Source organism: Trifolium pratense, linkage group LG2 (genome assembly GCF_020283565.1).
Source record: "Trifolium pratense cultivar HEN17-A07 linkage group LG2, ARS_RC_1.1, whole genome shotgun sequence".
Taxonomy (NCBI): Eukaryota; Viridiplantae; Streptophyta; class Magnoliopsida; order Fabales; family Fabaceae; genus Trifolium; species Trifolium pratense.
Genome location: NC_060060.1, coordinates 73,087,394 through 73,159,482, shown reverse-complemented (window position 1 = coordinate 73,159,482; position 72,089 = coordinate 73,087,394). Strand labels below are relative to the sequence as shown.

Below are 72,089 nucleotides of genomic sequence, written 5' to 3'. Positions count from 1 at the left end.
CAGCCCATCCTATGTGTCTCTAATATATTGGTTTAAAAATGTGTGTTAATAAAGCATTTAATTATATAATATCACTATTTATAATTACAAACCTGCCCCGTTTTATTACAAATCTGCCCCATTTTAATTAATGCATAGCTGCAAACCCGTATCCCCAATTCCCCGTAAACTATCCTTGCAACTTTCAAAGCACAAATTGGAAATTAAAAGGTTGCCTTATTGTGTTCTTGCTATGGCATGGCAGCTATGCTTTTAACTTTTTTTTATCGGGAAAAAAAGGTAAAGTTTATTACTCCTACGCTATACTTACTTTTTTTTTGGTACAAACTTATACTACTACTTTATTCATTATAAGAGATTAAAAAAATGTTACCGTAAAGTATATCAGACCAGAAATAGTAAATTATTGTTTATGTTTTTGTTTAATTTTTTTTCTATATTTTCTATAATTTTTTATTGTTTTTTTTATTCCTATTTTTATGCAGAAGTTTACGGATGACAAAGTGGACGGTCCGCCCTATTTGGGCCAGTCCAAAAAAGGGGTAGACCAGGCCAACTTGGACATCCGAGCTCAAAAATCAAGACCGTCTTGTTTATTAACGAGTTGGCGGGCCGACCCATAAAATTATTATTATTATTTTTTATTTTCTACTTATATAATTACTATATAATTTACTATTTTTATATTTTTTATGACAAGAAATATTAACGCATAATATAAAATAACTAAAAAAATTAACAAACTTGAACTGGATGTTCGGAAATGTGTGTGCTAAGTTGGTTAATTCTGAACGGTGACGTCTCAGCTCGCGGTAGAGTGTTGATGATGGTGGGGAAGCTTGACGATTCCGGCCTTTGTGTTGGGGAAAAGGTATCTGCAGTCATGTTAGCACTCCAACGCTCAAGTCATTATTTGAAAGAGGTTTTCATTTAGAGTATAAATGGAGGCGCATAATGTCATACCTGGAATTGATGTATGAAGTGCTTACATAGGAGGATTTTTAGGGTTTACGGACGGTATTGTGGAGTCCCCCACATGGAATGAATCAGCCACAGATAACACATGTATTGTCATTTCGTATGAGCACTTGAGGACGGTTTATGCTCTTCACCTTTTGTCCGTGCTCGTTGGTATGTTCGCTATGGTGGTTTCGCCACATGCTTATTCTTGTCTCTAAGGTGGAGGCAAGAAGGGCTAAGGAGTTCTTAAGGCATAAGGTTATTCTTTATGCTTGTTTTTTTATACATACTTTCTCTTTCCAATAAATTTAATATATTATGTACAAAAAGAAAAAGAAAATTTAATATGTTATGTACCATTTTTTTTAAAAAAAAAATTTAGTTTTCCAAATATATAACATTAATTAGTTTTATTGAAAAATATAAGAGTAATTGGCAAATCGTACTCTTAAAATATCAAATGGACAGTTAAATAGAAACGTTAAATCCGACTTAAATGGACAATAAAAAAACGGAGGGAGTAAGAATTAATAATTCAGCATGAAACCAAAATGCTTCATGTAAACTATTAAATTATTAATAGTTAATTTTATTTTTAATTCGGTACATCCTCGCAATATCGATTTCATTCTTTAAAATAAAAAAAACCTCAATAAAATAAAGCATCAATAACAACATTAAACAAGTTTTAAAATAAATTCAATCAGTTAAATAAGTGTCAAAATGATAATAAATTGGATTTGGAATGAAAATAATGTAAGTAATGTTTAATTCGATTCTTTCTTTTGTTGGGTTAAAAAACGTAATAAATAAATAAATAAATAAACTCATTCGTAAAGTTTAATCTGTTTTCCCTATTTTTCATCTTGAATTAATCCTAGTAAAAAAAAAACTAAAATGCATGTGGGGTCAACTCGGCCCGCCCGGTTTTTTTGGCCGGGTGTGGGGCAACTTAAGGCACCGAGCCAAAAATCTAGGCTCGGCCCGCCAAAAATTGTGGTTTAAACGGGCGGCCCGACGAGTCTGACTCGTTTTGCCACCCGTACATAGGCTCTTATATAATCTTTTTATTGTATTCATCATATCCTTTCTATATTTTTTGTATAATTTTATTTTTTTTGTAAAATTACAATGAAGGATACAAAATTTAGAATATTATCAACAAAATTAAAAAAAGTCACTTTTTTCAAAAAATAAACTAAAATATTGATATTATAAAAGCTAAAAAATACTACTCCCTTCGTTTCTTTTTAAGTGTCATTTAGTGTTCTTATTTAACCGTCATTTTGGTATTTCAAGGGTATGGGGTTTGTTAATTGTATCATTTGTTAATTACTCTTATTTTTTAAATAAAACTAATTAATGTTATATATTCGGAAAACTATTTTTTTTTTGTACATAACATATTAAATTTATTGGAGACAGAAAGTGTGGACGCAAAAAATAGGAATTTATTGGTGGGTTAAAATGAGGTTATAATATGAAGAAAATGCGCAAAAGTACACTTCAATAGGTTAATTTGGTGTTACTATTTTAAAAAGGAGTGGAGGGAGTATATTGTTACTAAAAAAAATTTAAGCAAATAATTTTATGTTATAACATAAATTGTAAGTAACAAATAAAAAAAAATAAAATTTGTGACATTTTTTAGTAATGCAATTAAACTCAAATTCAATAGGTTCTCATCAGCACTCTTTCTCCACACACACCCCAAATTCATAAAATAATCACAAATGATATTTATATAAGAACTTCAATATTATTTTTTTTAAGAAAAATATTAGATTTGGACATGGACCAAGTTATAATTTATAAGTGATAAAATATGTAATTAATTATATTAAAAAAAATAATAAGGTCACGGGTCAACCCACAAACACGCGGATTTAACTCGCATTACTCACAATCTTAACGATCCAACTCACACGAGCAAAAAAATAAAATGGATTAAAAAATTGGTCTTAAGTCCGCACGGACTACGGGTTAAATAGATCTAATTTTATTAGAATAAAAAAGAAAGATTAAAAAAAATGATTTATTTTAAATACATGTCGAAATATAAAATAATTAAATTTTAATTAGTTTGTTTTCGAAAAACAAAAATGGTGGCATAATTTTGAAGTGAAAGTAAGGACAGTGATGACAAACCAAAGTAGTGGGAATTTCTTTGAGAAATTGGTCGAGGGAACACTTATAAATTATAATTGAATAGGAAATGATAAAAAGTTTCGATTAATGCATTTGGGTTGAATATACAATTACATATAATAACATGTACCAATCTATCAATAATAATGGCACAAAGAAATAGACATATTGATATCTCTACAATTGACAACTAGGATGGGTTGGGATACCCAACTTTGTTAAATGGGTAAATAAGAATTTGCCAAAAAAAAAAAAGGAAAATAGCCTTGATTATTTATATTAATAATAGATAGATTTATGGTGTATATATTAATAAGGATTTGTTTTTCTTATAAAAAATATTAAAAAGGATTTTTTTTTATGAAATATTATTTAAAAAAAATTACAAAGAAAAGAAATCATCAGTTTTTTTTTTTTTTTTTTGACATCAGAAATCATAAGTGCTTAGTGCACTTATTTGTGTGACGTTGTAATTTTTGAAAAGTCTTTACTAGTTTTTGTAACGAATAGAAACGTTATCATCAACATTATGTCGTTGTAGTAAGTATTCCCGCCTATCACGCGGGTGACCCTGGTTTGATCTCCGGCAGCGGCACTTTTTTAGTTGTTATTTCAAAATTCCTCGGTTTTATCGTTCATCCATCGTCATAAGCCTATCACGCGGGTGACCTTGGTTTGATCTCCGGCCCGCTATTTTTTTTTTCATTTTATGTTTTTTAATAGATTTATTTTGGTTTTAAATTTTGTACTAGTATAATAAATCTTTATTGTTATGAAAATCACAACGATATTACTGAAGTAGAAAGAAGTTCTTATTATTATTTTTAGCGGCACAGAAATTCTGACTATTTATTTATACATATTTTTTTTGGGTAATTGTGATATTTTGATCTCAAAACTAAACACGGATTACATGCATCCTTTTAAAGAAAAAAAAAATCTCGGATAAGCTAGTGGTTTTCCCATAGACAAATGAGATTGTCTCAAACTACCAAATTAGAAGGTGGGAGTAGCTAAGTGGAAGGTTGTAGGATCGAAAACAGAAGTTTGACTTCTAAGTGCAATCCTAAAGGTCTTAGACCGATCAAACTTGAACAAATCTCACAAATGTCGCGTCTAACTCGATTTGTTCCTTCGTATTGTGATGAGAGAAAACAGAGAATATGGTTCTCAAGTCATCGTTATTCTGAAGTTTCATGTTGGTGTTTGTAACACGTCCATCTGAGCCGACCTACATACGACGATACTCAATACTGGACACCCTTCTTGCCTCACGACAATTGAGACGGTCGTTGAGTTGGTTCGGTTGGTGCTTCAGATCAGCCAACTTAACATTGACGTGGATCCTAAAAAGATTCGACTTTCCGTTGTTGTAGTTTATTGCAGCTAGGTGAGTGCTATTTTGGAATGAAAAATTGTCCATTTTTCTATGTTGTAAATGAAAAATGGACCACACGTGTTTATTTATATAAGTTATGGTGCATTTTAGACCACACAATCTGTCTAGTGCATTGGAGACCACACATTTGTGTATTGTGATAGTTTGCTACTTAGAATGTGAATTAGGTGAAAGGAGTTCACTATCTATGTAGCAAACGGTAGTTTTTTCAAACCGAGTGTTATTTCATCTGGCAGTGTGTAGATGCAAACGTTGGAGTTGGGTTTAAAAAACTGTCCCTTGCTATATAACTTGCACGCCGAGTTCGCTACTTAAATAGCGAGAGAAGTATTTTAGTCATTTTACAAATCACGTGAGAAATAGAAGAATGCGCGAAAAAAAACTCTAAAAAAAGGATGTCTTTGCCAAACTCAAAAAGTAACCGTGTATCAGTCTAAAAGTAAAAAGGAAGATAAAAAAAAAATATTGTTATCCCAACTCCATTTTCATAACAGCAGGATGTTATGAACAAATCCTTTTCTAAACTGTCAAAATAGTTTAGACTGTATTGACCAGTCCGCCTAGTCCAAATAAATGTAAAGTTTCAAATAAATGTAAAGTTTGAGTCTTAAAATACGAAGTTTTCTTTCCCGACCACCGCATTTTTTTTCTATTCCCTGAATTTTCGTTTTTGCCTTTGGGGATACTGCGGTTTATACGAACCGAATTTTTTTGTCATGCTAAAAAATTTCGGTTAATATAAACCGAAATATTGTGTTCCAAATTTTGTTCCAGATTTCCTACATAAATTCTGCATGAGACCCTCAACTTCCACAATTTATTTGAAATACTAAACGATGTCCGATTTGAGTAAACGACCACTCGTTGGAAAGCTTAGGGTTTCAAGAATACAAATATAATTTTTGTTTTGAGGGTTAACTATCCAATTGGATCAGTTTGACCAAATAATGGGTACTGGTACAGAAATAGAGCAGAATTTTTTCTCAAACTTGTAGGTAAATATTTTCATACTATACTTAATGAAATTTAACAATTCCGGTGTCAATCTTGTAGTAAATATTGTCTTCTTTACACTAGATCAAAAATCATTAGCATACGACTTATATTCAAAGAGCTATGATAAATTTACCACGGGTATCTCTACAACATTTTGCAGAAACTTTTCTCAAACCTGTAGGTAGATTTTCTCATGCTATACTTAATGAAATTTAACAATTCCGGTGTCAATCTTGTAGTAAATTTTGTCTTCTTTACACTAGATTAAAAATCATTAGCATACGACTTATATTCAGAGAGATATGCTAAATTTACCACAAGTAGCTCTACACGAATTTTCACATAAATCTTTCTTCTTTTTGGGAGGTAAATTTATGTTATTTCGGTTTATATAAACCGAATTTTTTTTCCATGTTTTAAAAACTTCGGTTCGTAAAAACCGATGTTTGTTGGCAAAAAGTTTTCAAACCGCAAGGGGCAAAATGAGATTTTTGGGATATAAAATAAAGGCAGAGGTTCGGGAGAGAAATCATCTTAAAATATTAGCCCGAATTTTTTTAGGGTTTTTTCGCCCGGACCAAAAAAGCCCGAATTTAAAAATGTCATCGTTGGCCCAACCCGATGAAAACCAAAGTCCATCTGAACCGATCTGTTTAGGGTTGGATAGCCCGTTTTTTGACAACTCTACTTTTCTTCATAGCAACGAGAGTATTTTTCACGTTCTGATTTATTATGATTATTTTATTAAATGTAATTTTTTTATCCATTATGAATATATTTTTACAATTCTTTTATACATATTAAATTCTTTTTAAAAAAAAAGTTTTTCAGAGTACAAACTTGTACCACCCAAGTATCAATATATGATCCCGTTTAAAATAACTTATTTTTGAGCTTGTACAAAACAACTTATGCAAATAAATAGTTTATCCTACTAACGAAAATTGTATTTTTATAAGCTATTGTTTTCATAACCTTGACAAACTTATAATCATACATAAAAACTTATTTATTTGCATAAGTTATTTTGTATAAGCTCAAAAATAAGTTATTTCAAACGGACACATATTATGTTGGTCATAAGTACTAACTATTCGTAATTAAATGGATAATATAGTATAGTATCAGTAAATAAATGAGTAGAAAATGCATTGCATGATTGGGAGGAAATTCTGAAGTGAACATGACATAAATGAAAGGAAGAAAATTAAGCATTCACATTTACTAAGTCAATCCATTTTCTTGATCAGAATTTACAGAAAGAAACAAAGGCAAGAAAATAATTGTATTACAAAATGCTATAATAGAGTGGAAGAGACTACTCATATGGCTATATATGGCGTGTAATAAGATTAAATCTGATATTAAACTAAACTCTGGTGAGGATTAAATCACCTTATCTTAGAGCTCTTGTGCTGCACAATTAAACAGATGGAAAATATTTGTTTAGATTGAAAGGCAGTGAATAGAACTCCTCACTTCTTGTGTCACCCTTGAAGGATTTGTACTTGTCCCACCAATGTTTGCCTCTGTCCTTTCTAATGGATGAATCCTTCTTATGTAATGTGTTGTCTAGGAAATATGCCACAACACCCGCAACAAATGCTTTTGATTGAAATGGGACATTAATTATATCATTGAACTGTCATAAACAGAAAAATGAGTGAGTAAACTCATCCAAAAGAACAGATTCTAGTTTATGTATATTATTAAGATGAGTTTAATTTTGATACATTGTCGGTGCAAAAAGTTATATATATCGTCGATAATATAATATTATATGTATCTTATCCATACCCATCTTCCGCCTGTGTGGACTGGACCAAAGCCATTAATTGCTGTATACTCATTGAAGTACTGTGGTATAGACAATCCCAAGAATATAGAGAAGCCTAATATGAACTTTGTTCTAAAACTGTTAAGGTTGCAGAACTGAAGAAAGCTAATACCTCCAGCACCTACAAATGATGAATGAAAATGGAATAATTATATGGTGGTGTTTCTCCTAAGCATCATAATAAATTAAAGTATATATAAGTATGAGTTTATCTTAAATCAACCATACCAACATATGCAAAGAATAAGCAGTACAGTGCAGCAACGATTGCAGGTGGGATAGAGGCGAACACTGCTCCAAATTTTCCTACATCGTGAAAGAAATGTTAGCAATTATTGAATCAAATTACAAATTTATCAAAGCTTAATCAACTTACCGAGAATTGAAAAGAAAATCATGAATCCAGCAGATATCTGCACAACTCTTCTACTGCCAACACGTGTCAAAGCCAAAAGACCTGCATTTTCTCTGTAGGGAAAACAAATAAATCACTGTCATTCATTAAATTAACAAGGAAATAGTGTTTGATTAATCTTAGTAAAGAATACAAACAGAATAATTTCAGCCTTACACAGACACGGACGATCCACTAATTGTTCCAAACAATCCTGATAACAGAATGCCGACTCCCTAACAAGTATAAATAAGATGCATGAGGAATTATACTTGAAAGTGAAAGTTCTACTTGATTACTTGGTGAAAAATCATCATTACAGTCAATCAACTATGAACTTTTACCATTATTACGACTATCATGTATAAACGCAAGATTTAGTCATACTCGTACCTGCCAACCAATACCCCGACTAAGAATAGAAGGCGGTAATGGTGTTGCACTTGCATACCTATATACAGCAATGAAAGCTCCGCTGGACTGTGTACCAAAAAAACAGAATATACAATTTAAGAAAACCATTTTCACAACAAAGAATAACAATTAATCAGAAACTAAATCCTATTCCAATTTTAAAAAGAGAATATCTTCAGAAAGAAATTACCTCTACAAGAGCAACGAAAGATGCCATCATCATAGCAAATGCTTCGCCTGCATCAAATGTAGGTGCTCCCCATTGAAAGGGATATGGAACTCTGATCCTGCAAACACAAAATTCATGAGAAAATCTTCTCAATAAGTTTCCACTCACAAAGCTAAGCCTAGAAAGTAGATCCCCAACAAATATATCTCGAGGATCCAACTGAGTATAACTTTAGAAATATCAATGTGCTCTTAGGTTTATAATAGTTCCAAGTGTTACAGAAGATTAAAGAGAGATAAATGTGACAGATATCCACTTCGGTGAGAGAAATCTTTTCAATAAGGGCAAAAATACACTCTAGTCAAAATAGTACTACATTGTATACTTGAATTGAAATAACAAAAATATATTTGAAAAAGAGAAAATCAATGAATGTATATAATTCAATCTCGTTTGCTAAAGTATAAATTTACAAAGCATTAGATTATTTTTAAAAAGGTTAAGTTTTTTGGTTGAGTTCATTTTGCCAGTGGATAAGATGGTGGCCAATCAATCCATCGGTCACATCACATATTCACATGGATGTGATTTGGTCACCCTCTAGTTCAAAATTGCAAAACTAGTTGTCACTGCCAATTGCCACCTCAGTAAATGCCTGATAGCCGACAGCCATGGCAGGGGACCAATCTGAATCTCTTAAATTACGGGACCAATACAAAAGCTTAGCAAAACTTAAGGGGTATACACAATTGCAAAAGATAGAATGCCGTTAATGGGTAAATTTAACGAAATCACACAACTAACCAAGGAGCAGCATCGATAAGTCCAGCACGATCAGTGCGGCAGGATGCCTGTGTTTTTGGTGCAGCACCGTTATAGGCCCCTCCAACAGTGAGTAGATGAGCATATATCCACACAATTACAATTGTAAATAAAACAGCAAACCGGTCAAAGATATTTTTCCCGGAATGTAACACATGGGGCACATACTGCATGAAACCACTAATTAGTTAGGAAAAACTCATAATCATAGAAACCAAAAACTAAGATCATAAGGTTGACATTTAGAAACATTAAAAGACACTATGTGTATGCAACTTGAAGGAACTCTACCTGTGAAACAAATACTAGCAAAATAAGCTCCGGCAGTCCAATCTCTATACACTTAGCAACCTACACCCAACACAAGCGTCAATGTTGAAAATTTTAGTCAATCAATGTAGAAATTCTAGTCGATCAATGTTGAACATGACCAGTGTAAGTGTAAATATGTAGTAGAAGGCTTACCCCAGGAAAACCTAACTCGTACAACCCAAAACCAACAAGAGAAACCAATGGAACCGCTGAAAGTGGACTTAAGAACCTGCAGAAATAATTAAACTTACATCAGATGGGAAAGTTTGGCTAAAATCCAAATCTAATTTCACAAATCACTTAAACTATAATATCTAGCTCAAAAAACAATTTATCTTGGTAGTACAATGGCAAATAAGCATACAAGTCAAAGATATTCTTAAATATGACTACACTTCAGGCTTCAGTCACATTTTCAATACATTTAAAGACAGAAAGATTTGAAAAGGATTTTTTATTGAATAATATCTATTTGACGAATATCATAAACAGAATAAATATGCACTATATATAGACTAAGACTAATGCTCATAACTACTTTCACTTCACAGAACTATATTACAGGAAACAAGTCTATCCTAAATATAAGAAAGGCAAATGAGCTTCAAATATGCACAAATAATCGCAAGGAATAATGACTCTTAACAGAAAGTATAATGCCACTTGGTAAGAATGTGAGACCAACCTTGCAACGTTACGCCAAAGGCCACTAAAGCCTAGTACTATTTGAAGAGTTGAGGCAACAATAAGAGCACCCTGCACTGCCCTCATTATCTTCTTGAATTTCTGAAAAGGAATTTCCGAAAGAAAAAATATGTTACCAACAAGTTCCAATCAAAATCAAATTACTGCTAAGGTCTTATTGAGACATTTAACACAATAATAAAATGGTATACAGTATGATTGCAAATCATAGTCTCTATTTAGAGTAAGTGTCATTTGATTACAAAGTAAGTAATACAGTAAGCATATCAATGATGCATCATTTAGTATATAGTTAATTCTTCTAACGAGACCTCTATCGGATCTGGTTCACCGCTGAATCGACCAGCAAGAATTATTGAGATTGTGGTTGGCACATAAGTATAAGACCCTCCGATTACTGCAGGTAGTCGAGATCCAAAGAGTGTTTGCACCAATGTGTTAATACCGGCAACAAAAAGTAGTGTTTCAATAACTTTAGCCTTCTCCGCCTGAAACAAATAGAATATTTTTTAATAAAGCTTATTTTGGTTGGATTTTCATAGCAAAATTAATGAACTTCTTCCTTAAGTATGTTTAATTTGTTAGTCCTTACATTTCCACCTCCCATCTGAGGAACAAGAGCAGTTGGAATGAGCACAGTTGTACCGAGCATCACCAGAAAATGTTGAAAACCAAGAAGTATGGCCTCAGCTGCAGCAAAGTGTCCCCAAATTTCTCATTAAAAATCAATTGAAAAATAAATATAGAAAAGCAAAGTGAATTAATCATATGGAAAAGTTAATAAGACTTTCCCCTTCCACAACTTTTTTTTAGAAAAAAATAAAAAAAAACACAAAAAAATGTTATGGAAAATGGGAAAAGGGGTTGCATGCAGATTCTTAAAATTTTCAACACAAACTACAAATAATCAAATAGGAATTTTCATTTGACTTGGCCAAATATTCCAATTACTTTACAACATTGTTGAACCAGAAATTCCCAAAATATATTTTTATTAATTTAAAAAAGTAGCTAAAATATTTAAAATTAGATTCTATCATGGAGCAAATTTGGAAGTTAATAATCAAACTGTTCCGAATCTAGATCTAGAAAAAACTGAAAAGAACCTTAATAATATCAATGCTTAATTAATTACAAGAAAGTAAAGCAAAAAAATTAAAAATTAAAAAATCTGAATGAAATTGAGTCCAATGAAATAAGAAGTAAAAATAGCAGTAATAAAAAAGCATAAAAAATAAAATAAAAACCAAATCCAAACCAAAGAAATATTTTCCAGAAAAGGGAGAGACTAACGCCATGGTGGAGGACTAGTAATGCAGTAAGAAATATTGGGAAGTTGATCCTTTGGTGGATGTGGTTGTGGTTCATCTGATTTAGCTGGAGCTCCTCCACCTCCTCCTCCTCCTCCTCCTCCTGCCATTACTTGTTAATCTAAACAAGGAAACAAAGAAACAATGAATGAATGAATCTATAAACCAAATCTGAGAAAAACTTAGATCCTTAATAAACAAAATTAGTGTAACTAGCTTACAATGACTAGTGTTTGTTAGATTAAAAGCAGAAAATGATAGTTGAGAGAGTTTAAGAGAGTGAAAAATGTGATGAGTATAAATAATAATAATATATTGTTGTGAATTTAATTAATTAAAAAGGGTAATAAAAGTAGCTTTTGAAACAATGTTTTGAATGATGAAAATGAAACTTAATAAAGTCAAAAACAAAATAAGGTGCCCCCACCCTAAAAGGAGGAGTGAAAAAGAAAAGAGAAAGTAAATAAATACTGTACAGGTGAAGTGGGATTGAGTGTGTGAAGTAAAGGAGACTCCAATGCTGGCTGGCTGGGAGAAAGAAATGAATGATAAAGGTGTATATAGAAAGAAAGAAACAAGTAAGAAATGAATGGAGTCTCTCCGGGATCCAGTGCGGTTAAAATGCACGCAGTCAGTACATACAAAACGTTCGATTTTGATCAAACGATTAAGATTTTAAGTTCAGATATTAGTTAGTTTTTTAAATATAAAATTGAGTTTTAAATCTGACCGTCCGATCTGTTATTGAACGATTCGGATGTGCCTGAATGCAGAAATCCCTGACTGCACTCAAACCTGGTCGAGTCTCTCTCTCAATAACAGAAAAGCAATGTTTGTTTCTCTCACTAACTAGGCATATAATTTGCTTTTTCCAACAAATATAGTCACATTTGTTGTTTTGTACCGTGTAGTGCTTTTTTTCATTTCATAAAATTGTTGTATTGTATGAGAAGAAGGGTGATTCTAGCGTGGGAGACCATGATAGGTCTCTCACCGATGCACTACATGTTTTGTGAATTGGATTGAGTGCGTACATGATATTATGGTGTACTGTTAGTATTATATTATTTTTTTGGAAATAAGTTTTCGATTTTTCCGAAAAAAAGTTTTCGATATTTTTTGGCGAAAAAAATTTCGATGTTTTTTGGAAAAAAAAGTTCCCGATTTTTGGGGGAAAAAGTTTCGATTTCAGATAAAAACAATTCTGAAGTTTTTCTGGAAAAAAAAAAGTTTGCATTCTTTTTTCGGTAAAAAAGTTTCGGATATTTTCCGAAAAAAAAAATCGATTTTTTCTGGAAAAAGTTCCGATGTTTTTCAGAAAATAGTCCCCGGTTTTTTGGGAAAAATAGTTTCGAAATGTTCACCTAAAAAATATTGTTGATACAAAAAAGAGTGAAAAAACAGAAAATATAAGAAACTTTTTCCGAATAAAATATTAGAACTTTTCCATAAAAATATCGGAAACTTTTTTTTTCTGAAAAATATCCGAAACTTTTTTCCGAATAAAATATCGAAACTTTTTTCCCGAAAAAAGAACGGAAACTTTTTTGTTCAGACAAAATCTTCGAAATTGTTTTTATCTAAAATCGAAAATTTTTCCCCCAAAAATCGGGAACTTTTTTTCTGAAAAAAAAAAATCTAAAATTTTTTTTCCAAAAAAATATTGAAAGCTTTTTTCCGAAAAAATAATTAACTTTTTTTCAAAAATAAAATATAATATAATACTGACAGTACACCATAATATCATGTACACATTCAATACGGTACAATAAAACATGTGGTGCATTGGTGAGAGACATGTCATGGTCTCCCACCCTAGAATCCGCCAAGAATAGGAATGTTTAGTTTAGGTAGGGACCAACCAATTAATCTCATAGTACCATACCCATGTGTATGTACGCACTAGGGTGGGAGACCATGATAGGTCTCTCACCAATGAGTCATGTGTTTTGTGGAGTGGATTGAATGTGTACGTGATATTATGATGTACTGTAAGTATTATATTATTTTCAATTTTTAAAAAAAAAGTTCCCGATTTTTTCGGAAAAAAGTTTTCGATCTTTTTTGGGGAAATTTTTTTCGATTTTTTTTGGAAAAAGGTTCCCGATTTTCGGGGGGAAATTTTCGATTTTAGATAAAAACAATTCCGGATGTTTTGTCTGAACAAAAAAGTTTATGTTCTTTTTTTGGGAAAAAAGTTCCGATATTTTATTCGAAAAAAAGTTTCCGGAAAAAAAGTTTCCGATATTTTTCTGGAAAAGTTCTAATATTTAATTCGGAAAAAAAGTTTTAAATATTTTCTGTGTTTTCACTCTTTTTTGTATTAGCAATACTTTTTCAGATGAACATTTCGAAACTATTTTTCCCAAAAAATCGGGAACTTTTTTCCGGAAAACATCGGGATTTTTTCCGTTTTTTTCCAGAAAAACTCCAGAATTGTTTTTATCTGAAATCGAAACTTTTGCCCTAAAAAATCGGGAACTTTTTCCCGGAAAAAATCGATAATTTTTTCCCAAAAAAATATCAAAAACTTTTTTTTTCAAAAAAAAAAAAATTAATACTGACAATACATCATATTATCATGTACACATTCAATCCAGTCCACAAAATAGACGACTCATTGGTGAGAGACCTATCATGGTCTCCCACCCTAGAATCCGCCGCTAAAATGTGTGTAAACTATATGATAGCCTATTGTATTTTAATGTAACACATACGAAGCCAAATTAGCCAACCTTGCGTTAATGCGGTGTATATGTATGTATGTATGTATGTATGTATGTATGTATGTATGTATGTATTCCTTATTATTTGTATTGTATGTTTTGCTAGAAGAGTAAAATTTCAATACGTGTTGGTGGATTCAATCAGAGTTGAAATGAAATGAAATTCATTAATTAGTTAATTAGTTAATTTTCAATACAATATAATCAGCTGGGATTTTTTGAATCGCATGATGTCTAAAATGGGTTTCTTGGAAAGTTGGTTAAAATGGATGCGAGCATGTATCTTCAAAAGTTTAATGTCCATATTGGTTAACGGCAGTCCTACTGAGGATTTTAAAGTGGGAAGAGGTTTACGTCAGGGTGATCCATTATCTCCATTCTTATTTCTTAGTGTCGCAGAAGGCTTGACAAGTGATAGTAATTTAGCAAGTGTACTAAATAGCCGTCAAGTAGTATAATAAAATCGTTCTTTCCGCAGAGATTGTTGTAAATCAATTGTAAATTGAAGACATACTCATGTAAATTGACATAAATTGTAAAAGGGGGGGTCTTGTTTGGTTTCAAGTTTAAATTTTTAAACTTTGGAATTGCTTTGGTGTTTAGATTGATGTAAGAAAAACGATTGGTCCTTTTTGGGTCATCTAATTACTATTTCCCTTGGTAATGTCATGTATGATAACGAATTATTCAAATTAGTTTCATGATTTGATTAAAACATAATTGATTATGCCCAATGTCTTGGTAACATAATCCTCTCTCATGATCATCAATCCCTAATTTCTTAGTAAGACCTATGATCATGTGAGGAAGAAAAACTTTAATCTTTTAATCTCAATTAACAATCCGAAATGTCTTAAGTGAAAGTTAATTGATTAATTATTCCTAGATCGATGATTTATTCCTATCGTCATAGTAAAACAAATCATTGAAATCATCATATAAGTCGCGAATTCATACAAAGCATTAAGCACAAAGAACAATCAATAGAAACTAACTTCGTAATTCATTAATCATATCATATGACAATCACATAATTCAAGATCAAAAGTAATTAGAATCACCTAAGGACAAGAAGAATCTTGATGTGTTTCCACACTGGAATCCTTGCTTGGTCGCTCTTTGATCTCCCAAAATCGCTCCAAATGCTGTTCTTGGTGTAAAAATTCGATCCCCATCCAGATCTGATGTTTCCCTTTTATAGAACTTGTTGGCGTTGTATGGTTGGCCTCATTTTGCTAAAACATGTGAGTCCTCTTGATGTGGAACTACGCGCTTCCACCATCCAGTATAAGCAAGATGTTCGGTACAATGCTTCAACATTGGATACCACATCCAGTAGGCCGGGCCTGTGTATGTTGAGATCTCGCGCCTAAGTTCTATTTATGGAATCCACAATAAATGGTCATTTGTGATAAGGAGCGTTGTCACGCATAATTATTAATGGATCTCGTGATCAAGTGTTGCTTGTTAATCAGATCTTCAAGTTAAGGAAACAAAACATTTGAATTAAAGATTATTTCTTGAAAGGAACCATTAATCATGCTGAGCCATTGAAGCCTAAATTGAAGACCTAGCCTGAGCTCGTGAAGGTTATTTAAAGAAGGCTGACTCCATTGTTCAAATGACTGAAACCAGAATTGAGTCTTACAAAGCGTGAGTTTAGGTTTTAGTATTGTGTTTATTGTGTTCTAAGTCTTGTGTTGATTTCCCACTAGACTAGGAACTGTGTGTTTTCGCATTGTAATATCTCTGGAGCTTCTAAGCAAGGAGATAGTGTGTGTGAGCCATTCCTAAGCTTTGAAGTACGGAATTGGTGTGTGTTTTATGAAGTGTGTCTTCACCTATTGAATCTAGAATTGTTCGATCACAGTGGCTGTGGTCAAGAGGAGGTGAGCGGAGGTTCTCATACCTAGGTGTGTCTTAGGTAGGATATAGCACGGGTGGTGATTAGGTGAGAAGTCATAAACGGGAGGTTTATTGAGGGCTTCAAACTAATACTATCATAGTGGATTCTCTCCTGGATTGGTATCCCCCAGAGTAGGCTTATGCTGAACTGGGTTAACAAATTACTGTGTTAATTTACTTTCAGTTTTGTTTAGTTTATTATTCCTTGTGTATGCGCTGTTGGATGTTGGATCATTGATTCACGCATTAAAAGTGTACTATAGTGGTGGAGCGTTGAGTACAACATCTTAATACTAGTGTGCCAGAATTTCAATTGGCATCAGAGCAGGCACCCTGCTCGAAACTCAGGGTGAGCTTCAGGGACGGAAAATTCTGGTGAGATGGACAAGGAAGGAGGAACGGTTTCTAAACCACCATTGCTAACTGGGCCTGAGAACTATGACTACTGGAAAGCTAAGATGATGGTGTTTCTTAAATCCATTGATAGCAGAACATGGAAAGCTGTAGAAAATGGATGGGAACCCCCTATGGTCATTGATAAGGATGGAAAGCTAACAGGTGAAATCAAGCCTAATAAAGACTATTCCAAAGACGAGGATGACCTAGCTCTGGGAAATTCAAAAGCCTTGAATGCCATATTCAATGGGGTGGACATCAACATGTTCAGACTTGTTAAACGATGCACTGTAGCCAAACAGGCGTGGGAAATACTCAGGAAAGCACATGAAGGAACCAACAAGGTAAAGCTGTCCAAACTTCAGATGCTTCGCACAAATTTTGAAAATCTGAGTATGAAGGAAGAAGAGACTATTCATGACTTTCACATGAATATTTTAGAATTTGCAAATTCATTTGATGCCTTGGGAGAACCCATATCAGATGAAAAACTGGTGAGCAAAATTCTCAGATCTCTACCTAAGAGGTTTGACATGAAAGTAACAGCAATAGAAGAATCTCAGGATCTGGCCAACATTCAAGTGGATGAACTAATAGGCTCACTTCAAACCTATGAGATGAGCATAAACCAAAGAAAAGAGAAGAAAAACAAAAGTTTGGCTTTTACTTCTAATACTACAGAAGATGATGAGATAGATATGGAGAGTGATGAAAGTTTATCTGAAGCCATGGTGTTACTTGGTAGACAGTTCAATCGTATCATGAAGAGGATGGATAAAAGAAATAAATTCAATGGTCCAAACACCAAATCTGACTTCAACAATAAGTTCAATGGTCCAAGCACCAAATCTGACTCCAACAAACCTGTATCTACTCAAAGGAGGACCAGAAGTGATGACAAAGGTACTTCATCTAGAGGAGTTCAGTGTCATGAGTGCGAAGGATTTGGCCATATCAAATCTGAATGTCCTACTTTTCTGAAGAAGAAGAAGAGTCTTGCTGTTACTTGGTCAGATGAGGATGATTCAGAAGAAGATGAAGGTGAATCTGCTAAACTTGTCAATGCATTGACAGGTGTCTATGAATCTGATGCTGAATCATGTGATGAAACATCATATGAAGAACTGCTGGCTACCTATAAGGACTTATTCATCAGGAGCAATGAATTCTGCAAAGCCTTGGAAAAACAAAAGGAGACAAATTGTCAACTTCAGGCCGAGAAGAATGAATGTCTGGATATAATTAAGACTCTCAACAAAGAGATTGAAAAGCTGAATGAAGACTTGGAGCATGCTAGAAAACAAGTTAGAGTTTTTGCATCAGGAGAAGAAAAGTTTCAAGCCATGCTGCTAAAACAAAGTGCTGGTAAGAAACCTATTGGCTTTGATTACGAGATAGTGGATCAAGAAATGGGTTACAACAAAGCTACAATCACTACCCCCATTGATAAAACTTTTCCTGTTAGTGGTGGGTTACTACCTCCTCACCCTCCCACACATCAGGGAACTGACACATGGTTAAAACCCAAGCAGCATGTCCAGACTAACTCGATGCCTCAACACCCGCCTCACCATCAATACAACAGGTCAAGATCTAGGACTAAAAGAAGGAATTGGAGGTGTCATTATTGTGGTAGGAAAGGGCACATTAGACCTTATTGCTACAAACTGTACGGCTATCCACAGAATTCAAGGCCACTTGAACCCAAATCTGAGAACGTGAATGTCAAGAAAGAATGGAAGAAGAAGGAAGATGGTGTAAGCTTGATAGCTCATACATCACTGCGGGCATCATCTAGACAAGATTGGTATTTTGACAGTGGATGCTCTAGACACATGACTGGAGTGGAAGGGTATCTAGCCAACCTAAGGTCCTATGCCACAAGCTTTGTAACATTTGGAGATGGAGCTAAGGGAGAAATAAAAGGAATTGGAAACCTAATTGATAATGGGTTACCAAACTTAGACAATGTTCTGTTAGTAAAAGGACTTACAGCAAATTTGATTAGCATTAGTCAACTATGTGACCAAGGCATGAAGGTGAACTTCACACAATCTGAATGTCTTGTTACAGATGAAGAAGGAAAACTGATAATGAAGGGAGTAAGGTCCAAAGATAATTGTTACTTGTGGGTGTCTGAAGAAGGAAATTATATGTCTACCTGCCTCATAAGCAAAAATGAGGAAGTCAAACTCTGGCATCAAAAGTTGGGTCATCTACACCTGAGAGGAATGAAAAAGGCCATAGCTGAAGAAGCAATCAGAGGATTACCCAAGCTAAAGATAGACGAAGGAACAATATGTGGAGAATGTCAGATAGGCAAACAAACCAAGGTGGCGCACCCAAGGCTTCAACATCAATCTACTACCAGAACACTTGAATTGTTACACATGGATTTGATGGGACCTATGCAGACTGAAAGTCTTGGAGGAAAAAGGTATGCTTTTGTTATGGTGGATGATTTCTCTAGATTTACATGGATAAACTTCCTTAGAGAAAAATCAGATAGTTTTGAAACATTTAGAAACTTATGTGTACAACTTCAAAGAGAAAAGGGGTCTGTCATCATAAGGATCAGAAGTGATCATGGAAAGGAATTTGAGAATAGCAAATTCTATGATTTCTGTGCAGCAGAAGGTATCCAACATGAATTCTCTGCTCCCATAACACCACAACAAAATGGTATAGTAGAGAGAAAGAATAGAACCATTCAAGAGTCTGCTAGGGTAATGCTTCATGCCAAGGGTCTTCCATATCAGTTCTGGGCAGAGGCTATGAGTACAGCCTGCTACATACACAACCGTGTAACACTCAAAAAGGGAACATCTGCAACCTTGTATGAATTATGGAAGGGAAGAAAGCCAACTGTGAAACACTTTCACATTTTTGGGAGTAAATGCTACATTCTTGCTGACAGAGAACCAAGACGAAAACTTGATCCTAAAAGTGAAGAAGGTATATTTCTGGGATATTCCTTGAATAGCAGAGCCTACAGGGTCTATAACACAAAAACCAAAGTCATTATGGAAACGATCAATGTTGTGATTGATGATGCACCATCCACTCAACCATCGGAGGTGGAAACTGATGTTGAACCATCTCCTGACAACTCTGATGAGATGACACAAAGTGAAAAGTCTGAATTAAAAGGTGATGAATCTGATCAAGACTCTGCACCTGCTCCAGCAAAAGCACCATCTATTAGGACACAGAAGAATCACCCTAAAGATCTAATCATAGGTGATCCAGACCAGGGCATTGCTACCAGAAGAAAGATTGATGCTATCTCAAACACTTGTTTTGTATCAAAATTTGAGCCTAAAAACATAAAAGAGGCTCTTACTGATGAGTTCTGGATTGAAGCAATGCAAGAGGAATTGAATCAATTCAAGAGAAATGAAGTCTGGGACCTTGTTCCAAGACCACATGGAGTAAATGTCATAGGCACTAAATGGATATACAAGAATAAGTCTGATGAGAAGGGTACAGTAACAAGGAATAAGGCAAGACTGGTAGCTCAAGGATACACTCAGGTGGAGGGAATTGACTTTGATGAGACCTTTGCTCCCGTGGCAAGACTAGAATCCATAAGGCTGCTTCTTGGTGTAGCTTGCATCCTCAAACTCAAACTCTACCAAATGGATGTCAAGAGCGCCTTTCTAAATGGGTATCTTCATGAAGAAGTATTTGTTGAACAGCCCAAAGGTTTCATAGATCCAAATCATCCGGATCATGTCTACAAACTGAAAAAGGCTTTGTATGGCTTGAAACAAGCACCAAGGGCTTGGTATGAAAGGTTAACTGAATTCCTGATTAACCAAGGATATAAGAAAGGTGGAAATGACAAGACCTTATTTGTCAAAGAAATGAATGGAAACTTGCTGATAGCACAGATATATGTTGATGACATAGTCTTTGGAGGGATGGCGGAACCGATGGTCCAACACTTTGTGAGACAGATGCAGTCTGAATTTGAGATGAGCTTGGTAGGAGAATTAACCTATTTTCTTGGATTACAGGTGAAACAGATGGAAGACACAATATTTGTGTCTCAAAGCAAGTATGCTAAAAATATCATAAAGAAATTTGGCATGGAAAATGCTGCACACAAAAGAACACCTGCTGCCACACATCTAAAATTAACCAAGGATGAGAAAGGTGTAGATGTAGACCAAAGCCTGTATAGAAGCATGATAGGGAGCCTACTGTACCTCACAGCAAGCAGGCCTGACATCACCTTTGCTGTTGGTGTATGTGCTAGGTACCAAGCTGAGCCAAAGATGAGCCATCTTACACAAGTAAAAAGAATCTTGAAGTATGTCAATGCAACCTCTGATTATGGAATAATGTATTCCCATACCAACAATGCTAGGTTGATGGGATATTGTGATGCAGATTGGGCTGGATGTGCAGATGACAGAAAAAGCACCTCTGGAGGATGTTTTTATCTAGGAGAAAATCTTATCTCATGGTTTAGCAAGAAACAAAACTGTGTTTCTCTATCCACTGCAGAAGCTGAGTACATTGCAGCTGGGAGTAGTTGCTCTCAATTATTGTGGATGAAGCAGATGCTTAAGGAATACAATGTTGAACAGGATGCTCTAACATTGTACTGTGACAATTTAAGCGCCATAAATATTTCAAAAAATCCTATTCAGCACAGTAGAACAAAGCATATTGACATTCGCCATCACTTCATCAGGGATTTGGTGGAAGAGAATATTGTGAAATTGGAGCATGTTGCAACTGAAGAACAGGTAGCTGATATTTTTACCAAAGCTTTAGATGCAAATCAGTTTGAAAGGCTTAGGGGCAAATTGGGGATTTGCCTATATGAGGAATTATAGCAGTTAAGGCATTATGTGCGCGCAACCGTTTTGTTCTCCAAATTTCATCTATTGGCGCACGTAAATCAAGGAAAGACAAAAAATACTTTCCATAACTGCTCTAGTACACGCTATCAACTCTCATATCATCATTATTTCGTTCCAAAACTTTCAACTTCCTCTGAACTTTCTGCTGCGATCCTCAAACACAAATCATCATCTCAAATCATCAAAAATCTCAAAAACTTCAACAAGTCCTTTGTGAAAATGTCTCAATCTTCCGGTTCCGCTCAGATCAAAAACAAAATTGCTGATACTGTGAAAACGAGATCAAAGTCTAAGAAGGAAGGAACAACTGTTGTGGTAGATGCGATGCCTTTATCAAGTATTCCTGCAACTACTTCTAAGAAGAAGAAATCTGCAAAATCCACTAAGAAAGTAAGTGAATCGTCTCCCTCAATCTCTATTAAGTCTGATTCTGTTAGGTCTAAGAAGAAGAAACCCCAATCTCCCATAAAAAGGGGTTTGAGCATGTCTGATCTATACTTGAATAAGGATCTTTCTGAAACTGCGAATGTGGAATCGCATGATGTTGCCTCCGGCAAAAATGCGAATGTTGAATCGTCTGTTAAGTCTGTGTCTGAAAAGGTGAATCAAGAAAACCCTTCTGTAGAGGAAAACCCTAGTTCTGTTGAAACCCTAAGAAAAACCCAAAATATTGCTGAGAATGTTGGTGTGAGCAATAATCCTAGTGTTCCTGAGAGTATGACAGTTCCCACGAATGTCATAACTGATGTTGCTGAAAAATCTCAAGAAAAGGCTGTTGTAACCGATGCCCCAACTGGTGTTGAACCATCCTCTATACCAACTGATGCTGAGAAGGATGTTGAAGCATCCAAAGGAGGATCTAGCCCACATGCTAACACTGCCACTGGGTCGTTTGGCAGTGGATCTAATACTGAAGCTTCCACTGAAGAGGAAGTAAACAAAGAAAGTACCCCTGAAGATGTGGCTGATTCTGAACCAGAAAATGAAGCTGGTGAAGATTCTGAGAAAACCACCAATGAAGAGCAGGACATAGTAGATGTTGATGAAGTCCCCTCTGAAGAAGATCTGCAACCTCCACCTACTCAGAAAGGAATTGGGAGAAGACTAAGAAGCAGGACCACTACACCTGCACCTGCTGTTACCACTACCCCTGCTGTCACCAAGAAAGCAAAGGACACTACTCTGAAGCCTGTCAAGTATGGGCCCAAGAAAAGTTGGAGCAAGTCTATACCTCCTCCTGAAAAGAAAAAGGGTGTACTGAAAAGAAAGAGTGCACCATCAAGTGACTCTGAATTTGAAGCTGAAAAGGATGACTCAAGCATCAAGCCTCCTGCTAAGAAGGCTATGTCTGCTAAGAAGGCCATGCCTCAATCTGTTGCTCCTGACATTGAAGACTTTCCTTGTGACAATGTTTCATTTCATCTTCCATCCTATGCTCAACGATGGGGAATCATTTGCAAACGAAGATTGGCTCTGGAAAGGGAACTAGGTAAAGATATTCTGGAATGTGAAGAGATTGTGAGTTTGATCAATGATGCTGGATTGATCAAAACTGTGTGGGGCTTAGGCTCCTGCTATGAGAAGCTGGTTAGGGAGTTTGTTGTCAACATTCCTATAGGTTGTGACAATCCCTTGGACAAAGAATTTCAGAAGGTATTTGTTCGAGGAAAATGTGTGACATTTTCTCCAAGTGTGATCAACAAGGTGCTAGGTAATGCTGATGATCCTCACCCTGACATAGATGTATCTGACAATGTGGTCTGCAAAACTATCACAGCTGAAAAGGTGAAAACCTGGCCAAAGAAGGCGAAGGTACCTGCTGTCAAGCTAACCCAAAAGTATGCCATCTTGAATCGTATTGCATCTGTCAACTGGGTTCCTACAACACATGCATCTGATATTGCAACAAATCTGGGTAAGCTCATTTATATGATTGGTACTGGTACTAAGTTTAATGCTGGTCTATATATTTTCAATCAAGTTGTGCAGCATGCTAAAACCTCTGTCACCAAGCAACCCATTGCATTTCCAACTTTGATCTGTGACATCATCTTGTCCCAACATCCGAATATAAGGCATGAGGATGAGTCTGCTAAGAAAAGGGCAACTCCTTTGTCCATTCATCAGAAGCTGCTCGGTAAACAGCATGCTCCAGATATTGCTGGACCATCAAATACTGCTGCTGACACTCCTATGACAAGGAAGGAGATGATTGCTATGCTGGAAGCAAACTGTAAAGAGCTAGATGAAAAGAAGTTGCAGTTTGAAAGGATGATACATGCTCTCAGGGTTGAAGAGGCTGCAGCTCAAGCAGCTGATGCAGATGATGATGATTCTAGTGGTGGAGAAGAAGCTGACTCAGATACTGAAAGAGAAGAAAGTGATTCCTCCCCAAGTGCTTCTGTGTAATTCTGATGTTTTCTTATTTGGATTTTATCTTTTTGTTTTGCATGTCTGTGGGCTGAGCCCTGAATTTAGCACCTAGTGTGCATGGTTTGTAATATTTTGTCTGCACTTTATGTTCTGCTACTATCTGCACTGCGTTTGGATATTTTTTATGCAGTTCCCATTTTGTCTATTTTGTGGCTAAAAAGGGGGAGTAGTTATTGTATGCCATAATAGGTTGCTGAGGCTTTGATGTGCCACCAGATGCTGGATCATCTGAATAACCCTATGCATGAATTAAGGGGGAGTAACATGATCCTGGTACTCGATTCTACCTTTGAGGGGGAGCAATATTTCCTGCTTAGCACACAATGTGCTACTGCATGTTGAAGCATCATCTGTTCCTGAGAATTTATTTTTCTCAGCTTTGAGGGAATTTATTTTTCCCCAGTGTTTCTTTTATGAGAATCTTATACTCTCTATTGGCAAATTCCTGTGAGGCTCTTGTGCTTATTCTTCCGCTGTTGCATGCCTCTGAAGGTCTAAATTGATACATATTAAATATGCTATTTGTATATGAGGGGTTATTAAAACAAGCATGTTAAATTGATCTACTTTACTTCATGACTGTGTGCCTACGTTGAACTGAAGAAAGGTAGCTTGTGTATCTCTCTAGAAAGGTTGAAATAATCTTAGGATGTTTTAGCCAAAAATTGCCAAAGGGGGAGATTGTTGGCGTTGTATGGTTGGCCTCATTTTGCTAAAACATGTGAGTCCTCTTGATGTGGAACTACGCGCTTCCACCATCCAGTATAAGCAAGATGTTCGGTACAATGCTTCAACATTGGATACCACATCCAGTAGGCCGGGCCTGTGTATGTTGAGATCTCGCGCCTAAGTTCTATTTATGGAATCCACAATAAATGGTCGTTTGTGATAAGGAGCGTTGTCACGCATAATTATTAATGGATCTCGTGATCAAGTGTTGCTTGTTAATCAGATCTTCAAGTTAAGGAAACAAAACATTTGAATTAAAGATTATTTCTTGAAAGGAACCATTAATCATGCTGAGCCATTGAAGCCTAAATTGAAGACCTAGCCTGAGCTCGTGAAGGTTATTTAAAGAAGGCTGACTCCATTGTTCAAATGACTGAAACCAGAATTGAGTCTTACAAAGCGTGAGTTTAGGTTTTAGTATTGTGTTTATTGTGTTCTAAGTCTTGTGTTGATTTCCCACTAGACTAGGAACTGTGTGTTTTCGCATTGTAATATCTCTGGAGCTTCTAAGCAAGGAGATAGTGTGTGTGAGCCATTCCTAAGCTTTGAAGTACGGAATTGGTGTGTGTTTTATGAAGTGTGTCTTCACCTATTGAATCTAGAATTGTTCGATCACAGTGGCTGTGGTCAAGAGGAGGTGAGCGGAGGTTCTCATACCTAGGTGTGTCTTAGGTAGGATATAGCACGGGTGGTGATTAGGTGAGAAGTCATAAACGGGAGGTTTATTGAGGGCTTCAAACTAATACTATCATAGTGGATTCTCTCCTGGATTGGTATCCCCCAGAGTAGGCTTATGCTGAACTGGGTTAACAAATTACTGTGTTAATTTACTTTCAGTTTTGTTTAGTTTATTATTCCTTGTGTATGCGCTGTTGGATGTTGGATCATTGATTCACGCATTAAAAGTGTACTATAGTGGTGGAGCGTTGAGTACAACATCTTAATACTAGTGTGCCAGAATTTCAGAACTGATCAAAAATAACGTTTTCCGCCTGAGGCACAGAATTTCCGCCTCAGGCGCAAGAAGTTTCGCCCCAGGCACCAAAATTTCGCCTGAAACGGCAAAACAGAGAGCAAACCAGCTTCTTCAGCAATGTTTCCGCCCAGGCGCAAATAATTCCGCCCCAGGCGCAAAAATACTACAAATTCCACCAATTTTCATCTGCTATCTTCCTTTGCATGTAGCTTCAAATCAATGTCTTATTCTTCATGATTTAGGTCAAAAACCTCTAAAAACACTTGAAAATGGTCTTTATTTCCATGTAATGACTAACGTCATCACAACCCCAAACTTGAACTTTTCCTTGTCCTCAAGGAATATCTCAATCTCTAAGAAAACAAAAAACTACCTCAATCCATTTGGCTAGACAAACTCAAACCTAATCAAGTTAGACATAATTTGCATAATATTTCAATGATCAATTTCGTCATGATTCAAATACACACAGTTTCAAATTTAGGCAAAACAAAGAGCATCAAACAAAGATTGACCATACTTAATCTCTTCACACCCTCACCGACTCTCCTGTTTAAGGGTAATATAATCACTCAATCAACACATCATAACTAGACTGCTATAAATTTGCAGACATTCTCAAAAATCAATCACCATGTCATGAGCACACACATTAGAGGACTTTTAAAGGTTATAACGTGGCCTGGTTAAAAGGTGGATGGTGGCATTTCTGGTAAGTGAGTAAAAAAACTTGAAGTTAGATACCACTAAATTGAATAGATACAACACCCCACCCTACTTTTGTAAGAATTGATACTAGAGAACAATTTTCTTTCACAAAATTTTCTTTCAAGGAATTCTTTTTGTTTTCAAGAAGATCACCATGATTATTTTTATTTATTTATTTATTTATTTATTTATTTTTTCGAACTTCTTTTCTTGGTGAACTTTTGAATTTTTCTTTCCTAATTTTTTTTTTTTTTTTAGTTCTCTAGTATACCCACCCCAAACTTAAGTTGTTGCTAGTTCCAAAAGCAACCCCAAACTTAGTGACATGCATTGTGCAAAAACCACTAAAGGTATCTAATTCTCCAAGAAAATCATTTTTTATTTTATTTTATATTATTTTGATAACTTGGGTCAGATAACAAACAAAACATTTTTCTTTAAGCTCAAAAGGGGTTAAACAAAGGATAAGCAATGATAAAGGTGGCTAGAACAGGCTCAAGGTACCAAACAACTTGCCTCGTGTGTACATCACAACAATAAATCAATTAAAGAGAACATGCGCAAATTCTAGAGACATAGCTAAGTGTGGAATTCTCATAATCATCAAAAGAAATCAGTGTTTGAGCTCAAAATCTCACGGTTTTGCTGAATTAAACTATGGTCAATATTTGTGAGAGTCCCTAAGCTTTGCCTAAATTATCACTATGATGCATCAGAAACAATCAAAAACATCACAAATTCATATCACACATTTGGTCAACAATTTTGAATCTAAGATGATAGCCAAACAAATTTCAAATAGTGTGAGGTTTTCAAAAAGACTAAGACATTCAAAGAAAACAAAACGACTAGCTCAAGTACTTATTATAGACCAAAATCAACCATCAACAATTTCAACAAAAGAAACATAACACACAGGCCAAAAAGAATTCATAGAGGATGAGAAGGAAAGTAAAGATGAATGACACAAAACCTCAATCCTGCTCAGGCATGTTATGATCATGATCAAAACGAGGCAAGTTTCCAGGAAATTGCATTGAGGAAGACCCTCCTTCATCCGGAAGGCCAGCTTCCCTCCTTTGGCGAATGTAGGTGGCACGGTTCACTTCATGTGTAGCTGCCATGCTCCTAACTCTTTGATTATAGGCTTCATCAAAATCATGCATTGTTGGATATCTAGGATAGAAATATGCCGGGACTTGCTCTCGGTAACGCATGGATTCTTGCCATAAGGCGGATGAAGTGTCATAGTGGTCCGCCATATCAATGCCCTGTTGAGTGCTCATATCCATCTTCCACACCATATCCACAAGAACATTCGCATCAAATTGCGGAGCTGGAAAACTCTCCATTTCCGGAGCTTGTGGCATGTCATGGTGCATCATATTTTCAACATTTTCCTCCCTTTCTTCACCTCGTCCCTCAACCGTGTAATCCATCACATCATCCACATCAGCAAATGGAATGAATGTCTTCCCAAAAGTTTTTCTTCTCACATCTCTCACAAAAGCCGTAGTGACTTTTCTAGGTTCTTCTATATGATCATCATTAAAAGCAGCAACATTTTGATCAAGACAAAGTTTTGTGATCAAACAGAGATGTGTCAGACTATATGAACCCGGATCTTTCTGGATAAGTGAAGCCAAATCATCACTCAAAATTGTGCCCAAATCTATGTCTTCACCTAGCAAGATGGCTTGAAGTGCTAGCCCTACATCCATAGCAATCTCAGAATTGTTCCCACTTGGCTCCACGTTGTTTAGCCAAAATTCAGCCCAAATTCGTGGAATATCCAACAAATGAGCGGTTTTAAACCGCTGGGGTGGGAGCTGTCTAGATGGTCTCACCCATACACTTCCAGGTGCGGTCAACTGAGATTTTAATGCCTCACGTTTATCCGATGCCATGGTTGCCCTATTCTCACGTCTATGTTTCAAGACACAAAATTCAGGAACAATAAAATGAAACACCCTATTGATAGCTTCCGGGGAATAGTCTACCCCGCGTACTTTAGCAATTCGCGGTGACACATTTTTCACTCGCCATGCATTACTCAAAAATTCTAATGCCATAGTACGATTCCCAGACCTAAGACAAAAATTAAATTCATACCAATGTCTGTTGCGGAATTCTGCTTCAATTAGAGGATATGCTAACTCTTCATCCGTGAGGCGCCTTTCGGGTTTGAAATCCTTATTTTGGAGAGTCTGGTACCGAGTGAAAGCCGTTTGACGAACAAAGCGTGACCGAGGAATTTCAGTCACAACCGATGGTGGAGGAGGTGGTGATTGCTCTCTAGGCGGTGATGGTGGAGGAGAAGGTGAAGGTGACGGTGTAGGAGTTCGTGCTACTCTCATTTTTTTCACTACCTTCGATCTTGATTTTGAAGACCCAACTTCAACTTCTTTGTCTTTTGAAGATTTTTTGAAGATGTTCTTCATGGTGAAAACGGTAGAGATTGAGAAGGGTAATGGTTTATGGGTGAGTGTTTGGGTGGTAATTGATGGAAACCTTGATGAATGTTGGTGAATTTGGTGGATTTTCGTGTAGGGTTTTGAAGGGTATTTTATGGTGAATTTTTGGGAGTTATGGTTTTAGGGTGAAAGATGTAAGGATTGATGAGGGTAGTGGTTGTTAGATGAGGTTTGTGGTGGTTATTGATGAAGAAGATGAAGATTTATGGTGGTTTTGGATGGAATTTGATGTAGGTTTAATGGTGGGTTTTTGGGGTTTTGACTATGAAGAAGATGAAGATTTGGTGGTTGGTGAGGAGAATAATGAAAAGGAAGAGGTTTTGGATGGTGTTTTGGTGAGAATTGTTGGTTTTAGTGAGTTTGGGAGAGATTAGGATGAGGGGATTGAATTTCTTGAATAGGGGTAAGGTATTTTGTGTTGGGTGTAACACCCCCTTTTCAGAGACTGAAAAGAAGAGCGTCACAGTTCTCTACCCAAATTTAAATGCTTAAATACAAGCAAATAAAATTATGCTGGTTTATTTTTGGTAAAGGAAAAGTAATAAGTGAGAAATGTTCTCGAATATAAGTACTATTATTTTTATTTAAGAAAGTTTTCAAAATTCTCTTTATATAAATTTAAAGTAAGCCCATAAATAATATGCATCACTTATATTAAACAATCATCTAGTAATTTTGCTCAAAGGATTTTCAAATATAAAACATTTCCAATTCACATAAGTATCGTACAATTTTTCAATTTAAAATGATAAAAAGATAAATTCCTACAAAAGACTCTAACCCACAAATAATCACGAGCTGATCAAACACCACAGATATCTGTCATTCAGTCCAATGACATCATCAATACATATCAAAGAGATCTTCTCTTCGGACTCCAAAAATAAAACTAGACCACCAATCAGCACTAACGTTCTTTATTTTAATGTCTCTCACAATGCCATTTTCCTTTCCTCAATGAACTTCAACTGGAGGTCTTAGTATCCTGCACTAACTGTTGTAAGGGGTGAATCACTCGTACACAAGTTACCATCGTGATGATGTCACAAGGCTACACATAATATTATACAAGTATATACATTTATTTAACTAGTATATATACATACCTGAGTATCTAATCATGTATTTACATCAAATAGAATCAAGTAGTCAAATAGTCACGTATAGTCAAATAGTCACAAAAATATGAATTGCACAAAACATTATATCAATATCACAATTCAACAATTAGTTAAAAACAAAGATAATCAAATATATCCAATATATCAATCATCAAAATTTAATCATTTAAAATGTATATAAAATTCAATCATAATTCTTCACTCAAAGTTAGTCTTCTAACTTGGTTAGTATTATCTTTATTCAACCTACTCCATGGAGACCTCTATTATGAGCGTAAGGCCGTTTCAACTGCCATAACATGGTTGTTTGCAAATCAACATATATCAAATATGTCTCAACCATTCTGGCCCGAGCGCTACACCTTATTATAGATAGTCCTGCACAGTCAGGTTTCACCACGTCGGGTTATATGATTTCCTCCAGTCAGAGTGGCTATCTCTGACTATTGGTAGGAGTTCAAAACGCCGGTGATCCCCATTAGGTCTTGAGGCGACCCAGCCGAACCTATCCTCAGTCTTACATACATTATAGTACTGTAAGAAACACCCTGTTTTGCTCTTCACCTATCAAAGGTGATTAATTATTTAATTCTTCAACTTAATTTGTCTTTGTCAATATCTAACTTAGACATATTAATCTTCTAAACTCACCATACAACTTATGAGATCACCTCAATTTTTCACCATAACACTCAAACACATGAACATTTTCAAATCATATATTGCAGAAGATTTATTCACACATATAATCAAACTAAAATCAATCACTCATCATTTAACATTTTGCATATACCTTAATGAATATAAATTACTATATAAAGTACACAACACCCCTAGTTATAACTAATAATATATATACAAGTAACACATTTCTTGTGCTCATCGAAACTTATTATTAGCGATTCCCCTTACCTCAGAGCTTTCAAAAATAACCTGAGCGATCACCTTCTTCTATGATACCTATTCACTCATCAAAAACAACTATTTCTTAACTAACTATACTTATAATTAATAGTCTTTAAAGTGTTAAAGTAAATTCAAGTTCATATACTAGAAATATATAGAAATCAAACACAGTATTATTAATAAAGAAACTTGTATGTCATTTGTTTCCTATGTATATTTTTAAGCGTGTATATGACTTAAGATCATGCAAACAAAATACATATTAAGTATCATGTTCCAGTTTGTCTACGGGTTCCTAAATTGGTTTAGATATGAAATCATTTGCATTAAAATTAAAAGGTAAGAAATGAGAGAGGAAATAAACCGAATGATTATAGAGAAGAATATATAGTTAAGTGAGGAAAGTAATGCATCAGTATGAACTAGAGTACAGGGGATCGGAAGTTTGTTTAAATTAAGCTTAAGTTTGGAAATTAACAGCTTGAATCAAATTTTAGTTAGACATTATCAACTAAATATTCATGACTATGAGTTTCAACATGATTATCCCTTCAAATCATGAGTATCAAAGCTTTGTTTTTCTTTTAGAAATCAACTCTAGACACAACTATTCCTAATCACACGACATAATTAAAAGCAAAACAAGAGAAATGGAATTTCATCATTCTTGGAGTACATGATCATGATTCCAGGTATTGCCTAGTTTTCATAGCTAAGATCATTTGTTCTTCATGGAATTTTGTGGAAAGGCTCATGTATATGTAACAGATGCTAGGCTAATGAAAAGATGAAAGAATTTATTAAACTAAGCTAATATAAATAAGAAATGGAAGAAAAGGGAATTAAAAGAAAACAAACAAAAGAACAAAGAGAGAATAAGAAAGAAGTTACTAACTTCAATTGTATGCAGAGAGGGAGAGCAGAGCTGGTGTGAAGAATTAGTGAGGAGATGGTTGCTATTTATAGGAGAGTTTGAATGATTTGTGTGGACAATTAGGAGACCACATTTTCACTTCCATTTGTGTAGAAAGTTAAACCACGTTTTTACTTTCACTTAAGCCCACGTTTTCACTTATACTTGTGGAGGAAAATTAAGCCACCATTTCATGCATATGTGTTATTCTTATCTCTTAACTTTTATTTAATTTTTTTTTTCATTTTATTTTAATAACATGAATGATAAAATTAATGACACTATCTTTACGTAGATATTTTTGTGATCTCAAAAATATTTTTCTTTTCTTTTTCTGGGATAAAAATTTATACTGTTGAGTAAACTACTGTTCGAAATTCGGTAGAATTTTAAGCCCAAACTTTTATCATAGCCTACTAAAATATTTTATGATTGATTTCTAAAATTACTTTTGTTAAACTCACAGTCTAGAAAAAATATTAATTATCAGTCTACACAAGGTAAAAATACTATCAAAGCACACCTAAAATAATTCGGAAACATTAGGTATCACAATATTTTTATAAACTATTTATTTTTAAGGGTTTATACTTTTACACTACTAGTTCTGAAATTTAAACCATAGCTTTCATTAAATTAATAGATTAGATCTATAAGTTTTCTTTATCTAAAGTTCATTTCCAAGAAAATAATTATTTAAACATTCTCACACTTTAGACACGTAACTAGGACTAACATGATATTGTATACTATTGTGAAAATATAACTAAATCATCAAATTTATTTTATAAAAATACTTAAATTAATAATATAAAGAAAATATTAGTTTATAAAATTTGGGGTGTTACATTACTACCCCTCTTAAAAAAATTTCGTCCTCGAAATTTATGACAACTATCTTATAATTACAGAAATTTAGTTACTTCAAATTATATAATTAAAAGCATATGTACATAATCTCCTTACCAATAATAATAATAATAAATATAGATACTTCTCTAAGAATTCATTTGATAATTATAATAGACTTAACTTTTAATATATCATGTTCCTATGATTTTCTATAGCCTTGCTAAAGTTACAATCAAAACTTAAAAATTTTCTTTTATACACATTTAAAATCTAAACTTACCCCAAAAAGATCCAACTTCAAGTACGGCCATACCTACCTAGTAAACTTATCATAAAAAATTTGACTTCACTATTTCTAGTCTACTATTAATAATCTTTAAAAAAATCATTTATCTTAACACTAAAATCATATTACCATTACCTTTCTTGACATTGAATATCAACGACCATAGTACTATTTCCTATTCTTAGCATTAGATATAGGTCTTTCAAACATCATATCGTGTAATCAAAACTTAACCATCACTATTCTTAATACTACTTATAAAATTCATTCTCATAAATTCAATTTCCATAATTAATTTTGGGTTCATATTTATCCGCGCAAAATATCTATTCATATCTTATCCTAACTACGTTTCTAAGTCTAGCAATTTTCTAATCTACAAATAAAATTCCTAGTCCAATCACTATACTTTCAACTTTCTTATCTTTGTTATATAAAGCTAAATTTTCAAACTTAGATGCCACACAAGTTCATTCTACACTTACAAAATTAATCACAATTCTATGTATTGAAAATTTCTAATATCTAAATCAAAATTCATAATCCAATCAATATTTTTCATTCTCCAACTTCTTCTCTTTTTTTTTTCTTTTTCTTCCTAAACTCGGTATATAATCTAAGAATCGATAAATCCAAAAAAAAAAAACCAATCTGCTTTCCACTAATAAAAATCCAAATCCAACTGAAGGTAGGACAATTTATGTATAAGCTGAGATGTTTTTCCTATATACCACCCAAACTCTTTCTATACAATTAAAATTATATCAAAAGATTAGTCATGCTTATACTATAATTCTATCTTGGTAGAAACTAAAGTTTCATCCATAACTAAAATAAAGATTCTTCTTCTAAGAAGTTCATAGGATTAATATATACCTCCTATATATTCTCCACTATTCCAAAGTGAACCACTCAACTTAAACCACAACACCATTTCGATATTAAAACCTCCACTTATATTGTTTGACTCTCCTCAAAACTTATTATTTACTATATCATTACTTGAAGCTCAAGTCTTCATACTTACTTAGATATCTTCCCTTAACCATACTATCCAATAGAAATTCTTTTGTCAACTATAGTTCTTACAACTAACTCTAAATCTACTCACTTTTTCTTTTCTAAAATAAAATCTACTCATACTTTTTCTTTTGAAAGATAATCTATTTATATTTGCAGCAAGTGTGTGCTATAATTTCCAACTAAAAGTATTCAATCATATTCTTAATAACTAAAATTAAACTTTCTAAAATACACCACAATCAAATACCTCAAACTCATGGTAAAATATATTTTATTTTCACTTATCAAAATAATCATATTTCATCAATTCTAAAATTTACTCTAGTAGTCTTGTATTGGTTCATTCTATAGAACTAGTTTGTTTCACATAACTTACTCCAAAGTAAAATTGATCATAGACACACTCTTCCAATTTTAACATAATTAACCTTAATTATGAGTCTTAATTTATTTATTTTCTTAAAATTTTGAAACAACACAATTTTATTTATAATAATTCTTACATAACTACAATAAGTGTTTATAATAGGGGAAACACAACAAGAAACAAAAATTGTGCAAGTATAGCATGACAAACAAAACATAGCAAAACCAATACACCATACTAGAAACCAAAACAATCAATTTGTACTTACCTAACCACAAAAATGCAGCAACGCGGCAGTTAGCCTAATAACTAAAAAAAATAAGGAATCCTATACCATCAAAACAAAGACTAGCAAAGCAAAATCTCATGTCCCTAAAATTTTACCTTAACAAACTCTTACTTAAATTTCTTTAGGATTTACTATGTTTTTTTTTTCCTTATCGTAATACCATTTCTAAAAATTGGCATCCGCGCTAAAGTCTACTAAATTCCATGCTCACATATTATTCAACTAGCCATAAACTAACACAATGTTACCTATTCTTGAACTACGTAATCACCTACATATATGACCATTGATTCTCTTAGTGAAGTAAAATTTCAATCCATAAGACTCTCAAACAAGCAAGACCTCTTACTATACTCTAAGTCTATCATAACATTATCATAATTATTAGTCATATAAAACTAATGTTTTCCTAAACATTCTAAGATGTTTCTCTGATTCTCTATTATTACTCATTCTCTATGAACTAATTATGCATATAGAAAAATCATTAGATCCCATTATTATCTATTTATCTATCCTAGTCAACCAACTATATTCTCAATAATTTAAAGTATATAAACCTTTCAATGTAGTTCCTTAGTCTACTTAGAAAAAGAAAATTGACTAACCATTAGGAGTTCTAATCATTCCGACATATATCCATGTTGTCATCATCTGCACTAAAATGACTCATAAAATTTCCATTACGATTAGACCATCCTTATACCCCATATACAAACTTAGAATGAAAACACTTTTATCTTAACTACAATTAATCCAACAAGTTCGAACAAAGATCACACCACAAAAGCAAACAAAGATCACATAACAAAAGCAAACATATATGACACAACAAAAGCATCATGAACCTATTCCCCAAAGACTCCCGAAAGACTCGACCAGCTCTGATACCACTAATTGTAACACCCCCTTTTCAGAGACTGAAAAGAAGAGCGTCACAGTTCTCTACCCAAATTTAAATGCTTAAATACAAGCAAATAAAATTATGCTGGTTTATTTTTGGTAAAGGAAAAGTAATAAGTGAGAAATGTTCTCGAATATAAGTACTATTATTTTTATTTAAGAAAGTTTTCAAAATTCTCTTTATATAAATTTAAAGTAAGCCCATAAATAATATGCATCACTTATATTAAACAATCATCTAGTAATTTTGCTCAAAGGATTTTCAAATATAAAACATTTCCAATTCACATAAGTATCGTACAATTTTTCAATTTAAAATGATAAAAAGATAAATTCCTACAAAAGACTCTAACCCACAAATAATCACGAGCTGATCAAACACCACAGATATCTGTCATTCAGTCCAATGACATCATCAATACATATCAAAGAGATCTTCTCTTCGGACTCCAAAAATAAAACTAGACCACCAATCAGCACTAACGTTCTTTATTTTAATGTCTCTCACAATGCCATTTTCCTTTCCTCAATGAACTTCAACTGGAGGTCTTAGTATCCTGCACTAACTGTTGTAAGGGGTGAATCACTCGTACACAAGTTACCATCGTGATGATGTCACAAGGCTACACATAATATTATACAAGTATATACATTTATTTAACTAGTATATATACATACCTGAGTATCTAATCATGTATTTACATCAAATAGAATCAAGTAGTCAAATAGTCACGTATAGTCAAATAGTCACAAAAATATGAATTGCACAAAACATTATATCAATATCACAATTCAACAATTAGTTAAAAACAAAGATAATCAAATATATCCAATATATCAATCATCAAAATTTAATCATTTAAAATGTATATAAAATTCAATCATAATTCTTCACTCAAAGTTAGTCTTCTAACTTGGTTAGTATTATCTTTATTCAACCTACTCCATGGAGACCTCTATTATGAGCGTAAGGCCGTTTCAACTGCCATAACATGGTTGTTTGCAAATCAACATATATCAAATATGTCTCAACCATTCTGGCCCGAGCGCTACACCTTATTATAGATAGTCCTGCACAGTCAGGTTTCACCACGTCGGGTTATATGATTTCCTCCAGTCAGAGTGGCTATCTCTGACTATTGGTAGGAGTTCAAAACGCCGGTGATCCCCATTAGGTCTTGAGGCGACCCAGCCGAACCTATCCTCAGTCTTACATACATTATAGTACTGTAAGAAACACCCTGTTTTGCTCTTCACCTATCAAAGGTGATTAATTATTTAATTCTTCAACTTAATTTGTCTTTGTCAATATCTAACTTAGACATATTAATCTTCTAAACTCACCATACAACTTATGAGATCACCTCAATTTTTCACCATAACACTCAAACACATGAACATTTTCAAATCATATATTGCAGAAGATTTATTCACACATATAATCAAACTAAAATCAATCACTCATCATTTAACATTTTGCATATACCTTAATGAATATAAATTACTATATAAAGTACACAACACCCCTAGTTATAACTAATAATATATATACAAGTAACACATTTCTTGTGCTCATCGAAACTTATTATTAGCGATTCCCCTTACCTCAGAGCTTTCAAAAATAACCTGAGCGATCACCTTCTTCTATGATACCTATTCACTCATCAAAAACAACTATTTCTTAACTAACTATACTTATAATTAATAGTCTTTAAAGTGTTAAAGTAAATTCAAGTTCATATACTAGAAATATATAGAAATCAAACACAGTATTATTAATAAAGAAACTTGTATGTCATTTGTTTCCTATGTATATTTTTAAGCGTGTATATGACTTAAGATCATGCAAACAAAATACATATTAAGTATCATGTTCCAGTTTGTCTACGGGTTCCTAAATTGGTTTAGATATGAAATCATTTGCATTAAAATTAAAAGGTAAGAAATGAGAGAGGAAATAAACCGAATGATTATAGAGAAGAATATATAGTTAAGTGAGGAAAGTAATGCATCAGTATGAACTAGAGTACAGGGGATCGGAAGTTTGTTTAAATTAAGCTTAAGTTTGGAAATTAACAGCTTGAATCAAATTTTAGTTAGACATTATCAACTAAATATTCATGACTATGAGTTTCAACATGATTATCCCTTCAAATCATGAGTATCAAAGCTTTGTTTTTCTTTTAGAAATCAACTCTAGACACAACTATTCCTAATCACACGACATAATTAAAAGCAAAACAAGAGAAATGGAATTTCATCATTCTTGGAGTACATGATCATGATTCCAGGTATTGCCTAGTTTTCATAGCTAAGATCATTTGTTCTTCATGGAATTTTGTGGAAAGGCTCATGTATATGTAACAGATGCTAGGCTAATGAAAAGATGAAAGAATTTATTAAACTAAGCTAATATAAATAAGAAATGGAAGAAAAGGGAATTAAAAGAAAACAAACAAAAGAACAAAGAGAGAATAAGAAAGAAGTTACTAACTTCAATTGTATGCAGAGAGGGAGAGCAGAGCTGGTGTGAAGAATTAGTGAGGAGATGGTTGCTATTTATAGGAGAGTTTGAATGATTTGTGTGGACAATTAGGAGACCACATTTTCACTTCCATTTGTGTAGAAAGTTAAACCACGTTTTTACTTTCACTTAAGCCCACGTTTTCACTTATACTTGTGGAGGAAAATTAAGCCACCATTTCATGCATATGTGTTATTCTTATCTCTTAACTTTTATTTAATTTTTTTTTTTCATTTTATTTTAATAACATGAATGATAAAATTAATGACACTATCTTTACGTAGATATTTTTGTGATCTCAAAAATATTTTTCTTTTCTTTTTCTGGGATAAAAATTTATACTGTTGAGTAAACTACTGTTCGAAATTCGGTAGAATTTTAAGCCCAAACTTTTATCATAGCCTACTAAAATATTTTATGATTGATTTCTAAAATTACTTTTGTTAAACTCACAGTCTAGAAAAAATATTAATTATCAGTCTACACAAGGTAAAAATACTATCAAAGCACACCTAAAATAATTCGGAAACATTAGGTATCACAATATTTTTATAAACTATTTATTTTTAAGGGTTTATACTTTTACACTACTAGTTCTGAAATTTAAACCATAGCTTTCATTAAATTAATAGATTAGATCTATAAGTTTTCTTTATCTAAAGTTCATTTCCAAGAAAATAATTATTTAAACATTCTCACACTTTAGACACGTAACTAGGACTAACATGATATTGTATACTATTGTGAAAATATAACTAAATCATCAAATTTATTTTATAAAAATACTTAAATTAATAATATAAAGAAAATATTAGTTTATAAAATTTGGGGTGTTACATTGGGAAAGATGAATTTGTGTTGGAATGAAGAGTTTCACGTGCACAATTTCCCTTGTCTGCAGTTTTTCCGCCCAAAACGTGACTATTTCCGCCCCAAACGTAACAATTTCCGCCCCAAACGCCAAAACAGTGAGCAACCCAATTTCTTCAGTATGTTTTTCCGCCCCAAACGTAACAATTTCCGCCCCAAACGCCAAAACAGTGAGCAACCCAATTTCTTCAGTATTTTTACGCCTTAGGCGCAATATTTCCGCCCCAAACGCAAATCACTCAGGATTTTAATTTTTTCTGCTCCTTTCTTACGCCTTAGGCGTAATTTTTGTGCCCCAAGCGTAAATTCCTGATTGTGACACTTTTCACACTCCTCTTTTTTTCAATTTGACCTGCAAAACACAAAAATTCAAAAGAAAAACTATTACGGTTAAATAAAACCTTGGGTTGCCTCCCAAGCAGCGCTACTTTTAGCGTCATTAGCTTGACGGTCTCAAAACCTCAAGGGTCTTCGAAAAGTACTGCCACCTTGTGGCGATCAAAATCTCCTCCCTTATAAAACTTAAGTCTTTGTCCATTTACTTTGAAAGATTTCTCCTCCTTTCCTGGTGTAAAAATTTCCACAGCCCCGTGTGGAAAAACTTCCTTAATGACAAATGGACCAGACCACCGAGACATCAGCTTACCCGGGAACAACCTTAAGCGAGAATTGAACAACAAGACTTGTTGTCCTTTCTTAAACTCCTTTCTTACCAACCCTTTATCATGATACTTCTTTGTTCTTGCTTTAAAAATCACAGCATTTTCATACGCTTGCATCCGCCATTCTTCAAGTTCATTCAGCTTAAGCAATCTTTTCTCACCTGCAAGACCTGCATCAAAATTTAAAAATTTCACAGCCCAATATGCCTTGTGTTCTAGCTCAACCGGTAGATGACATGATTTGCCATAAACTAGTTGGTACGGAGAGAACCCCAAGTGTGTCTTGAACGCGGTTCTATAAGCCCAAAGTGTATCATTAAGCTTCATTGACCAGTCTATCCTTGAAGTAGAAACCGTTTTCTCCAGAATTTGTTTCAATTGCCGGTTAGATACTTCAACTTGTCCACTTGTCTGAGGATGGTATGGAGTGGCCACCTTGTGCTTGACATTGTATTTCTCCAGGACATTCTCCAAGTATTTGTTACAAAAATGTTTGCCTCCATCACTAATGAGAATTCTAGGAACCCCAAACCGAGTAAAAATATTTTCTTTAAGGAACTTCACCACGGTATGAGAATCATTTGCTTGGCAAGGAATAGCTTCCACCCATTTTGTAACATAATCCACACACACCAATATATGAAGGTTAGATCGTGAAGATGGAAAAGGTCCCATGAAATCAATCCCCCAACAATCAAAAGGTTCTACTTCGAGCATTTGGTTTAGAAGCATCTCATCCCGCTTTGAAACATTGTCGGTCCTCTGGCAATTATCACATCTTCTAGCAAACTCTACACAATCCGCAAACAGTGTCGGCCAAAAGAAACCACTTTGAAGCACCTTTGCTGCTGTTCGTGGACCACTGTGATGACCACCATATGGAGAACTGTGGCAATGCCCCATTATGCTTTGCGCCTCTTCTTCATCAACACATCTACGGATCAAGCCATCTTGCCCCACCTTAAATAGGTATGGATCATCCCAAAAATAGAAGTTAGCATCTCTAAAGAATTTCTTCTTTTGTTGATAGGAATAGTCCTCCGGAATTTCATTTCCTGCTTTGAAATTAGCCATGTCAGCAAACCAAGGCCTTTTAGAAACCATCAGCAATTTTTCATCCGGGAACTCTTTGTTAATGCATTTCTCTTTTGTGGTCACCATTGGATTTTCTAACCTTGACAAATGGTCAGCGACCACATTCTCCACACCTTTCTTGTCTTTTATCTCCAAATCAAATTCCTGCAAAAGTAGTACCCACCTCAAGAGTCTAGGCTTTGAGTCGCCTTTTGTGAGGAGGTACTTAAGTGCCGAGTGATCTGAAAAAACAACAACTTTCGATCCAATCAGATAAGAGCGAAATTTTTCCAAAGCGAATACTATTGCAAGCAACTCTTTTTCAGTAGTTGTGTAATTGATTTGGTTTTCATTTAAAACCTTGCTTGCATAATATATAGCATGGAAAAATTTCGCATGTCGTTGGACAAGCACCGCTCCAACCGCATAATCACTTGCATCACACATTAATTCAAAAGGAAGATCCCAATTAGGTGCAACGATTATGGGCGCGGTGACCAACTTTTCTTTAATTACAACAAAAGCATTCAAACATTCATCATCAAATTTAAATTCATTTTCCTTGACAAGGAGGTTACTTAAAGGCTTTGCTATCTTCGAAAAGTCTTTGATGAAACGCCGATAGAAACCGGCATGACCCAAAAAACTTCTCACTCCCTTAACATTAACGGGAGGGGGCAATTCCTTAATAACCTCTATCTTTGCTTGGTCAACTTGAATGCCCTTTGAAGAGATTTTGTGTCCAAGCACAATACCTTCTTTAACCATAAAATGACATTTTTCCCAATTTAAAACTAAATTGGTACTTATGCATCTCTTCAATACAACATTCAAATTGGCTAAACATTTATCAAAAGACTTACCAAACACAGAAAAATCATCCATAAATACCTCGATTGTGTCCTCCATCATATCAGCAAAAATAGAAAGCATACACCGCTGGAATGTGGCCGCTGCATTGCACAACCCGAAAGGCATCTTCCGGTAAGCGAATACCCCAAAAGGGCAAGTAAAAGCTGTTTTCTCTTGATCCTCTAGGTCTACCACAATCTGATTGTACCCAGAATATCCATCCAAAAAGCAATAATAGGCCTGCCCTGCAAGCCTTTCTAACATTTGGTCCATGAATGGAAGAGGAAAATGGTCCTTCCTTGTTGCTGAGTTCAACCGCCTGTAGTCTATACACATCCGCCACCCAGTGACAGTGCGAGTGGGTATCAGTTCGTTTTTTTCATTTCTCACAATTGTCATACCACCCTTTTTCGGGACCACATGGACAGGACTTACCCAAGCACTATCCGAGATTGGATAAATCATACCAGCTTCTAGAAGTTTAAGAACCTCTTTCTTCACCACCTCTTTCATGGTTGGATTTAGTCTTCTTTGAGGTTGCACCACAGGTTTGTATTCATCTTCCATTTTTATTTTATGCATACAGAATCCGGGACTAATCCCTTTCAAATCAGAGATGCTCCAACCCATGGCTTCTTTATTTTCTCGCAAGACTCTAGTTAGCTTCTCTGCTTCCAAAGAACTCAACCTGCTGCTTATGATTGCCGGTTGTGAAGCATCTTCTCCTAAGAAAACATATTTTAAGTGAGGGGGGAGCTCTTTCAACTCCGGAATAGTAACTTTTAGGTCCTCCTTACCACTAGCTTTCTCTTCCACAACATACACATTTTCAAAATCTTTTTGTGCTTCTTCTTCTTTACATGATTCAAGTTGACGGAGACATATTTCGATCTCTTTGTCCCATTCCTCCTCTAGATCATCAATAGAATTTACAATTACTCTTTCTAAAGTAAAGGAAGGTGTTTCTTTAATTAACACATCTTCAGCCACCTCCTCTATCACATCAATCTTAAAACATTGTGGTTCATCATCATGATGCTTCACGGCTTTGAACACGTTAAACATCACCTGTTCTCCATGTGTCCTTAACATAAGCTCTCCCATTTCCACATCAATCAATGCTCTCCCGGTAGCAAGAAATGGTCTACCCAACAACAACGGTTCTACATCTGCATCATCTTCCATATCAAGGATGACGAAATCAGCCGGAAAAACAAACTCAGCAACTCTTACCAAAACATCATGAAGTACGCCGTAAGGATGTAAAATAGAACGATCAGCTAAAGAGAGTTGCATCTTTGTGGGTTTTGCAACAGCTCCGGGTATCTTCTTCATCATTGACAATGGCATTAGGTTGATGCTAGCTCCTAAATCACATAGAGCTCGACCAACGGGGATGTTACCTATTGAACATGGTATGGTAAAGCTTCCAGGATCCTTCTTCTTTTGAGGAAGTTTCTTTTGGATTATGGCACTACATTCCTCTGTCATCTCTACTGTGTCATCATCAAGGGGTTTCCGCTTCTTTGTCATAAGTTCTTTCGTGAATTTGGCATAGACAGGCATCTGTTCCAACACTTCAGCAAAAGGAATGTTAATTTGGAGATCATGAAGCATCTTCATAAACTTTTTGAATTGTTGGTGATCATTAGCCTTTGCCTTCTTCTTGCGCGGATATGGCAATTTGGCATGGACAAAACTTTCTTTCTCCTCTACACCCTTGCCTCTCTTTTCAACTAACTTCTCATCATTCTCTTTTTCAATTCTTTTATCTTTCTCATCTTCAACTAACTCCTCTTTCTCAATCTCAATCATTTTCTCCAACTCATTTTCAACTTCTCCCTCATTCTCATTTTCAACTTCTCCCTCAACATTATTTTTTTCTTTCACTCCCTCAACACTAGACTCACTCTTTTTCTTCGTTACAATCTCAGGTGAAGGAACCACTCTATTTCTCAAATTAATCGCCTTGCAACTTTCATTCCTCGGATTATCCTTTGTAGAACCTTCAAAACCATTATTTTGAGTAGCCGCGAATTGCCTTGACAATTGCCCAACTTGAGTTTCCAAGTTCTTAATTGAAGCTTCATGATTCTTGTTGGCAATATCTTGGTTGGCTTTCATTTGATCTTGGCTAACCTTCATAGCTTCGAAGTTCCCTTGAGTCACCTTTATGAATTGAGTAAGTGTATCCTCTAATTGAGAAGGTCTCCTTTGTTGAGAGTTTTGTGAAGAAGATTGTTGTTGAGATTGATTTGAGTTTTGATTTCCTCCCCAACCAAAATTTGGATGATCTCTCCAACCTGGGTTATAAGTGTTTGAATATGGATCGTACTTTGGGTTGTTCCTTTTGAAGTTGGCTAGGTACTTTGCCTCTTCTGACCCTTCAGGAAAACATTGGCCATTAGCATGTCCTTGTCCACAAAAATCACATTTCACTTCATTAGCTGCCATGACTGGCATTTGGGAATTGGAAGTGCTAGTGAGGTGTTTCAACACAGCTGCCATTTGAGAATTCATCAATGTAGATTGGGCCAAAAGAGCAGTTTGAGTATCAAGCTCTAGCATGCCTGCCTTCTTCTTTGCACCACGATCATTTTCAACTCTGTATTCATTTTGAGCCATGGATTCCACCAACTCTCTAGCTTGAGTTTGATTTTTATTTTTCAAAGATCCACCTGCCGATGCATCTAGAAACATTCTAGTTTGAGCTCTCAATCCTTGTGTGAAATGCTGCATTTGAGTATGACTATCGAGCCCATGCTTAGGACATTTTTTTAGGCACAGTTTGAATCTTTCCCATGCATCATACAATGTTTCGGAGTCTCCTTGCTCAAAACTTGTAATGTCAGCTCTTCTTTCAAGATACTTATGAATTGGAAAGTACCTATCCATGAATTTCATCTCTAGCTCTTGCCAAGTAGTGATGGTGTTAGGTGGTATTGTGTCCAGCTAGTCTTTAGCCCTTCCAGTTAGCGAGTACTTGAAAAGCCTTAATCTCTTATCTGATTCAGATACTCCTGGTGAGTCTGTATAGTCACAAGCTTCATAAAAATGCTCCAGGTGGAGATTTGGACATTGCGTTTCTGCCCCTGAGTATTGATTCTCTTTGAGGGCGCTGAGCACTGAATTCTTGATATCAAATGACACATGATTCCTAGGTTGAAAACCCAGATTAGCAAGCTCTCCGTTGTTTCTTTGGCCATAGTCACCTAATGTCCTTTCAGGCACAACTGGTGGAGGCAGTGGTGGATTTCCAGCCATGATGTTTGCTTCGCTGTCCGATGTGTCTGGACTAGAAACCACTTCTTCACAACTTTCTTGTGCAACACTTGCTAACCGGGCAACCTCTCGGGCTAACCGAACTGCTTTTCTGTTTGCTTTAGCTGTTCTATCTATTTCAGGATCAAAGATAAGTTCTCTTGCTGTTTTCCTACCTTGCATAAACAACTAGAAAATACCTTAAGAAGCAACTGCACTACACAAGAATGAAAAAGAAAATAAAATTCAGAACTAATTTTTGTATATATATTCTTTTATAATTAACATAAACAAAAACTTCATTAAAAATAAAACAATAAAATTTAAAAGGTATGAATCAATTGCCTTGTTGATTTAATCAACAATCCCCGACAACGGCGCCAAAAACTTGTTAGTATTTTAGCAAGTGTACTAAATAGCCGTCAAGTAGTATAATAAAATCGTTCTTTCCGCAGGGATTGTTGTAAATCAATTGTAAATTGAAGACATACTCATGTAAATTGACATAAATTGTAAAAGGGGGGTCTTGTTTGGTTTCAAGTTTAAATTTTTAAACTTTGGAATTGCTTTGGTGTTTAGATTGATGTAAGAAAAGCGATTGGTCCTTTTTGGGTCATCTAATTACTATTTCCCTTGGTAATGTCATGTATGATAACGAATTATTCAAATTAGTTTCATGATTTGATTAAAACATAATTGATTATGCCCAATGTCTTGGTAACATAATCCTCTCTCATGATCATCAATCCCTAATTTCTTAGTAAGACCTATGATCATGTGAGGAAGAAAAACTTTAATCTTTTAATCTCAATTAACAATCCGAAATGTCTTAAGTGAAAGTTAATTGATTAATTATTCCTAGATCGATGATTTATTCCTATCGTCATAGTAAAACAAATCATTGAAATCATCATATAAGTCGCGAATTCATACAAAGCATTAAGCACAAAGAACAATCAATAGAAACTAACTTCGTAATTCATTAATCATATCATATGACAATCACATAATTCAAGATCAAAAGTAATTAGAATCACCTAAGGACTAATCATGAGAATTTAGCTAGACATTGCAAATTCAGAAATTACATCAATTAAAATGAAAGAAAGCATGATTACAAGAAGAATCTTGATGTGCTTCCACACTGGAATCCTTGCTTGGTCGCTCTTTGATCTCCCAAAATCGCTCCAAATGCTGTTCTTGGTGTAAAAATTCGATCCCCATCCAGATCTGATGTTTCCCTTTTATAGAACTGATCAAAAATAACGTTTTCCGCCTGAGGCACAGAATTTCCGCCTCAGGCGCAAGAAGTTTCGCCCCAGGCACCAAAATTTCGCCTGAAACGGCAAAACAGAGAGCAAACCAGCTTCTTCAGCAATGTTTCCGCCCCAGGCGCAAATAATTCCGCCCCAGGCGCAAAAATACTACAAATTCCACCAATTTTCATCTGCTATCTTCCTTTGCATGTAGCTTCAAATCAATGTCTTATTCTTCATGATTTAGGTCAAAAACCTCTAAAAACACTTGAAAATGGTCTTTATTTCCATGTAATGACTAACGTCATCAACAAGTATGATGAAGAAAGCTGTTGATGTAGGCAGGTTCAGGGGCTTTAAGGTAAATGTCAATCTTCACTTCCAATTGTTACAATTCGCGGATGATACCATTATAATGGGAGAAGGCAGTTTAGAGAATTTTTGGACTATTAAGTCTATGCTTAGAGGTTTTGAACTGGTGTCCGGTTTAAAAATTAATTTTGTGAAGAGTAAACTCTACGGTTTCAATGTGGATGCAAGACTTCTTGAAGCTGAAGCCTCTTTTTTAGCTTGTAATACGACGACAATTCCATTTAAATTTTTGGGAATATCGGTAGGAGCTAATCCGCGAAGGAGAGAGACTTGGAAACTTGTTGTGGAGGCTATGACTAAATGTTTGAATTCTTGGCATAGCCGTCATTTGTCCTTCGGTGGTCGCATCACTCTGATCAATTCTGTCTTGGCTAGTATACCTCTTTATTTTTTTCTCTTTTTTCAGGGCTCCTTGTTGTGTGCTAAAAAGTATCGAGAAAATTCAGCGGAACTTTTTGTGGGGTGGTGGTGCAGATGAGAGAAAGGTATGCTGGGTCAAATGGGATCAAATTTGTTTACCTAAGGAGAAAGGTGGTTTAGGAGTAAAAAATCTAGAACTCTTTAATTTGGCTTTGCTTAGCAAGTGGAAGTGGCGTTTTTTGAATCACGATAATGCAATTTGGGCTGACTTGCTTCGTTACCGTTATGGTCACCTACCTTCTCTATTGCTGAGTGGTCTTGATATTACGCCTAGTGCACACTCCTCTTTGTGGTGGCGTGATATTATTAGTCCCGGACGCGGGAAGAGTGATAGTTGGTTTAAATCCAATATTAGTTGTTGTGTTGGTAACAGTAATAACATTGGGTTTTGGCAATTTAAATGGTACGGAAACCAGGCTTTTTGTGATCTTTTTCCTTATTTGTATACTAAAGAAGCGATCAAGAATGTTAAGGTTTCTGAATGTCTGCGAGGAAATGGTTTAGTTCCATTATAGAGTTGGAATTGGTTTGAATCGTTGAGTGTGAACGAAGCTCAGCAGCTTACTGAATTACAAGGTCTGTTCGATGATTTTTTCCCTTCATAACAATAATCACGATCATTGGCGCTGGATTCCGTATTCGAATGGATTGTTCACGGTTAAATCCTGTTACGCGTATTTATTAGACATGCGACAGGTAGAGCTTCAAGATGCTCATGTGCTCGAGGCCATTCAGCGCCTTTGGAAGTCGGATGTTCCTTCGAAAGTAAATGTTTTCGGTTGGAGGTTATTATTAAACAGATTACCAACTAGAGTAACTCTTCATCACCGTGGTATTTTGACTAATCATCATGAATTATCATGCGTCTTTTGTTTTCAACAAGCTGAGGACGAAAAACATCTTTTCTTTTCATGTCCTTTTAGTAAGGGAGTATGGAACAAAATTTTATCTTGGTTAGGGACATCGTTACAAACCGGAGTTGAAGGTAAAGATCATTTTCTTTTATTTGGTGATTTGTTCAAAATGAAAGACAAATGTCGTGTCCGGTACTTGGTATGGTTGGCAACAACTTGAAATATTTGGAATCTTCGCAATAAAGTAATTTTTAAGGGCAATATTCCGGATGTTTCGTTGTTATTGGAGACAATCAAACTTCATTCTTGATTGTGGTTTACTAGTCGGTATGGACGTAAGACTTGTACTCCTTTTCCTTTTTGGTGTTTAAATCATATGTCTTGTATTTTGAGCACTTAGTTTAGTGCTCTTTATTGTAAGGGTTTGAGTACCCCATTGTACTCCCTTATAATAAATTTTTGATTATAAAAAAAAAAAAATTATATTCAAATGATGTTCCAAGGAATATCATTACTTATTAGTTATTACTTGGCATATCTCCACGGCGGCCGTAGCCTTTAGCATGAATGTTATATATATAACTTTGGGCCTTTGGGTCCGCTAATATGTACCTTCATTTAATTGAAGTAGCTATATTAGGTAATCGTATTAAAAATAAGAAAAAGTACCGTTAAGAAAATGCAGTATATGTATGCATATAGTACACTCATCATGTGCGCAGTGCGCTTTATGAACAGGACCACAAGACCAAGAACAGCCACTTCCAATGGACTTTTCGCTTGTAGAGCAGAGCCGTTACCAAACGAACCTCATCTCAACCACAATATTAACACCCTATTTTGCCCAGATATATGACAACTGAGGTTAAATATATGTTCTCGACCGGGCCTAGAAGCTCAAATACTGAGGAATTGTGAGTAAAAGCTGTCGAGCAAGGCCCAATACGAGGTTGCTCGCAAACTGTGTTCGACGAGCCAACGGTCAAGATACCTATGCGTATTGTAACGGTCGTTCCCCGGAATGATGAGCATTAACTACTCATCAAGGTTTTTCATCTGTTTTCCGGTAGCCACTTGATGGCATTAACGCTGTGGGCTATATATACAAGACTCCTTACCATTTCTCAAGGTATGTATAATCTAGCACAAGAAAACCTTCACTCCACCTTACTGACTTGAGCGTCGGGGTGTCGACAGGGGCTTAGACAAGCGAACGCCGGCGCGACCGTCCTCTCTGATTAAGTAAGATCAATATATATGTGACCGTAGGTGTAACTTATTTGATTGCTTATAATTTTAACATACACTTACATATGCTAGCCTCGCGTGGGTAAATGAAGGTGTATGTTTAGATGAGCGGTATGTCCTGTAAAATTATAATGACATTGTAATTTAATTGAAATTTTAGTGTAGTCTTTAAAATACAAAAATACAGCAGTAAACTATAGTGACATGAGGTAATAGATGTCCCGGTGTTGGGAAAGAAGCTTACATGCTTCGGTGCTGATGGCAAGTCCATGAACAATCTTGACAGATTTTTAATTTCTGCTAGTTTTGTTGAGAAAAATGGTATTACATACAGATCAATGAATCGGTGACCACTACATCTTTGATCATTGTCCGATTTGTTTATTTGGCGATTTAATTAATTGGGGCTCTAAACCATTCAGGGTCATCAATGGTTGGCTTGATTATCCTGATTTTATTTCTTTTGTTGATTCATCCTGGATTTTAATGTCCAAAGTAAAAAAAGATCTGTTCTAAAAGAAAAGCTTAAACTATTGAAGAATCGTCTGAAAGTATGGAACAAAGATGTGTTTTGGATTCTTAACCTCAATATTGCGAGGATGATAAAATAAATTAATGACATTGAAGGTTTGAATAAGGATTTTTGGAAGCAGCTCCACTTTAAAGATAGTTTGTTAAAATAAAAATCTCATATAAATGGGTGAAGAAAGGCAACTCAAATATTAGCTACTGTTATTATACTATTAACAGGAGGAGAAGAAGAAATTAGTTGGTCGCGTTATGATAGTATACTATTGAGAGAATAAGTAGAAAAGAACTTTTACACTAAATTACCCGCTCCTTTCTGTCCTTTGTCATCATGCTAACAAACTAAATTACATTATTCCTTAGCTTCTCGCTAAATTTCAAAAGAGATAAAAATAAATTCAAAAGAGATCATTATAATACAACAAGAACCGGACAAAATAATATAATACAGGACATGACAAAACTATACCGGAGAGAGATAGAGTGATAATCTACTATATAAGAAAATAACATACATATGAAATTCCCAATTTGCCCCTTTTTTATTTTTTGACACATAATCAATTCAGGGTTATTTTGTGTCTTTATTGAAAAAAATTAGTAGAAAAATGCTAAAAAAATTCTTAGTATGATTTGAACCTTTAACCTTTTAGTTACACTTCTTATTACATTTACCACTAAGCCATATGAATTAATTTGTAATATTTTTGGAAGAAAGGGGAAGTGTTTATTTTTTTTTTCTTTTTTATAATAAGAGAGTAAAATTCATGTACAAATAAAAGGAGATATTCAATGAAATTCTTTATTTCAACGTCATAAGTGCATTATACCAAATAAGACAACAAATGTATGGTTTTTTTTTTACAATATAGAGGTATATGATGTTGTTTCCATTTATTTATGATATTTTATTTGAGTCCAACCATTTCTTTAGTGTAATTTATCATTTATTGTTTATGTTTTGTTATTTTAGAAGACTTCAATCCAATATTTAATTAAGTTAATTTTTAATTTGTAGTTCAACTCAATAAATTTAATTAATTTAATACACCAATATTTAATTAAGTTAATTTTTAATTTGTAGTTCAACTCAATAAATTTAATTAATTTAATACAAGAATATGGTGAGAGAAAAACTGAAAAACTCCCGTAAAAAAATGGTGAGACAAAAACAATAAAAATTGTCATTTACCTCAAGAGGAGTATTCTCTACAGTTGCGCGTGAATGATACATTTAGTTTAAAAAAAACAGTAAAAATTAAATACAAAGTTGAAAATAGTTGAAAAATAAATGACATTTTTTAGAAGTTTTTTTTTTGAAAGATTTTTTGTTGTTGATATAAGGACTAATATTTTTTTTAACAAACCAAAATGAGATATATTAACATAGACAACCTCGCCAACACAAGACGTACCGATGTAGATTACAAAAGTTTACAAAGAGTCAGAGAAACAAAACCATAAACAAATCACACAATAAAGATATAACGAGAAAGATATGACTTTCGTTTTTATGAGATTTTTCTATGCGGAAGAAAATTATTGGAGAAAAAAAAAGGACTAAAATATTATGTTGCTTATTTTTTTAATAATTTTACGGGTTATATTCATATTAATACGGGAACCTAATTTTTTTGGATATATCTACGGGTCTTATATTTTTACTCATATATTAGTAAAGTTGTTTATTTTTTTTATAATTTTACGAGTTATAGTCATATATTAATATGGAGACATAATCTTTCGTGTGAATTCTACGGGACCTATGTTTTTCCTCTTTTTTTTAGACTAACAACAAACAATATTCATTTATTCAAGTAAGTAGATTACGTGTGAATCTGCACTGAATCTGAATCGGAGCAAATCTGAACAAAACAAACATCGTACTACAACGGAATTAAACCGAACACCATACCAAGACGCGAACTCAAGATAAAAAACTCTGCACTAAGACGGGATTAAAACAACATCAAACAAGAACAACAAAAAAAAACTCAAATGAAACATAAGAATGTGTGAAAATCACTTATTTAAATAAAAAAAATATAAAACAATCAAAAGAGGGTGATTTCAGATCAAAATTGATCCAAAATCACCCCTCTTTGGTAGATGAACAAGAATAGAAAGCAAAAAGTAGGATTTACTATGTTGTTGTGGGGCGACTATGAAAAAACAAAAAGTGGCATATGTTTTTTCTCTTATTAATAAGATTTCATATTCTTTAATAATTTATGTAGGACCTATATATATTTATACTCATGAATTAATAAGATAACCCTTTTTTTTATTGTGATTTCTACAAGACTTATAATTTTAATCATATATTAATAAAGTTGTTTCTTTTTTTATAATTTTGTGGGTTATACTAGATCAAATATTAATACAAGAACCTAATTATTTTGTTCATTTTTACGAGACGTATATTTTTTTTATTAATATATTAATAAGGTTGCTCATTCTTGGCATATATTTATACTCATGCATTAACAGAAGATATAATCTTTTGTGTGATTTTTGCGGTGCCTTTTTTTTTTTTTTAATAAACTAATTATTATTAATATTGAGTCCTGATTGGCACAATGTATGCCAAACAAAACAACAACAGTTTATATCATACACGTATGCAGGGCCTATATTTTTACTCTTATTAATAAAATTTCCAGTTTTTAACTATTTTTTGTGAACTTATATTTATACTCATATATTAATATACGATAACCTGATCTTTTGTGTGGTTTATGCAGGACTTATGGTTTTTACTCATATTAATACGTTTGTCCGTTCTTTTATAGCATATACGGAACCTATAAAATACTCATATATTAATATGGATTTTTTTTTTGTGATTTCTACGGGGCTTATACTTTTATTTATATATTAATTAAGTTATCTATTTTGTTTTACAATTTTACGGGTTATACTCATATTTAATACGGTGACCTAATTATTTTGATGATTTTTGTGAGACCTATATTTTCAGTAACATATTAACAAGGTTACCTATTTTTTAATAATTTTAAAAGGATATATTTATACTCATATATTTATTACAGGGATCTAATTTTTTGGTGGTTTTTACAAGGCCTGTGTTTTTACTAATATATTAATAAGGTAGTCTATTTTTCCATAATTTCTACATTATCATTTATATTCAAATATTAATACGGAGACATAATATTTTTTGTGATAGTTTTACCATTGTTCTTTTTCTATTTTTTTTTACCAAATATTATATATTTCATTTTTTCAATCTTTTAATCTACTTCCCAATAAATTACTATTTTATGTTATCAAGTGAGGAGCGGCAACGCCGCGACTCCCGTGCGGACGCACGGGTGTCCTGCTAGTATTTTTATATTCCAAAATAAAATTGGTATTTTCGTATTTTTTTTATAGTTGTACCGTGGACAAAAAGTTGTCTTGTGGTTCAGTGGGGACAAAAAGTTGTCCTTTGCTACCTAATTTGTCCAGTCTCATAACCTGATTCAAATCAAACAGGGTACAACAAAAGTTGTCCAGTCCCCTGTTTTATAGCTGATCAAATGCATATTTCTTTTTAAAGAAAAAATTGTAAACTACTTTCCATTTGTTTACTATCATAAATTTTTTTTAAAAAAAATGTGAAGCTCCAGTTCCTTAGTTTTAGGATTAACTTTGCATTTTGGGGTTGAAAATAATTTTTTTTACAAAATTTTTAAAAAATCTATAATGAACACTATTAAAATGATAAAATAGTTTTTTTAATACAAAAATAGATTTTTTTCTTAAAAAATTTTAAAACAAACGCACCTATAATTTTCTCTCGATAAAAACATTCAAACTTAAGTGAACTGTGTGCTTGTTTGGTTCTACGTTATGCACAGCCAAACGCGCGTCAACAGTGTTCAAACGTGAATTTGCAGAATTTTAAGATTTTGGATTTGGATTTTAAAATTGATTTTGGAGCTTAGAATCAATTCTAGCCGAAGCAACTATTCCTAGCTTTTGCGTCTGGCCAAAATCAATTCTTGAAAGCTAATTGCAATATCCCAACTTTACCCTTTTAGAATCACTGCTTTCACTTTGCCGATTTTTATGTATGTTGCAGAAAAATGTCTTTCCTGTGGAGAAGAGAGGGTAGTTGGGTTTTACCCATTTCTTTAATTTCTTTAATAATAAACAAAAACAAAAGTGGAAGTACTACTAGTATATTATTATAAATAAATGGATATATATAAAAATAAAAGCGGAAGCAGAACAAATTACACCTAGTATTACCTTAAAATGATGTTTAAATTAAAACATACTGTTATAAATTCATTAAAATACAAAAAAGAAGTAGAGTTTATTAAATTTACCGTCAAAAAATAGTGTTTATTAAATTTAAATATCATATTTTTGTTACAATGAATAGGCCCATATTTTAATATAATTATTATCACATTTTATTGAATATTTGTTTAGCAATCTATTAATTTTTTTATTAAATTTAAATAATTATCTATAATACAAATAAAATATATTGTTTTAAATATTAGTAAAACCCATTTTGGTAATTGCACATCCAAAAGTAATTATTATTCAAACTATCCAAAGAATATGAGTTCATGAGAATCACTTATACACAAATATATCCAAACATAAATCAATTTAACTCAATTCATTTTTAACCAAAATTAATTCTGTCAAACTCAATTCTACCAAACTCAATTCTAGACACCACTAAACCAAACACACACGAGTCATTTGTGCTTTTGCGGTTCAGGAACGACCTGCATGATTTAGTAGCATGTTAGTAGTCATCTAGGATTGGTGATTTATGTGTAAGATATAGAGAATTCCACTCTTGTATTTTGTACATTAATCTTAGCATATCTTAGGCTTAGGGTGTTTGTTTAATATATTGTTAGTTGTTTGCCTCTTCACAAAAGAAACATAGTGATCGTGCTGACCAGAAATGTGCGACCGCGCCGGCGTTTGATGGTGGTTGAAGCCCCTGTTGAAGCGTGGAATGAAGGTTTTCTTAGCTAGAATATGCGTACCTTGTGAATGAAGTGGATTCACATATATATAGCCCCCAGCGCAGGGCCAAGGCCCTTGATGGCATTAAATGGCCATCAAGTGGCTGCCGGAAAACGGCTTGAAGCCTTGATGTGCAGTAAATGCTCATCATTCCGGTTAACGACCGTTATGATACGCAGGAGTATCAGACCGTTGGAGAGTCGAGCAAGTCTCGCAGGCTCCTCATAGTAGGCTTGCTCGGGACGTATTTGTTCGACATCCTCTGGTGTTCGAGCATAGATGCTCGGCCCAGAACAGGAACCCCCCAAGTTGTTATGCTCGTTGATGAGGATAATAACTTTGAAGCTTGAACGATTCATCTCGCGCTTTCGGGAGATCTTTCGGTTTGTCGAACATAACTATTTCGAGATGGCCCGCCTTGTTTTTTCTTCCTTGAGTCCTCGTGATCCCCTTTGGTCAAAGTCAAGCTTTGGAAAAGGGGAAGCGTTTTTTCCAAGTGGTCAACCCTAGGTACTAGTAGCCGCCTCTCGTATTTATGGGCCTTTAAACACAATGTTGGGCTTTTTTGGGCGGCAAGTTTCCCTATAAATACTTGCTGCTTTTCTCTTTGCCTTTCACAATTGTGTTTTGAGCATCGGCGATGGATAGGAAGAATACCAAGAAGGTTGCCGTCGAGAGCTTTAAGCCCAAAGGGGGAAGAAGAAAACGAAGGTGCCCACTGCTATGGTTACTCGTTCCTAGAAGGCAAAGGAGGTCAAGGTGGAGCCTGTAATCCTTTCTTCAGATTCCTCCAGCTCTTCTGGTTCTGATGAAACAGAAGGAGATTACGCGGAGTTTCTGAAGACTTACAAGTCTGAGGATTTTTACCCTATCCTTCCTTCCTCCGATGAAGGGGAGTCCTAGATGACAGTGGAGTCCAAGATTAAGCCAGCGGAGGTGTTGAAGATTGATTCGGACTCCGAGCATGAGGATTAGATGCTCGGATCCTTTGTAATTTTTCTTTTCTCCTGTATTGGCTTTCTATTAATAAAGGGTGTTGAGTTTAAGTGTTTCGAGCAACATTTTATTTGCAGCCGTGCTTTATTTGCGTTCTTATTTCTGTAACGTTATGAATTTTCCGAACGAACCGAGCTTATTATAGTTCCGAGCGGATTTTTATGAGCGAACGTTGTATCTTTTCGAGCACGTGTCCGGCTTTACCAAGCTTGTCGAGGAACATAGTGCTTTAATTTGATATTTATGGTCTTTCCCGCACTTTAGCGAGAATAACGGGGATTGAATCCCGAGGATCTTGCATTACCCTTTTGGGTTGCGATCTTTTCGTGACGTCGCGTCTTGGGTTCTGCGAGATTTACGCGAGCAGATGGATATGACTTGAAAGGACGAGTCGCTTCGCTTTCTTTCGCCACGTGTAAAGGCTATCTAAATAGCACTTGAGTGGCTATTAACTGAGATTTGAATCTCGAGGTCGTCGAAAGCCGTTGGATTTTCGCGCCTTTTCATTTTTCTTGAGATTAAATCTGGGCCGCTTATTCGCTGTTGATTCGGTTCGTTGGATTAAACTGACGGTCCAGATGGGGGATGGCGCAAATTTTCTTGTGCAGGCGTGTTCGCCTATATATAGGAGAGTGGTTTCTTCATTTGAAACTTTACAGTTTCTTGCTTACTCCCTCCAATCGTTTTTGCTCTCTGATATTCTTCCGGTGATTCACACTTCGTTTGCTGCTATACTACAAGCACCTTCCTCTCGTCTCTATTAACCAAGTAAGTACTTTATCCTTTAATCTTCGTAGATTTTGTTTTGGATTTTGCTTCGATCGTTTGGTTAAGTAGGACATAGTTAGTTTCTGTAGTAGGCAGTTTGTAGTGTGTTTTTATGTAGCCTGTGTAGTTTTTTGAGGGTTGTAGGCGGTGATTAGCACCCCCCCCCCCAAATAAGGATTTTCACGCGATTTAAGGCGGAAATTCGCTATTTTATCTACTGTCCTTTGGGTTTCCCATCAAGAACAGTGTCGAGCATATTATGCATTTCGTGCTCGGATGTTTTATGAATTTGGGGTTCGGGGGAATAGTCTTGTTCCCTTTAGCTTTCGCGTAATTTTCCTAAGTATTGTCGAGATCCTCGCCCTTTCACTTGATTTGGCGGTGGAAGGGTGGATTTGAATGTCGAATTCATTTTTCCTTCCTCTGCTTTTTCAGATTTTTAAAATGGCTGAAGGATCTCAAAGACAAGCTTCGTTCTTGGATCAACAACCGCCTTCATCGGTTCGTATACGAGCTGACCATTCATGGGTGGCGGACGAACCTCGGGAGACGGAGTCAATTTACAAAAACTGTGAGGATGATATTCCGGACTCGATGTGTACGGATATCCAGACTCCTCCCACAGAAGATTTCGAAGTGCGGATCCCGACTGCTCGTCATAGGATTTGCAATAACTGGGCGTGGGGGACGATTCCCATGTATGAGATCGCATTTAAACATCTGGGGATTAGGCTTCCTTTCACGGATCTCGAAGTATCCGTTTTCCGCCATCTCCACCTAGCCCCCTCCCAACTTCATCCAAACTCTAGCCTTTATCAAGGCTTTTGAGATGACCGCCGAGCATCTGGGCCTGGGTCCGACCTTGCCCTTATTCTTCTACCATTTCGGCCTTCAGCGAAGCTGTCCTCGGGGGGAACAGGCGAAAGGGAAGCTCGTAAAAGGGGCCCCAATACCGGACACCAAGCACGGATGGGTTTCTTTGAGGCAACAGAAGCGCCTCTTTGATATGTATGATGAATCGGTGCGAGGGTTCAAATCTGTTTTTTACGGGGTCAGGCCCATGACGACGAGAGGTTGGATCAATTTTGTCCGCAGGGGACATCGTATAGATGAGTTGGGTCGGGAGGTGCTTGACGAGCGAGGGTGTAACACCCCCTTTTCAGAGACTGAAAAGAAGAGCGTCACAGTTCTCTACCCAAATTTAAATGCTTAAATACAAGCAAATAAAATTATGCTGGTTTATTTTTGGTAAAGGAAAAGTATAAGTGAGAAATGTTCTCGAATACAAGTACTATTATTTTTATTTAAGAAAGTTTTCAAAATTCTCTTTATATAAATTTAAAGTAAGTCCATAAATAATATGCATCACTTATATCAAACAATCATCTAGTAATTTTGCTCAAAGGATTTTCAAATATAAAACATTTTCATTTCACATAAGTATCTTACAATTTTTCAATATGAAATAATAAAAGATAAATTCCTACAAAAGACTCTAACCCACAAATGATCACAAGCTGGTCAAACACTAAGATACATGTCACCTAGAGAGTACTCCAATAACGTCATCAATACATATCAAAGAGATCTTTCTCTTCGGAATCCAAAAATAAAACTAGACCACCAATCAGCACTAACGTTCTTTATTTTAATGTCTTTCACAATGCCATTTTCCTTTTCTCAATGAACTTCAACTTGAGGTCTTAGTATCCTGCACTAACTGTTGTAAGGGGTGAATCACTCGTACACAAGTTTCCATCGTGATGATGTCATAAGGCTACAAATAATATTATACAAGTATATACATTTATTTAACTAGTATATATACATACCTGAGTATCTAATCATGTATTTACATCAAATAGAATCAAGTAGTCAAATAGTCACGTATAGTCAAATATAGTCACAAAAATATGAATTGCACAAAACATTATATCAATATCACAATTCAACAATTAGTCAAAAACAAAGATAATCAAATATATCCAATATATCAATCATCAAATATATCAAACATCGAAATTTAATCATTTAAAATGCATATAAAATCCAATCATAATTCTTCACTCAAAGTTAGTCTTCTAACTTGGTTAGTATTATCTTTATTCAACCTACTCCATGGAGACCTCTATTATGAGCGTAAGGTCGTTTCAACTGCCATAACATGGCGTTTGCAAATCAACATATATCAAATATGTCTCAACCATTCTGGCCCGAGCGCTACACCTTATTATAGATAGTCCTGCACAGTCAGGTTTCACCACGTCGGGTTATATGATTTCCTCCAGTCAGAGTGGCTATCTCTGACTATTGGTAGGAGCTCAAAATGCCGGTGATCCCCATTAGGTCTTGAGGCGACCCAGCCGAACCTATCCTCAGTCTTACATACATTATCGTACTGTAAGAAACAACCTGTTTTGCTCTTCACCTATCAAAGGTGATTAATTATTTAACTCTTCAACTTAATTTGTCTTTGTCAATATCTAACTTAGACATATTAATCCTCAACACTCCTAATACAACTTATGAGATCACCTCAAACTTTCACCATAAATACTCAAGCACATAGATATTATTATAAATAAACAAACCAAAGACATAGATAATTTATTTATTCTTCTTCACAAAACATTTTCAAATCATGTCATTGCAGAAGATTTATTCACATAAACTCAAACCAAATCAATCACTCATCATTTTGCATTTTGCATATACCTTAATGAATATAAATTACTATATAAAGTACACAACACCCCTAGTTATAACTAATAATATATATACAAGTAACACATTTCTTGTGCTCATCGAAACTTATTATTAGCGATTCCCCTTACCTCGAAGGGTTCCATAATCTCTTGATAAATTACTTCGTTGAACTCCAACATCACCTAATAACTCATCACAATAACTATATCTTAATTCACCATCAAACAAAATCACTCACTCCTCATAACTAATAAATAAAATGTACCTATAAGAAGTTCGGTCTAAATTTGCTTTATTATTGTAAAGAAAGATTAACACGAGTCCATGTGTCCATATTAAATATTAGTCTTGTAGTATATGTTTGATACCATTCAATTAGTTATGGACAAGAGTACAGAGGACCGAAAGTTTGTTCTTAAAATAAGCTTAAGTATGGAAATTAACAGCTTGAGTCAAATTTTAGAAATAAATTCTAGACACAACTGTTCCTAATCACAAGACTTGGATAAAAGCAGAACAAGTGAAATGGAATTTCATCATTCTTGGAGTATATGATCATGATTTCAGGTATTGTCTAGGTTGCATAGCTAAGATCATTTGTTCTTCATGGAATTTTATGGAAAGGCTCATGTATATGTAACAAATGCTAGGCTAATGAAAAGATGAAAGAATCTATGAAACTAAGCTAATATAAATAAGAAATGAAATGAAAGAAAAGGAATTTAAAAGAAAAATGTAACACCCCGTTTTTCAAAGCATAAAAAGGGGTATTATTTATTTTATTTTTTTAAAATCAACACGCTTAAATAAAATGGCGCGCGTGAACGCCCGCAGCTATCTCGGCAATTCGTCATTCAATAGAAAATAAATATAACATCAACACATTATATTACAGGGCTTCCTCGAAGCAAAGTGTGTACCTGAATAATTTACATGCAGCGGATACATTAAGTTCATCAACCAAAAGACACGAGTTATGAACCGAATATATCACAAGGCCAAAAGGCACTAAACATGTCTGAGTATAAATGTATAAGACATACAGTCATCCAAAATACAAACTAGGCCCTAAGCCTAACCAAAATGTAGCCTAACAAGTGCTACTCTCTACACTCCGGGATAGTCCACGAAGTCCTCGCCATCCACACGACCCACAGTCTCGCTTGGCTCTCCGTCATCTAAGGTGGGGGATAACCCGTTCATTTATCACATACAAAGCAAGGGTCACCATCTGGAAACAGGAAATACAAATACCAAATACCAAATAGAAAGCGGCTAAACACTTATCATTTTCCTCAACACCCGCATAATAAATAAAGTGCGCACATAGCCTAATGCAAACCTCTAATGAATGAGTGTGGCACCCCGTCACAGGATCGCCACGGTAACACCCCGTCACAGGATCGTTACATGCATGATTTCCGGAAATATCCTCTCATAAAGGAGAGTCGTAGGTTTCTAGCAACACCCCGTCACAGGATCGTTACCTCTACTATCATCAACACAATTCTCAAGAATTAGAGTGGACACCCCGTCACAGGATCGTCACACTCCGTGACACCCCGTCACAGGATCGTCACGTATTGGGACTCAATAAAGATCCCGAAGGATTAAGGTGGACAGCCCGTCACAGGATCGTCACACCCCGCGGCCCACTCGCGCGGCCACGTACTATGAGTGCACGAGCATACGATACCCCTATCTATGCCATTTCAACACATTACATATATTCCAAACCAAATTATATGTAAGACCAAAAGCAACATGTATTCATTACGAACTCAACTCGAGAATACATTCACAATCATGCCAAGCACAACAAGCAAAACAACCAAGCACAACAAGAAAGCAACCAAGCACAACAAGAAAGCATACCCTAATGCTATCGACGGAATTTAAATACGGAAATAAAAACGGTGCCCTTACCTCGGCAATGCTTCCAACCAAAAACCACAACGTTTCACACTATCTACCGTTTCGCGTTTCCTAAAAATAACGAGCGGACAATGAATAAGTTTCTCCCAAAATATCTTAACGAAACTAAACCTATCAACAAAGGTCTAGAGGTGTCTAAGGCACTTCCTAACACTCTCGAATATTATTTCCGAGTCCTCCCCATAGTGATTAAAAATTCCCGAAGTTAAATACACTATTTTTCACAAAACAACACATTTTCGTTTTCAAAGCATACCATTGCTCTCTATGGTTTTAAACTTCAAAGGACACTTTCATACACTACCAAAACACTTGAAAACAACCTAAAAATTTTACGAAAAATATCTCGACAAAATAATCGAGTTTTTCTTGCGTCGCAAGTTTCAAATTTTTCTTTCCAAATACAATCTTATAATCATACTTTGACCCACCTATGATCATTTCATCAAAGCATGATCATTTTTCCCAAAATTGTGGACTTAGAAAAATTTCACAAATTCCCCCCCCCCCCCACATCCTTTAGGTTCGGCCATTGAAAACCAAAATGGCACTTCCGCTCAAAATTTTTCGCTTCCGAGGGCATGGTAATATCCCATAATACCCCCGAGTCACTAATCCAAGCCCCAAAAAATTTTCCGGGCAAAGCCTCTAATTACGAAAAATTCAATTTTTGGTTCTTTGACACACATACAACACAAAAACCATTTTTACCCAAAACTTTTTGCATGGTAATTCGCCCTAGGCCACAATTGTGCCTCCCCCAAAGCCCTAACCAATTTTGAAACCTCTACCACTCTTTTCCGAAATTTCACATGACCAAAAGTTTTGAAAATGTGAACCACACCCAAAATTTTTCCAATGCCAATACATAGCAAGCCTCTATTAGTTCACAAGCCTATGGAAATGATCAACCAATTCATTTTGAGGGTCAAAACAAGAATTTCTAAAACATTTGTTCATAAAGTCCTCAAGAACACACACAAAAATATTTTTCCTTGTTTCACAAAATCAAAGCCATTTCCTAACATCCATTTCCCTATAATGCTTATAAACAACACCAAAAATAAAAGCACAACACAAGTTTTCAAAGTTATGAGCATTTCAAATAGATTTTCCAAACCCTAACAAAAGATTTCATGAAATTCTTAATCACCATGGAAACCAACATGTGCCAAGCTTAAACTAGCTTATAAACTACTCCTAAACACTTCCCTAGAACCACAAACACCCAAAACTTATTCTAGAAAATTTTACTCAAGAACAAGTCATGACAAACTCTAAAATTATTCTAGAAATCATGACTTTTAGCTAGACAAAAGCATGGAGAAGATGAGTTACCTTAAGAGGAGTGATTTCTTTGCAAGTTCCTAGTTCCAAGGAGACAAATCCAAGCTTGAATGGATGAGAAATGGAAATTTCAATGGTGAGGGTGAGTGAGAGAGGAGAGGGAAGAGTAGAGAGCTTTGCAATTTTTTTTCTAAGTTAAAAAGTCTACCAAACAAATCATATGACAAAAGTGGTCTTGCTCCATCATGGCCACTTGATTCAAAAGACAAAACTCTAGGCCAATCCTAGCCATCCATTTTACTTTAACAAATATCTAGATATTTTCTCTCACGCCCCACAGCTCTCGCGCTCCGCGACGAGCAAAACTCGTAAAAACAGAAAACTTACGGAACGGAAGTCCGTTTTAAAATAATTCCAAAACTTATCGCCGAATCTTTTTCCGCGACTGTAATTTTCTTCCACACTCTCGAAAATTATTCTCAGGACATATCCTAACTCGCGCAGATATATAAAACTTCCACCCAAAATTTACTGAATTCAGAAACCGTAAAATTTTACGTCAGCGGGTAAAATTTCTACTCGTTTTTCCAAAAGCGAGAATAATCCAAAACTCGTCATTCTGAATTTGCATAAACCTTCTCATACATAAAAGAGGATTACAGCCCAAAAGTCTGTGCCTTTTCAGCGCACGAGCACAAAACAGACTTAAACTCAGCCAAAAATGCCGTTATTACAACGATACATACAAAACGACTTAAACAAAAACCCTAAAACTTTTATCCAATATTTATTTTCCTTACACAAAATAAACTGTGAAATTACGGGTCTTACAAAAAACAAACAAAAGAACAAAGAGAGAATAAGAAAGAAATTACTAACTTCAATTGTATGCAGAGAGGGAGAGCAGAGCTGGTGTGAAGAACTGGTGAGGGTGATGGTTGCTATTTATAGGGTGTCGAATCCTAAATTTTGCCCACTCTTTTGTGATATAAAGTTTTGTTACATTTTTTTTCTTTCAAATATGTCATTTAGCTTGTATGGTGATGAGGAGAGTGTTTAAGGCATTTTGAGTGCAAGGTCTTGGGATCAAATCCCATCTTTTACATCTTTTTATTTTCTTTTATTATTATTGTTATTAGTAGCAAAGTTAAACAAAAAGCAGAACACGCACAACACAGGCAGCACCAATTCCTCTCATTTTTCAAGCTTGCAGTTTTAATTTTTTTTCCAATTCAAACAAAACAAATCAAACTCCAAATGGAAAGTTCATCATTCATTCATAAATTGCATTCAACTCATAAGATTCCACTCCAAAATTAATCAATCACAATCAATGCTAACTCTAATCCCTCTGGCTATAAATCACAAAGCAATTCTTCACAATAAGGGGAGATAACACGCAAAAGAGAAAACCAAAAAAAACATACACACAAAAAACCCCTCAGATAAATCAGAACCCAAAGGACTATCCAACAGTCTCTGTTTACACAAAATCAAAAAATCAGCGGCAAGAAAGGAGAAGGAGGAGACAGAGAACGAAGCATAAGACAGAGGAAAACAGGAGCTTTTTACACCAGAGGATCACTGCATTCCAAGTAGATACTCTTTTACCCTTTTTACCTTTGAGTTTTTTGTTGCTGATTATGTGTGTATTTGTGTAATTTTGTCTGATTTTTGGATTAATAATAGAGTGGTGTATAGAAAGGAATTAATCCGTTCTGTAGGAATTTGTTTATGGTATTCAATCTGGGTTTAAGATTATAAAACAAGTGGATGATAACTCTAATCCCTCTGGCTATAAATCACAAAGCAATTCTTCACAATAAGGGGAGATAACACGCAAAAGAGAAAACCAAAAAAAACATACACACAAAAAACCCCTCAGATAAATCAGAACCCAAAGGACTATCCAACAGTCTCTGTTTACACAAAATCAAAAAATCAGCGGCAAGAAAGGAGAAGGAGGAGACAGAGAACGAAGCATAAGACAGAGGAAAACAGGAGCTTTTTACACCAGAGGATCACTGCATTCCAAGTAGATACTCTTTTACCCTTTTTACCTTTGAGTTTTTTGTTGCTGATTATGTGTGTATTTGTGTAATTTTGTCTGATTTTTGGATTAATAATAGAGTGGTGTATAGAAAGGAATTAATCCGTTCTGTAGGAATTTGTTTATGGTATTCAATCTGGGTTTAAGATTATAAAACAAGTGGCTTAAAAGGAAGATTTGAGTTGTTATTGGGTTTCAAAACAAAGAGGAACCGGTAAAATAATAATAATAACAATAATATAATAACAATAATAATAATAATAATAAACAAATAAAAAAGGGGATTTTGACCAAAAAATAAAGTTTCCCGGCGGCGCCGCCGCGCCGGATTCTGGAACCCGCGGTGGTCCGGCCACCGGTCTTCATGTGTTCTTCATGAACACTTTGAAGAAGACGAAGATGGATAGAGAGTGAGAGAACCGAGAGAGAGAAAGTGAAGGAAGAAAGAGAAAATTTGTAAAAAATAAAGGGGGATCGGTAGTTGGTGATATATATAGTGCTTTGATCTATTGCACGCCCCCCCACAGTAGTACATTGATTTAAGGCTGTTAATTTCCATCCAGCGGCCGTGTTCGTTTCTCGGCAGAATCTCATCAAGACTGTCTGATTGATCAGACGGCAGAGGTCACTTTCCCCGTTTTTTTTGTTTGGACAGTCCCTCTGGCCCCTTTCTGGGCTGGGCCTAGTGTGCTTGTTTCTATACGCTCCTGCCAGTTTCTGTTCTGTACCCCCCTGTGAATATTATTTGTTTTATTTTTACTTATTTATCTAATTTATTTAATTTACTTAGTTTAAAACAAAAAATAAATAAAATAATAAATAAAATTGGATTGAAAAGGGGACCGGCGGATGTACATCCGCTCATACCTCAAATGACCGAACGTTGGCCATGCGCCTTGCCTATCGGTTGTTTGTCGTCCAAGGATAGAAATTAATAAATAAAATTGGATTGAAAAGGGGACCGGCGGATGTACATCCGCTCATACATCAAACGACCGAACGTTGGCCATACGTCTTGCCTATCGGTTGTTTGTCTTCCACGGATAGAAATCAATAAATAAAATCGGATTAAAAGGGGACTAACGGATGTACATCCGCTCATCTCTCAAATGACCGAACGTTGGCCATGCGCCTTGCCTACCGGTTGTTTGTCTTCCACAACTTAAAATCAATCTCAACTCATCAAACTTCACTCTTTTCGCGTTCGTACACGCTCAATTTTTTTCCTCAAACGGGTACCATCTCCCAAGCACGAGCCCTTTCTTTTTTTTAATAAAACAAACTTTTTCGCTAAAGCGTAACAAGTAAATTTTCACAAATAAAATCAACCAACACACATACATTTTCTACCCAGAACTACGGGGCTTTGAGTTTCCCATCGCACTAGGGAATACGTAGGAGCAGGATTCAATATCTTGTCGAGCCCACTAATAAAAAACTAACATTTTTCCCCACTTGTAAATAACTCCGATAATTAATAAAAGGCAAGCAAATAAGTTAAAACACTCTTTTAACCCTAAAATTAACCAGAAGGTTCCCGTTGAGTACAACGGATGCGAGTGGTGCTAATACCTTCCCCTCACATAATCGACTCCCGAACCCGGAAATGGTTGCGACGACCATCTTTCCATTCTTTCAAGGTTTTATCGATATTTTCCTTTTCCTTTGGGAATAAATAAAGTTCGGTGGCGACTTTACTGTCTAAGCGAGCGCTTAACACCCGCACATTTTTCCAGCCGCTTCAGCTGGCGACTTCACTGGGGACATAAGAGAGTCAAGCCCATTCTTGTTAGTCTTAGGATTGAGTGTTTTCCGTTTGTTTGCTTGCTTTTCTTGTGTTTCATTATTTTCAATTTGGTCTTGCTTTTATGCTTTATTTGTTTTAATTTCATTTATTTATGTTGTATATATATCAATTGTGGGTCATGATTTGTTGTTTGAGAAAAGCTATACACCCGAGCTTGAGAAAAAACATAAGTTAAGTTAGGAGTAAGTAGTATGGGCCCATAGGATGTACATCCCAATCGGTGATATGCGAAAACTCCGCCTAGAGTAGATTTGTTCAAAAAGTCCGTCTGGAATTGGCTAGCCCATCCTCTTGGCGGAATTTTGGACATGGTCGATGACTCTAGGGACCTTGTATAGAACCCTATGACACCATTTAAGAGACACCCTTCGAATTGGTTAGCCCAATCTCGTGGGGAAATCCTGAATGAGAGTCGCGACCTTGGTGTTCGCTCTTAAGCAAACAAAAATCCTAGAACCTACATGTGAGGGGATTGGGTAGTTAAGATTTAGAACGGGCCTATTGTAGGGAGCCCCCTATTTAGGCTATGTAATCAATTTTCAATCGCCCAACAAATTGGACCTTTGGGTCACACCCCCAACCTTCTTTTGTCTCATTGTGGCATGTCATTAAAATCTTTTAGCATGGCTTGAAAAATTCTTTTTTTTTGCATACTCATGCATTTTCATGCATCTGCATACATGCATCTGCATTCCCAAAACATGAAGTTCATCTATCTCACACCCTCATCCTCACCCGACCATAATTCCGCTAGCAGGTTTCCCGATACTCGAAGCAAATTTGAAGCATGTCTCAAGAGATTGTGGAGGAACTTCAAAAAGGTCAAGAGCTGTTGAGGGATGAGGTCAACTAGTTGAGGACCCAAATGAGCTTGGTCATACAAATCCTACTAGGAAAGGAAGACAATCCTCCATCGGACCTGCTACAGGCCTGCCCAGCGCCTCAGACACCGCAACCGTGGGTGATTCCCCAGTATCAACAACAACAAAATGGGTATCAACGGAAGAATCAATCTGGACCTAGAAATAACTCTAAAGGAAAGAATGTGCACTTTGATCCGGTACCCATACCATATGGTCAAATCTTATCACACCTAATCCAAAAGGGGATGGTGGAGCCAAGATCTCTTCCCCCGGTAGCACTGCCATATCCACCTCATTTTGATGTGAATGCTAGATGTGAATACCACGCTGGATCACTCGGGCATAACCTTGAAAAGTGTAGGGCATTCAAATACAAGGTTCAGGAGCTCATCGATCGCAAACTGCTAACCTTCAAGGAGGAATCCCATGGTCACCCCTCACCCTGACAAGTCCGAGAACGTCAAGGGGCATCTTCAAAGTCAATGGATCACCAAGGAGGCTCATCCCTAGAGTCATTAGACTTGCTATTTTCAGTTGTAGTTTCTTTCTTGCTAAGAATTGTTTGTTTTTAAATTTGTACTCTTGACTAGTATTTTTAATAAACTAAGCATGCATGTTTTTGGAATCCATCTTGTCATATTCACTCTCTTCTTATCACCACTCGATTTTCCATTTCACTTCTCGTATGTTAACAAACTTGGGAGGAGGATGACGAAATAAAATAACTGAATTTGCTGACATATGCTTTTATTAGTAAGACCGAACTGATGATGTAAGGCATTGTTTCACCTCCCCAAACATTGGAGATATAAGGAGATAATCCGTAGTCAACCCGTTTGAGCCTGAAGTTGGTATTCTTTCTATATATATAAAAAACCCTTAATCTTAACCAGGGGCAGGGTAGTTTTTCAATTAATTTGATGATGCACCATAATGCAAGAGACTTAGTCCATCTAATCACTCCAATAAGAGGTTTAAGCACATCAATTACCTCGTGCACATGAAGGAAACAATGAGAGGATAAACAAACAGGACGTGGCAGTCACAACCTTCTCAAATCAAAAGTAAAATCTCACAAGAGCTGTTCCAAAAAAAAAGAGCCCGCTAAGTAAATACGAATGAATGAAGAAAAATTGAAAAGAGACTTAGGCAAAAGTTAGGGCACCCTGATGGACCACAGATTCAAAATAAATGGTTCATGCAAAAGTAAGGGATTAAAAGAAAAAAAATGGAACAAGCTTGTGAAAAAAAAAGTGATTGTCACCTCAAAAACTTCATCCGTGCTTCGACCATTGTATCTACCTCGGTCATCATAGCTACCAGAATTCTATTGCCAACTGAATGCATCCATTGAGTTAATTGAATTTAGGAATGGAGGACATCAAAGGAGAACGGGTGGGATAAAATAAAATTTTGAGCCTTATAGTCATTTTTTTAAAAACCGTGAACCAGGCCACGTTATAACCCTCAAAAGACCTAATTGAAGTTAGGTTAACTATGAAAGCATACTCAGCAAAAATTTTGTTAAACTGATTCCTCATGTTTGTGAATCATTTTCTTTCTATCATGTTTCTTATAACATTATCCGATTTAAAAAAAAGGCTTAAATGCACTTTTGATCCCCCTATTTTCAAAAAAATGAAGTTTTGGTCCCCCTATTTTAAAAACCAACTTTTTAGTCCCCCAATTTTAATTTTTTTTTAGTTTTGATCCCTCATCCCATTTTAAGGCTAATTTTATTGATATGACATTGCCACTAATGCATATCAACGTCCACGTGGACAAATTTAATATCCATGTCATTATTTATTTTTAATTCAATAAAACTTATTTTATAAAATATTTTAATTATTAAAATTATAGTATTTTTTAAAAAGAAATCAATCAAAAAATAATTCAAAAACATCAAAAATCAAACCAAACAATCCATAGCTCCCATTATCATCATCCACTTATCCACTTATCCTTATTCTTCTTACCAACCCAGAAAACAAAATAATCATGTTTCATCATCATATCATCATCGTAAACTCATTAAAATAAAAATTCCCAAAATTCACAACCTCTAATTTATTAAACCTAAGAAAAAACAAACAATCACAACATGGACATGGTCCTCTTTGATTCAAATCAAACAATTGCATATTGAAAGCAAGTTTTGTGTTTCAAGAACCTCAAACTTTCATCATCATCCAACTTTATATAAAACCAATCTAGAATTCAACTTCAAACTTAAAACAATTTCTGGATTTTCATTCAAACTCATCCAAAGTCATAGATAGTTTAAAGAGTATGAGTAATTTCTATTGAAACACAAAATCATCTCTAATTTCTTTTCGTTTTTAAAAATCCAGAAATTGTTGAGTTTAAACGGAAACCATAGAATTGGTGAAATCCATAAGGAATGATTCTCTCTCACGGTGAATAAAATTCTAGTAGTTGAAGGTTTGATAATTAGGGTTTCAAATTTCATATTTTATAAGATTTAACAATTATTATTTCAGTTGAATATATAATTTTAATAATTAAAATATTTTATAAATAAAGTTTTATTGAATTTAAAAATATAATAATGACATGGATATTAAATTTGTCCACATGAATGTTGCCACATCATTAGTTACAAGGCCACATCAACAAAATTAACCCAAAATGGGATGGGGGATCAAAACTAAAAAAAAATGAAAATAGCGGGACTAAAAAACTGATTTTTTAAATAAGGGGATCAAAACTTCATTTTTTTGAAAATAGGGGGACCAAAAGTGCATTTAAGCCTAAAAAAAAAAAAAACTTGCATGTGAGTTGCATTAAAATTACTTCTCAAAAGAAACAATTTCACTCACAAATCAATACTTAGCATTGAGGAAATTTCAACAAGGGTCTGATTAAAAGGTGAATCATTTCAAGACATTCCTAACAAAGGGCAAATCACCTAGGGTTCCTGCTAATCAAGAGTACATACTTATAATCAAGGGGCAGATTATCCGAAAATCTTGTTGATTGAGGCCAAAATGTTTCTAAGGATGGATCAAACCTTCAAAGCGCCAATCAATCAAGGGCACACTTTTCAACATCAAGTATTGGGGGCAGTCTGGGTCCACGATTTAATCTGGGGCATGCCTTTCAAGGATTCAAATATTGGGGCAACATGTGTTTATCACCACAGGGATGAAGAAGAGTCTTCGCTCACAATTTGATGCAGCCAAAATACAAGGCCCAAAGAAAAAGAGATGTAAAAAAAATGCTTGTTAAGTCGAAAACCCAAAAGGGCGACTTAGGCAATAGAGAGCGTCTCGGTGGATCGAGAAACTGAAAAGGCGGTCCGGGCAAAAATTAGGGGCACCAAAAAAGGAAATATTCTCCCGGTGGACTGAAAACTCGAAAGAGCGGTCCAGGCAAAAGTTAGGGATGTTTTAAAAAAATATATAAAGAGAAAAACAAAAAGGGCAAAATGAGCTACAACAGGGGCAATTCCTCTCCATACTTTCAAGCTGCTCAACTAAACTTGGTCGTGCATCAATAATCACTGAGTTCAACATGAGTGTCGGGGAATCATGCTAGCAAAAAAACCTTCTCAACCCATTCATTCCCCACCATGGGGAAACTTTTCAAAACATTCAATTCATAACCATGCATCTTGCATCATCCATACTTGCATTGCTTTGGAATCAAATCATGCATCGACTGCATCCATCATAACCTATCATTCATGCATCTTGCATCATGCCTGTATTTCGAGAACTCCCGATTCTCCGATAAAAGTGAATTTGTTTGCACCTAAGCCCAATATTCATTGGCACCCTCCAGAACTCAACCGTGAAACATCCAGTACCAGCGACACCTCAAAGCCCCAATCTCTACTTGCACTTCATGCATCGACCATGCATTTCCCATAGCATACATTACCGCACCCATATGCATAATATTCATCAAAACGCATAAACATATCATGCATCAGCAAATGCATCTACATGCATACATGGCATCAGAAAAGATTCTGTAGAAGTCCATATTAATCCCTATTTATTCATCTTCGAGTCTAAGCACCCCCCCGAGGTGACGATTTGTCTTTAAGATCTTAGCACCCCCCGAGGCGACGATCTGTTTATCTTTTAGTCTAAGCACCCCCCAAAGCGACGACTTGCTTTTCGATCTTAGCGATGACGCCCGAGTCTTCAAAGATCAACCTTACTTTTCAATATAAGCGATGATGCTCGAATCTGCTTATTTTCTCGATCATAGCGATGACGCCCGAGTCTGCGAAGATCTGTTTACTTTTTCAATATAAGCGATGATGCTCGAATCTGCTTATTTTCTCGATCATAGCGATGACGCCCGAGTCTGCGAAGATCTGTTTACTTTTTCAATATAAGTGATGATGCTCGAATCTGCTTATTTTCTCGATCATGATGATGACGCTCGAGTCTGTAAAGATCTATTTACCATATTTGAAATTTTCGGAGGCCCACACTATTTGGTTTTTTTCCAGAGTCCCACACTATTTGGTTTTTTCGGAGTTCCATCCATATTTGAAATTTTCGGAGGCCCACACTATTTAGTTTTTTCGGAGGCCCACACTATTTGGTTTTTTTCGGAGGCTCACACAATTTGGTTTTTTTCGGAGGCTCACACTATTTAGTTTTTTTTTCGGAGGCCCACACTATTTGGTTTTTTCGGAGTCCCATCCTATTTGATATTTCCAGAGTCTCATCCATATTTGAAATTTTCGGAGACCCACACTATTTGGTTTTTTTCGGAGTCCCACACTATTTTGTTTTTTCGGAGTCCCATCCTATTTGATATTTCCAGAGTCTCATCCATATTTGAAATTTCCGGAGGCCCACACTATTTGGTTTTTTCGGAGGCCCACACTATTTGGTTTTTTGGAGTCCCGTCCTATTTGGTTTTTTCGGAGGCCCACACTATTTGGTTTTTCGGAGTCTCATCCATATTTGTGATTTTTGGAGGCCCACACTATTTGGTTTTTCGGAGTCTCATCCTATTTGATATTTTTAGAGTCTCATCCTATTTGGTATTCTCGGAGTCCTATCCTGATTTGACAATTTCAGAGTCCCATTCTTATTTAGGTGTTTTCTGAGTCCCATCCTTATTTGTTGTTTTCGGAGTCTCATCCTCGCTGGCAGTTCAGGGGTCCATCTCATTGACAGATAATTTGAAGTTCTATCTTTGTAGGTAATTTATAGTCACATCCTTTTTGGTAATAAGAGTCCTATCCCCGTTTGTCTGGAAATTTAGAGGTCCATCTCCATTGAAGAATAATTTAGAGTCTCATTCTCGGCGGTATTTTAAGAGTTCCATATGCACTGGTAATCTAGAGTACCATCCTCGTTCACAACTTACCTCCATGGACAAAATTCGGGTCCTTTTGTATTTAATTATCTTTCACC

General features: G+C 35.1%; 3 protein-coding genes and 2 long non-coding RNA genes across 7 annotated transcripts; 2 read left to right on the top strand and 3 right to left on the bottom strand.

Annotated features, from left to right (window-relative positions):
- Positions 1 to 6,696: 6,696 nt before the first annotated feature.
- On the bottom strand, positions 6,697 to 12,065 carry LOC123905965 (nucleobase-ascorbate transporter 6). Of its 2 annotated transcripts, none has more exons than XM_045955774.1 (15): positions 11,943 to 12,065; positions 11,450 to 11,587; positions 10,749 to 10,846; positions 10,468 to 10,644; positions 10,137 to 10,237; positions 9,605 to 9,680; positions 9,431 to 9,490; positions 9,122 to 9,306; positions 8,339 to 8,435; positions 8,128 to 8,214; positions 7,912 to 7,970; positions 7,717 to 7,808; positions 7,569 to 7,646; positions 7,301 to 7,461; positions 6,697 to 7,145 (listed from the first exon to the last, which is right to left on the bottom strand). In XM_045955774.1, the coding sequence occupies exons 2-15, from the start codon at positions 11,574 to 11,576 to the stop codon at positions 6,927 to 6,929; spliced, it is 1,617 nt and encodes a 538-aa protein (XP_045811730.1). In that variant the 5' UTR covers positions 11,577 to 11,587; positions 11,943 to 12,065; the 3' UTR covers positions 6,697 to 6,926. The 2 variants fall into 2 exon arrangements, with proteins under 2 accessions (XP_045811730.1, XP_045811729.1); XM_045955773.1 differs by lacking the exon at positions 11,943 to 12,065 and adding an exon at positions 11,688 to 11,940.
- A 9,521-nt stretch (positions 12,066 to 21,586) lies between these two features.
- Positions 21,587 to 23,776, top strand: LOC123905410. The gene has a single exon (XM_045955009.1). It carries the CDS (start codon positions 21,587 to 21,589, stop codon positions 23,774 to 23,776), a length of 2,190 nt encoding a protein of 729 aa, XP_045810965.1.
- Positions 23,777 to 29,374: 5,598 nt separating this feature from the next.
- LOC123908663 lies at positions 29,375 to 38,631 on the bottom strand. 2 transcript variants are annotated; one of them, XR_006809660.1, is made up of 3 exons: positions 37,842 to 38,631; positions 31,610 to 37,000; positions 29,375 to 30,768 (listed from the first exon to the last, which is right to left on the bottom strand). It is a non-coding gene; the product is annotated as an uncharacterized LOC123908663 (long non-coding RNA). The 2 variants fall into 2 exon arrangements; XR_006809659.1 differs by lacking the exon at positions 37,842 to 38,631 and having other exon boundaries at positions 31,610 to 37,833.
- Positions 38,632 to 46,162: 7,531 nt separating this feature from the next.
- LOC123905409 lies at positions 46,163 to 47,153 on the top strand. Its single transcript, XM_045955008.1, has 2 exons — positions 46,163 to 46,533; positions 46,625 to 47,153. The coding sequence occupies exons 1-2, from the start codon at positions 46,163 to 46,165 to the stop codon at positions 47,151 to 47,153; spliced, it is 900 nt and encodes a 299-aa protein (XP_045810964.1).
- Positions 47,154 to 57,440: 10,287 nt separating this feature from the next.
- LOC123909057 lies at positions 57,441 to 64,448 on the bottom strand. The gene is made up of 2 exons (XR_006809808.1): positions 62,841 to 64,448; positions 57,441 to 57,753 (listed from the first exon to the last, which is right to left on the bottom strand). It is a non-coding gene; the product is annotated as an uncharacterized LOC123909057 (long non-coding RNA).
- Between the last annotated feature and the right edge of the window lie 7,641 nt (positions 64,449 to 72,089).

Bases quoted from the DNA above. Each gene is read 5' to 3' on its own strand.
- LOC123905409 (XM_045955008.1), top strand. From the start codon at position 46,163: ATGATGAAGAAAGCTGTTGATGTAGGCAGGTTCAGGGGCTTTAAGGTA. The intron at 46,534-46,624 runs GCATAGCCGTCA...CTCTTTTTTCAG, and splicing joins ACTAAATGTTTGAATTCTTG to GGCTCCTTGTTGTGTGCTAA.
- LOC123905965 (XM_045955774.1), bottom strand. From the start codon at position 11,576: ATGGCAGGAGGAGGAGGAGGAGGAGGAGGTGGAGGAGCTCCAGCTAAA. The intron at 7,647-7,716 runs GTAAGTTGATTA...TTCACGATGTAG, and splicing joins GATTTTCTTTTCAATTCTCG to GAAAATTTGGAGCAGTGTTC. The intron at 7,462-7,568 runs GTATGGTTGATT...CATCATTTGTAG, and splicing joins CTTATTCTTTGCATATGTTG to GTGCTGGAGGTATTAGCTTT.
- LOC123905410 (XM_045955009.1), top strand. From the start codon at position 21,587: ATGTCTCAATCTTCCGGTTCCGCTCAGATCAAAAACAAAATTGCTGAT.